The sequence below is a fragment of the Poecile atricapillus genome, chromosome 6 (genome assembly GCF_030490865.1).
Source record: "Poecile atricapillus isolate bPoeAtr1 chromosome 6, bPoeAtr1.hap1, whole genome shotgun sequence".
Classification (NCBI taxonomy): domain Eukaryota; kingdom Metazoa; phylum Chordata; class Aves; order Passeriformes; family Paridae; genus Poecile; species Poecile atricapillus.
In genome coordinates, this window is record NC_081254.1 from 34,121,210 (window position 1) to 34,192,315 (window position 71,106).

The window sequence follows — 71,106 nt, forward strand, 5'->3', positions numbered from 1 at the left end:
TGTTTTTGTAAATCCTTCTGAGTTTACACACTACTCTCTGCCCTCTCTGACCCTCCAGGCTATGTTCCTTTGTCCTACCCCACCTCTGCACTTCAAATTTCAGTGCACGGCTCCTGGCAGCCTCTGGACCCTGCAGGTCTGACTTCCTCTGCAGCCACCCCTGCAACCCCAGAGGGGACAAAGCACAGCCTGATTCAAAGCAAGGGATCTTGTTTAATGCCATCAAATCCACAATTTGGGTATAAACAGCCCTTTCCAGGATGACTCTATTTCAACATTTTGGTGTTTTATGAAATATTGTGCAACAAGGTGATACACAGAGAGGCAGGCTCAGGCCAGAACTAATGCAGCAGTGCCGTCCTGTACTTGGGTTATAATTAATTCTGCCTTTCATCACATCAGACATTGGCTATCAATCTCCTTCCCCTCTTCTTCTACTTTAATAGCAGCTGAGACACTACCTCAGATATATTATGGTGCCATAAAGGACACTGATTATTTATTTAGAAGAAATGAAATGTGGTTTAATGGAGCGTGCATTGGGCTCCAGGCCAGTGAATGGGTTCTGGTCTTCTGGGCTTCAGTGCAGATGCTCAGGGTTTTCAAAGGCAAATCAGAGTCAACTCATGAGCCCTTTAAAAGCTCATCTTGGCTCTTCCCCAGCTCCTCTGCTGGCTGAATTGCAGCCCTTTGCCTGACTCTCCCACCACTTGAGATGGGAGAAAAATGGGCTCCAGCTCTTGAAGAGCTCCTTAGTCCTGCTGTGGACTCTAAACACAAAGCTCTCAAAACCTCACTCGCAGCCAGGAGAAGCCTTGCCCATGGGAGCCAGAGCTGCCGTCCAAGAAAGCGTTTCCCACACACTTGTGAGCACCCCAGGGGCACTGATGGACACGTCACAGCAATGTTTGACCTTGCCCAAAATCTGGGCAGCGCAGCACCACCCCCACACTGCCCACGGCGCACGGTCCCGGCACAGGGCATCGCTCCCACTAATACGGATTGGGATGTCTCAAGGGAATTAAGTCTCAAACTCCAGTTTCTCATGTCCCTCCAAGTTCTCACTGCTCTCTCCAGCAGTCCCTCCACCACGGGGATGGTGCCCTGGTTGGAGATGAAAAGGAGCATGTATCAAAATGAAACCACGCCGCTGGGGAATAAAGTCACGTAGCTATGGGAAAAACATGTGTCTCTGAAGAATTCCCTTGACTTTAGCACACACATTCTGCTCGTTATAAACTGTCTTTTTATATAACTTGACCCAACAACATCTGCAAAGTTCTTGCCTTTTTGAAAGAGCTATGAATAGGTCACTGTTTGTTTCTGATTAAGCCTGATTCATTTATCATTCTGGTCAGCCTTTCATTCCTGTAAATGCATTTACTCTCTAGTTTCTCAGTATTTAAAATACATGTTTCATAGTAATTCTGAGGTCAGGAGCCAGTTTGTCAAAGACCATTTGCACATTTCTACAGCATAAAGTTTAATTTTTTGCTTGCTAAAAGAAATGGCAGTATGTTTGCACTAAATCACAATTTTGAAAGGAAATTTATGGTAAGCATTTCTGTAAAAGCTTTAGGTAATGGTTGGTTGAGTTTTTAAGTGTAAACTGTTCCTAGGGATAGTTCAGTGAAAGCCCTGTTCAATTAGCTGCACAATTATAACACTGATATACTGCAGGAAGTGTAAAACATTTAGGGATAGCCATTAGTAGATAAACTGCACAGGTAGTAAGCTCCCAAGTTCACACACACTGATTTTCACATCTCCTTCACAGAAGACAATTTTAAAGCAGAGTTAAGGCTAAAGTACATTTTGTCATAATTCAGAGCCTGCTGGCTAACTAAAAGAAGAAAGAGCCTAAGGAACCCAAGGACATGCCTGCCTGTGTGATAAAATCAGCGGGGGCAGGGAAGCAGAGACGTGTGTTGGGACACTGCTGGAGAGGACACGTGGTCCTTGGCTGCCGTCCTGCCCACTGGGCAGCTGACCCCCAGCCCTGGCTCGCCCCAGGGGATGGCCAGGAGAATGTGGGAAGGAGCTGGGAGCCCCACAGGGGGTGGGAATATGGGCCAGACACAGCTCTGGAAGCCTGATTACTTGGCTGTGCAGAGAACAGCTTGGCTTTTCACACAATTTCCACTTGAGGCATTGACTTTGTGGTTTCTGTGTATTTCCCAAACTAATTTGGTCTCCTCCACCAGGTAACCCTAAGGGACATCCCAGGAAGTGAGATGCAGGTTGCCCTGCTGTGTGATGCACACGGGGATGAGACAGGAGCTGCTCCAAGGGCTCAGGGGACTCGTTAATCCCCAGCTCCAGGACCAGCTTGTGCCCATTTCACAGCTCACAGTAAGACCAAGCTACCACATCACTTCTCCAACCAGTGTTGGACTAATTTGGGCTTGACAATGGAAGTGAAAAATGAGTTACCTCTTCTCTGCACAGCTGTGCTCTGATCTCGGTATGATTTCATCTGTATTTCTAGAAATCTAGACATTTCCAGAAATATCTGAGTGAGTAATCTCTTCATGGCTCTTCAGCAACCCCAGTGGCTCCTACCACTCAGCCTGTTTGTTAAAATTAGCAAAACATTACATAAAGGCTAAGACAGTCCTCAGTGTGGTGTTGTGTTAAGTGAGTTCAGCTAAAGGATGTTTTAACCAACACAAACTAAACTAACCTTCCAAGAACAGGCCGTGGGCAAGGCTGGGAAGTTGCAAGAAACATGAGGTAGCTGCTGGGAGAATGCTGCAGACAGATGTCGGAAACATTTCTCCATCTGTAAACAAACAAACAGCCTGGCACCCAAATCGAGCCAGTCTGGTGGAAAATATCAAAGTCATGACCTTCATCAAATGAAAGAAAACAGATTACGCAGAGCAACACTCACCGTTTTCCGTATCTCTGGGTACGCCGTGCTGGCTTTACAGGCTTCTCCAGGGGAGATGAACTCAAGTGACTGCTTTAGGTTCCAGTGAAGCTTTTTCATTTCACAATCACCATCTGAAAGCCCAGTCTTTGTTTTTGTTTTCTTCCTGGTGATCTGTTTTTATGTCTACTCCATAATTTCCATTTTTGGGTTTTTTTTTTGTTTTGTTTTTCCTTTTCCTTTCTCCTCCTTTCCTCTCCGATTTTACCATTTTAATTTAGTTTTCCTCTGTTCAGTTCTTTAACTTCCTTAGAGCTCTACATTTGTACTCCTTAAAACTAAGTCCTTAATCCACCACTGTTATTTACACGTGCATTTGTTGAAGCAGCTGAGCTCAATATGCCACTTCTCATTCACTCTATCGTATTCCCCAGCTACAAACAGGCCCATAGCCTACTGCAAACATAAAATAATCCCCTCACATGTATTTTAAGTCTTTCATCCTTTCACATGGCTGAATTAACATATTAGACATGATAACTCAACCAGATGCAACTGCCCAGTCTTTCCTTTAGTTCTGCTGAGGAACAGCCCCACCAGGATAAAACCCCTTTTATTTCAGCCAGGCGTAGACTGTGTCTTATTGTTTTGGCCAGAGTTTGAATAAATAATGGTCTAGGATAGCATAATTGCAATTTAGATGTCAGATGCCTCACTCCCAAGTGATGGTGTACAGAGTTGAGCTGCAGGAGAGGGAGGTTTTCAAATTTAGCAAAGAGGAATCCTTTTGGCACATCTGACCTTTGGTGTGCCTGGATGAGTCTTGGTGTTTTCACAAAGCTGCTGTGAAAGCAGCACCTCTGTTTGCCTACTTTACATACCCCAGATCATATTGTAGTTCTTGGAATCATATCACAGCTCCTTCAGAGACTCTCACTATGGCTCCAGACCCTCCTGCTGCTCAGAGAGTGGGGGAGATGCTCCAGTGGCAAAGTCTCAGTGTCAGCAACCAGGGATTTCAATCCCCTTTCTCCAGATGCCCCCTGGGATAACACCACCTCAGAGCTTTCCCTGCAGGGAATTCATCCCCTACCATCCTGTGCTGTCCACAGGATGAAAAAAACCCCTGAATCCCAACCTCAGCAATTTCTGCTGGCTCTGTTTACCTCCAGCAACACAACCACGGAGCAAAGCGGAGGTGGAAAGCCGAGCTTTGCGTTAGGCAAGAGCACTGTGGGACCCTGCAAAAGAAGATTTGTTTGCGTGCTGCTCGCCCTGGCGTGCCTGTGCTTGCTTGTGCTGCATTCCCCAGGGAAGCTGGGTTCCAGCTTCATGTGGGAAGCTGGCTGCTCCATTCCTTTCTTTGATAAAGTCCACCTAGGAGAGCGCTGCTTTTGCGGTCTTTGTTTTGTCAAGGCAGCTCCGCAAAAGTAAATTGAGTTCCCTGCTCTGTAAGCTGGGGTTTAAAATCATCTTTGCAGATGTTGTTGGGTCAAGCTATAGAAGATGATTTTAAAATCATCTTCTGCTTTTTGAAGTTAGTTGGAACAATTAAAGCTGCAGAGAGGTGATAAGTAGCAAAAGGCAAATCTTGGGCTGCAGGCAGTCTGCCTGGGATCTGCCTGGTGGATAAAGTGAAGCGAAAAGCTGCTGGGGTTATAACAGCTAAGGAGAGGCAAACACAGATTATTCCTTCGTAAGGAAAATAAAGAGGTGCAATTCTGCCTCCTCAGACTTGAACTCCTGTGGCTAAGGTGGAGCAGGGACACAGAAACCCTGACATTATAGGGGTGGTGTAGGAGCTTCGTGCACAGAATGTTCACCACCCCAAGCCAAGGCCAGCCTGGCCAGGGACACCCCGATAGAGACACCCCAGCTCATCCAGAGAGCACCTCCAGGGCAGAGGGAGCTCAGCTGAGGATGCAGCTGCACTTACCCTCAAGTTCAAACCTTGCTACAGAGACAAAAGCCTTGGGGGAATTTAGAGGATTTTTTTCTGTTTGCTTAGCTTCTGGGAGTTTAATGTTTAATCATTGCAGAGGGGTGAGTGGGTTACTCATAGAATTGTTAGCCATGATTTCTGCCTTTATTCCTTTTTGTCCTTTGTTCTTCCTTATCAAATTTTGTGGACTGAATTGGCTCCCTATCACGGCCCACTGGTCCCTGATTTCTCCAGCTGCAGTTTTATAGCATTCACAGGAGTCTCTTCATTTAAAGAACTCAAATTAACATATGACACAGGAGTCAGGAGCTGCTTGCATGGCTCCATAACCCCACAGGAGGACAGGCACCGGTCCAGGGGGGTTCCTCACTGTGGGTACCACCACTCCTGCAGATCAAGGAGCCACCTCCACAACCTACCCCCAGCCTTCACCCAGGACAAGCAATGCTGAAATTCCAGAAAATATGGTTCCTGATTTCTCAAAGGAAAAAGGTGCAAAAAGAAATAAACTATAGTTTTAACTCCAAACTCCAAACAAGGGAACCGTTTGCTGTTAAGATTTTGGGAATTTTTTAATCCAAAAAGCTGTATCCTAAAAAGAAGAAAAAAACATTTGCATCCTAAAAGCTGTAAAATAATATATGGACCCTGAGAAAAACTTGCAACTACACGAGGGAGCCCTGCAGGATTCTTCCCTAAAGGGCAGGTTTGTGCCCAGTGTAGCTTGGGGCTCTCCCCAACAAAGCTTCTCCTCTGCTCTCTCCCAGCCACAAAAAAACAGCTGCTCTATTTTGTCCTTGTTTTGGCCACTCTTTTTTCCCTTAGAAATGTCAGATCTGGCTGTGGTTTGCCACTGCAAGCCATCCTGATATGCTTTTAATGGATAGAGACAAATTTATTTGATGATTTTGATTACTCTTGCTGTTTAATAATTAATTCAAAACAGGACCATGAGATATTTCTATTGAGTTCATATTGCTTTTAACAAAACTGAAGGATGCTTTTAACAAAACTGTAACTCAATTAACCCCTGTAAAAGGAAGCTATGCCTCTTAATTGCCATCAAATATTTATTTCATTTTTTAAACACTGAATCAGCTCTATGTCTATCCTTTCTAAACTTAATTAATCCTTGTGTTAGTGGATCATAAGACATTATTTAACATCTGCAGTGGTATTTTTCCTAGAAGTGAAGTCATTCCCAGTCAGACACGTGCCTCATGCCACTATAGGCACTTGTAAAGGTTTCTAAGGTGTGATTAAGTGACCAAATGATCTAAAAAATAAATCAGTTCTGTGGGATTTCTTCCCAGACAAAGCAGGATTGACAGAAGCTGTCATCTTTTCATCATTAAACCAGAATTGCACCCAAAAAAAAAAAAAAAGCATTTTATAGCTTAGCTATCTACAGAATAATAATAAAAAACCCTAAAATACCACAGAACAGCCCAATGCACCTTCCAGAAATGTTCATTCCAGGTATGAGGAGAAACAAAAATCCAACCCCCTTACCATGGAAAACAGATCTCTACCTTTGAAATATAAAGCCACCAGGCTGAGATAAATTTTATGGCTGGATGAGCACAGTAGCTGGATGGCAAAGGTAGCATTTGGCACGAGAACAGCTGTCAACATCTGTCCCCCTTGGGGTGCCAGATGGTGAGGAGCAGACTCCAGCGCTGTCACCGGCTGACCTGGCACTGCTGCTGTTTACACAACCCCTCGCAGCTACTGCCACAACCTGTGGAGCTGGTTCTAGCAGGAGTGGAAAATCTGTGGAGAGCAAGGAAATGCTGAAAAGCCAGACAAGCTGGAGCAATATCACTGTCAGTGAAATCATTTGCAGCAGCTCAGTTTCATCCATGCTCAGTCCTGAGTGTATGATGGAGACAGGGCTTGGAAAAAGGGGTCCAGAGGAAACTTCTTGTCTTCTAAAGCATCCTTAGGGACCAAAAGGAGAGGCCAGGATTGCCTTCATGTCCCATGGCAAGCCCAGGCACAGGGGCTGCTGTCCCCATGTAAAATCCTGTTCCCCACCTCAGCAGGGCTGTTCTGGCTCCAGGTTTGCCCCCATCAGTGATAAATCCAGGCTGGATTCTAGATAGGAACTGTTGGCAGGAGGGGATTTTATAGATCATGTCATAACTGCATCCATTACCATAAGAACATATTAAGAGAGCCTCATTCTTACACTGACTTTCAAAAATATAAATACAAGACAGAATGTAATACAAAAGTTTTTAAATTGGTAAGACCCAATTTGGGTAGCTTTTGATGACAAAATATTCACAATTGGTTTACAAGCAATGACCCATTGGGTAATCTGCACCATGTGCAAAGGCTGTGGCTTCCCACACTAAAAATCAGAGTAGTTGGAAGTTACAAACACTGAAATTTGATCGAGTGTGGGATCAAATTTTGTTTTAATTCCAATGGTCAATTTTAATCTTTCCTCCAATGTAAATAAAAAGGAACTTTGCAGAGGGCAGCAGAGTTTTTGGGATGGCACAAAGGGAGGTATAAAAAGAAAATCATGCTGGGAATTCCTGGGAGCTCTTCAGAAATCATGAGGTAGGAAAAATGGGGATTTCACCCAAGAAACAGGAATTATTAGGGCTGAAGGGAACTCAGTTTTTCTGCTCAGAAACCAACCTAAGAGATACAAAATAATTTCTGTGAAGGAGATGTAGGACAGCACTCAAGGAACAACCTGGGGACACGAACAAGCTAAAAAGTCATTTGGGAGTGTCTCCAGAGCCTCATATTTTCACATATTTCCTAAATCTAAACATTCAAAAATTTTTGCATTCCTTCTAGATACTCTGAAATATTTATGTAACAAATATTATGCATTATATTATATTTTGTTATTATATTATTATATAACAAATATAATATATAACAAATATTTATGTTTTCATTTTTAAATGTAGGCACAGAGTTGGGTTTTGTGGTTGTTTTTTTTTATTTTTTGGCTATCTGCTTCAAGTTGTGTAATGTAATATGGTGGATTTTTACAGAGATATCCTTATCTTTTAAATAAATCTTTATTAATAGCTTACTTTATTTTATAAGATTAAAAGTTATAATGCTAGCTGCTAGCCAGAGCCTCCATACACTCCAGCTCTTGAACATTTTTTTTATGGCTGTGTGGGTGACACAATCACATGCCAGTGGATGAGCCAAGGTGTTTTCTCTGGAGCTCGTGCCAGTTTTGGGTTTGAATGCCACCTCTGTGCCAGCTCAGAGCTCCAGGTGACACCTGAACTGGCACAGCCGGGGCAAGAGTGGGCTGGGAAAATGTTAACCCCAAGTGAAATTATCAGCTGAGCTTGTGCTGGTGCTGTCCTTTGTGTCACGGGCCTGTGGCAGTTTTTACCTTGCACTGAGAGTCCCTGTAATTCCTCCTCTGACGTAAAGCACCACATTTTAGACACTGCTGCTTGGATCCCCACCTGCAGAGCTGTTCTACCTGTGAAAAACCCTGGTCCAGGACACCTGTGTGGGCATCCCCTTGGAGCACATCCACAGCTGGGAACCAGAGAGGGGTTGAGGGCTGGTGGCACCTGCAGTGGGACTGTCACCACCTGGGACACTGCTTTGAGCAGGTGGAGAAACCCAGAGTGCCATCACCAAGGGATTCCCCAGCCTGGGAAATATCAGCCACAGCTAAATCAGAAGGGTGTGCCAAGAGCAGGGCATTGCCACATCCTTTGGGATCTTGCTATAACTGAATAAAACTTATTTTGCTTTCACTCTGCTGTGGTTTAACCCCAGCCACCAACCCCACTCAGCTCACTCCCCACCAGAGGGACAGGGGAGAGAATCCAAAGGGTGAAAGCATCTCTGTTGAATTATTTAGTGCAGGACTTTGGGCTCCATCTGCTCTGCTGGCTGCTCAGGACAGGAGAGGCTGGAGGGAGCTCCTGTGCCCCAAAGCCAGCTCAGGTCAGGTCACTGCTGCCCTGCAACTGCTTCTTGTGAGGCTCCTCTTCCCCTGCTTCAGGTTGTTCCTGCTGTAGTAGTTCCCGTGAAATACAACTCAAATCATGGTTTATAACAATTTAAAAGGCACAGAATCTCCAGTCCTTTGAGGACTGGGACTTGCAGCAAAGTCTAACGTTATAGCTCCCGGTAAAAGCGCAAATGAGAGCAGCTTCAACCCCCAGCTTTACTCTGCACTGTACTGGCTAATATAAATGTAAATTACCTCTGTAACAGAGTGCAGAGTGAAATATTAAACAAATAAAACACACAAAACAGTGAGCCTCTGCCTCCCATCCTGCCCAATGATAGCAGCAAGGCACTGTCCTGACCTGACTGCAGCAGCCTTGTGAGCTGAAAGCCCCCCAGGCGCTTTGCATATATTTCAGTGCAGAATACGCCCTTTTCTGAAGAAGATTAAGCCCTCATCTTTTAAGCTTTGAAATGAAATGAAAGCATTTCAATCCTTTTATTGCAGGGACACTGTATTTTAAAGACAATTCACTTTTTTTTTTTAATGTCAAATGGTTTTAGGATAAAATAGACAAAAGGGGAAAAAAGGGCTTTTTTGGTTTTTTGCTAATAAACTTCATATCTAGAAAGATGGAAGCAAGATAAAAATTCACTATTTGGTGGAAAATGAGGAATCACCATATGTATTTTAGTATAATGCTATGCACATAGGAATGAGAAAAACAACTGCAACATAAGAATATTAAACTCCTAACGAACTCCAAGTGTTTAAAATATGTCTTTCAGCAAAACAGAGTATTTAAAAGGCTGGGAAATTACTTCATCACTGTGTATCAGTGCTTATCCACACCAGGGTGCTTTTCTACTTCAATATCTAATTAATAGCAAGATCCAGTGACTGGCAGCTGAAGCTGAACGAATTCAACCTCCACGTGAGATTAAATTTCCAAGCTCTGTCAACATCATTTCATCAGAAGAGATGAAGTTTTAGCTTTAAAATGCATATTGCAAATATGCTTTAAAGCAGCTTTGGAATTAAACTATCTGCTCCTACGTGCAGGGATTTTAATGCTCCTGCTCCTTTCCTGGCCGTGGGAGGCACGGAGGGGTTTTGTCTGCGTTGCCCTCGAGGTGCCCATCACATGCAGAGTTCTGCTGTAAGGTTGGTTTTGTATGGTTCTGTATGGTTTTGACTGGAGGGAAACCTTCTGCACTGCTTTAGCTGCTTACCTGCAGGGATGGAGAGGGTGTTTTTTCCCTTCATTGCTCATTAGGCTGGCTCAGGAATCAGTGTCACCTTCCCAAGATTCAGGAACCTCCTGAGGTGGGCAGGACAACCTCATTTCTCAGAGTCTGTCTTGCTCACGTGTTTCAGCCACAGAACTGGCTGCCCTGACATAGCAAGGGTTCTTCTTCCTCAGGTCACACTGGCTGGAGCCTTGGAGAGTTTTTGGTCTCTCTCTCACTCCGTTCTGGCAAATAATTTAATTAGGTAATAAATACTACCTAATTAGCCCCATGCCACTGCAGTAAACTCAGACATTTATCCTCTGGGATGGAGTTTAATGACTGAAAAGCTTTCCTTGGTTGCTAACACTGAAGGTGTCAGCAGAGTAATGACCTTGCCTGGTCACAGGCTCTATGAAAAGTAGTCCCATTGAGGTCAGCAACACCCCTCTTAAAATAGTGCACAGGAGGCATACTGCATGTGGATGGAATTTGCAATATTGAACCCATAAAAACAGAATATAGTGACAGCATTTTGCTCTGCACTCAGTAATTCACTGGCCAGGCTTTTTTCCTGTTTTCCACGGCAACACAACTGTTAGTTTTAACAAAACCGTTTTGTCCCAGGCCGAATTAATTTATTTAGAGCAATGAAGTGAGGTTTTGTTCATAGCTCTTTATTTCTGCATATCTATAAAGTTGCTGAACTTCCTCTGCTGGGTAAAATCATCCATCATGAAAATACAATTTTCTAATTGTATTTTGGAATTTTTGGATATTTCTGCTTCTTTGCCAAGACATGCAAGCTGTGTATTTATATTTACAAGGTATGTATGTGATTTGCATATTTCTATTTGTATGTTTGCATTTATACAAATAGATACACACCATTCCTCTGGTGCTACTGTTCCACTGGGAGCTTCTTGTGAAATAAACACTTGTTCTTAAGGGTGTGTATTGCTGCAGGTCACTCACCAAATGCTATTTATTATAGGCTGTATTCTCAGTAACTGAAACCCCAGAAGGAACTGATGTCCAAACCCTCCGACCTGTTTCAGTGATGAGAATCACAAGCAGGTTCTGAGTGAAGGACTGGCACAGCAGGAGCCTGCCAGCATTTTTTGCCAGACATGAAGAGTGTTGTGGGGATACCTGCCAGCGTTTGAAAACTGTGAATGGAGACAACTGGAGAGGAAATAAGTGTCTGTCTCATAACTCTGCTGGAATATGCTGGGCTCTGAACCAATTTCTACACTGAAGTCAGTGGCATTTCATGGAGAATAGGCCAGTGCAGATTTTGTGCTTGAATATTTTTAGAAACGGCAGGATAGGTAAAATATAGATTCTATCCTTTGTAATCTTCAATTAATTGCAATTAATCAATTAACAATCAATTGTAATTGAAGTACTACTTTGTACTGCAGAATAGGAAAGTCTCTGGGTCACCCAGCCACGTCACACCCAAAGTTTACCTGTTCGTCATCACAATCACTTTCAACTGCTGCATTTGCACATTCCACAGAGAGGAATACTGAAAATACTAAGTTGTTTTGGAGTCAGGGAGCTCAGCTGAGCTTTAAGTCTCTCTACCACTACAATTCATAGAACTAGAACTATGAGAAGCTTCCTACTGAAATCAAGTTTTGCTTTAAGTTGGGGCATTAGAGATAACTGTAGTTATGTCTTGGACATCAAGGATTCACAACTCTTCCTCATTTGGTTCTCCACATGCGAATTGCATGAAAATACTTTTGTGAACAGTACAAATGACAGAATAAGTATATATGAAAGTGTTTGTGTCTCAGTTTAAGTAAAGATAGTTCCTTATATACCTGATTATCTCCTCATTAAATTGTGAGAATCAGGCCATCCTAAAAGCAAAGTGGCAGTAGTGTTCCATGATAGAAACTACAGAAAAGTACAATATGAGGTTTGCTACCAAATTCCAATAAAATACACTCCTTCTTTTAAATGTAATCATCTTTTCAGCCTTTCCTGAGTCTTACTGTCAGAATATATGGTTATTCAAACCTTGTGTGGGAGGCTGGAGAAAATATTTGCAAGTTAAGGCATATCAGACTGTAGGCTGCTGTAGTTTTCACGTGTTGTGGAATGGCTTTTGGTTGCATGGCTTTTGGAGTGCAAAAAGGGAATATAATTTTGTAAAAGGCTCTTCCATGTGCAGTGGGATGGCAGGACATCCCTGCAGTCATTTAATAGCTGCCCCAATCCCGAAAGTTCTGTCAGGATGAGAAATGTCAGCTCGGAGCTTTAGTGGGGGAGAGACGTGGTGCCGCCCTCTGTTAATTGTCTTGCATTAAGTGAAAAATTACCAAAAAAATTGTATGAATAATTGTGAATGAAGGCCAAACTGAAAAGCTTCTGGCTCATGCAGCTGCAGAGTGTGTGACCTCTCCGGGGTTTGATAGGGAAAAAGTTGCCATGGGAATGGTGAGGCATTGTTTGCGGCTGACTTCAGCTTTTATTGTTGTGCTCTGATTACAGCTTTTGTTTCACTGTGAAGTATGGTTGTTACATGCCAGCTTGAAACAAAGATGCATTTACAGCGGCGGAGTTCAAATGATTTCCATAATTAGAGATATCACTGCTTTAAGCAAGGAAAAAAAAATTCTGTGTTGCTATTTCAGAAAACACAAAGTTTTTCAGTATAAATTTAATATCTGCTTAGAAAAAAAAGAACTTCCTGGTAAAGCTGGTTAAACGTCATGACGGGAAATTGCCATTTGCTACTAGGAGCGATGGCAAAAGGCACCTGAGCCTCCAGGTGAGGGTAGTTCATCTGTGGGATACACAGACCTCGAGTTTTTTGCCACGTTAGCAAAGTATACACAGACATATATCAACATCTTGATTTACTACATCCTTACAGCTTGTTAGCTCCAGGATGTCCTTGAGTAAGGGAAGCCAAGTGTGCTGTGTGTTCTAAGGGCACTGCTGACTCATATTCAATTTGCCATCAGCCAGGACCCCCGGCCCTTCCCAGGGCATTGCTCATTCCAGAATCTGTCCATCCATCCACGGGCTGATCTACCCCAGGCGCAGGATCTGTTAAACATCGTGTGGCTGGTGAATGCCAGTTCACAGAATCAGAGATCACAAAACCGTCCGGGTTGGAAGGGATTCAAAGCTCATCCTGTGCCACCCCCAGCCATGGCAGGGACACCCTCCACTGTCCCAGCTTCCTCCAAGCCCCGTCCAGCCTGGCCTTGGGCACTTCCAGGGATCCAGGGGCAGCCACAGCTTCTCTGGGCCAGGGCCTCCCCACCCTCACAGGGAGAAATGTCTTCATGATATGTAACAATTCATTCCCTGCCGCGGCCTCCGCATTAAATACGAGATTAAAATCCCAGTAATTGGACTACAATTCCCACCATGCCCCGCGCCCCGCCCCGTCCCTGCGCTGTACTACATGTCCCAGCAGGGCGCGGGGCGGCGCGGGCGGTGGCGCGGCGGCGCATGCGCGGTGCGGGTGCCAGCGGTGCGGACGGAGGCGGCGGGAGCAGCCCGTTCCCGGTGCGGGCGCGGGGCCGGGAGCGGGCCCGGGGAGCGCCCGGCTCTCCTCACGGGGCTCCCGCACTGCCACCACTCCAGTAAGTGCCTCGGCCCGGGGCGGGGCTCGGCCCGCCTTGGCTGATGCCCTTCCTTCCGCGCCTGCCCGGTGTGTGACCGCGCAGGGCACCGTCCTGCTCCGTCTCCCTCCTTTTTTCCTTTCCGTATTCCCTGGAAGGCGCTCGGCGGCGCGGGGGGCTGTGCCCGCGGGGCCGGCGCGGTGTGGGGTGCCCCGGTGGCGCAGGCAGGGCGCTGTCACAGCCCCAGAGGTAAGAGAAGAGGTGATCTCATTGCTCGTCACGCTCCGCTCTCCCGGTGTGGGAGCACGCCGGGAAGGAGCGCTGCTGCCTGGGCACAGCCCGCGGGGACGGTGCCCGCCCGGCTCCGGGCTCCCCCTCAGCCTCCCTCGCCTCTGGGGTCCCGAGGAGAGCTCAGTGCGGCTGGGACAGCCAGAGTTGGTTTTTAGCTTTGGAAGGCGCAAGTTTTGGAGAGGGATGTGTGGGGAGGCTGTTGGCACGCTCCGAGCCGTGTTCTGGGTTAGCTGTAACCGGGGCTGGTTATTTACTGAACCAAAGGGTCTTTAAATGGATAACTTGACTATAAATGAATGTTAAACTGTAACCGCTTGTTATATGCGCAGTTTTTATCACCTGTAAAATTCCAGATGGGCGTCTGACATGCTGCTAAACTTAACACAGATTTAAATTCTGTATGTGTTGTGCAGATCCCTTGAGAGGAACTAATGCATGACCTTCATAAAAGGCATTATGTTGTTTCCTTAAATGTTTGCAAAGTAACATCAAGAGGACAGCAATTTTCTTTTTGGCAGGCTGCTGCTTTGAGGCCTTCTGTAAGAAAAATGTCTAACTTTCGCTAAGCAGTGTATCATGTTTATAATCAAACAGAATAAAGAGTCTTCAGGTGGGGAAATATTATTATTTTGTTACTCTGAGCACCTGAATTAGGCATCAACAGAGTGGTGTTCCCTGAGTGAAGCTGAGAGACAGAATATTTTTAAATTTTTTTTTAGATTCTTAAGAGCTACATCTCTCCATGCTTCACCTTCTCAAAGCAGAGTACTTTTAAAGAGACTGTTAGGCATAGAGCAAGCTGAACAGCATCAACTTCTTTGATGTCTTCTGACAATCTCCTTGCTTTCCTGACAGAGGCTGTAATGTCTCTAAATTTTCTCTTCTCCTTACCCAATCCCATACGTGACCCTGCAGGACAAAGCCATATTTGATTGTACAGTTTTGGGGCCTATGATGTGTGAGGAGCAGCTTCTCACTGTTGAATCAAATCAACAGGATTTGTTGGATTTTGTGTTTTGCTTTTGGGTTTTTGTTTTTTTTTTGTTTTTTTGGTTTTTTTTTTGGTTTTTTTTTTGTATTTGGACTGCCTTCATTTTGATGAAACAAGCACAATCTTAACGGAGCTGCAATTGTGTGTGGTAACTCTGGTTGCTCTCTCGTGAGTTACTCTGTCTTATGGAACAGTGAACTTGCATTTTAGGTCCATTCAGTTTTGTTTCCTCCTACTTGCTATTTTTAGTTGGGAGAGTCACACCAGTAACAATACATGAAACTGTCAGGTTTGTGAAGCACAGAAGTGTAGAAGTGCAGTTTTCCCGTTTGTCACGTGAGGAAGTGTTAAAAGTGGGCTGAAATCTCTTTGTTGTAGTGAGAGATGCTGGGCCTGGCTGATATTTGGAGGAGAGTCTTTTAATTCAGGGATAGATAAGCTCTGATACTGAAAGTGGTAATTCAAGAAATAATACATGGGGGTTTTATGTGTCCTGGATATTACTGAGTGCTACACTGCTGGAGTCAGCTTTGCATAAAATATAAACCTTTGTATCACTCGTTGAGTTCTATTTGCCGTTCTCAAATGTTGTGATTTGATTTTGCGAGTGTAGAAGATTTAATTCCAAGTTCATAAATCCTAAAGACATCTATTTTCTTTAGCTATTTCTCTGCATTTAAACTACATTTGGCCTCATGTTCGTTGCACAGCTCTGCATTTTAAGGGTGAAATTAAAGCAAAAGATGCACAGTGGGTCACTGGCAGGTGTAGGGCAGTGCTGAGATGTTTCAGAGGAGCAGATGCTTTCACACAATTTAGAGAGTAGGCAAAGAAGAATCATTGTATAAAGAAAATAGGCAGCCTCTTCATGCTTTCCCTCCTCCTCTCCTCCTGTATTTATTTTTCCTCAGGAGTAGTGGCTGAGTGACAGAAGGCAGACACACACATGGGGAATACAGAAGGCATGTGCATGAGGAAGAGACCTGAATGCAGGAAAAGGCCTTGCTTTTTCCAGGTAGCTGGGGGCTTGTTTCAGAAGGCAGCAGAGCTATCTCAGCTCAAATAAAGGCTGACTGCATGTCAGAGAGTTGGTGTAGAAGAGAGGAAGTGCAGAAGTCAGTTTTTATTGACTGTAACAGATTAGAAAGAACTTGAGGACATTACTGAAATGAGAACAGATCTCTGCTTGTAACACAGTCTCCAGTGCAGCGTTGGATGTAGCCCAAACTGCCAGGCCTGCAAAATTCTTAATCTATTTTAGTAGATTTAGAATTCCATCGATGTCTTCATTACTGACTGTTCCTGGTTATTTAAGCTGACAGTTATCATAGTAAATGCAGTTCCTACAAAGTGCAGCAAACCAGCAGTGTTGGGGAGGGAGTACATGTTCTAATATTTTCCTTGCATGTTCTGCTGTGCTTCTGGATGTATCCAGCTCTACATCAGTGTTTAGACAAACAATAGCTTGTGATATGAGAGCATGTGTCTGTCTTGCAAGATGGGTTTTGGCAGTTTGTTGTTTTTTCTTTTTCACCAATAATTATAAGCAATAGGAACAATCTTAGAAAATTATTACTGGGGTTTGGAGCCAAGTGAAGCTTTGTGCAGCTTTGTATAATTGCATGAAAATACAGGATAGTAAATTATTTCAGTGCCAAACTTAGGTAACCGGCTTTAGCATAACACATTTTTACAGTGTAGAACAAGTGCTTAAGAAGTCACCAGGAAATTATATAAAGAAACACAACAGTCAGTGCATGTATTCTTTTGGTTTTGAAACTAAATGCAATGAGATGTAGCTAGAAGCATTGCTGTCAATGATTTATAAAATTATATAAGAAACCTAAATATCATAATCCTAGTGAGCTTATTTGACATATGAAAATAATGTAGCTGCTTTTAAAAAGTTGCCTGCTGAAGAGGTCTGAGTGACAAGAATGGTTCAGGTTTTGAAGTTATACTTCAATGCAGAGACTCACTGAAATGAATTGGAATGGGGGATATGGCTGAGCTGCTTCAAATTCTTTTCTGTTCTTACACCGATCTTTCAAATTAGGACATTGAAAATATATAGGTCTAAGGTCATCTTGATACATGCTGTACCCTAACTGTGAGAAATATTTAGGTACGTGTTGGTATAGGGCTCAATTCTATAAATAACACTTTCCTCTCAGTGCTAGGTAAAGCAGCAGGGTTTTGTTGCTGTTGAGGAAGGAAGCTGGTTCATTGTCTCAGCACTAAGCAGCATTTTCTCCCTCCAGGGACTTGCAGAAGCATCTAGAATGTGTAGGTGTTTCTTTAATCTTGGAGAAGGAACTTATTAAGCTTTCTGGTGCAGAACTGTATGAGCCACTTACTCTTAACAGATGTTATCTGCACAAGTAGGGAGTTGCAGGTCTGGTAGACATTTGTGGCATTCAACAGTTTAAACAGTTTTCAGGTTTGAACATATGCCTTTGCCTTAAAATCTGAATAGTTTCAGGTATTTTACGTAGAAGAAAGGTGGTTCAATAGTGAGGTTGCTGCTCTAGGACTTGGGAAACAGGTTCAGCTCACTGTGTTGCCAAAAATCTTCCTGTGTGGCCTGGGACAAGCTGCATCTGTGTCCCTCCATTCTTGTACTGGGTGTGCTGAGCAGCAGCAGCTCTGCATCACAGGAGCGTTCAGGGTGGATGTCAGGTTGGATGTGGCCAGGGGAGGTGCTGATGTGGGGCACAGAGCTCCCTAGTGCTGGGAGGGAGAGGCTGAAGACACTGCCTAAGTTAAAAAACTAGGGGTAAGCTCCAGGCAGGAGGAGGAAAACCAGAAAAATACAGTGGAAAAAAAGGTTTTGGCTGGAAATCTCTAGTGTCAGAGAAAGCAAGCCCTTAAAACTTTAAGGAGCACTGCATGGCCTTGTTTAACAGAATTTTAAAACAATGCTTAAAATACCCACACAAACATGTAAATCTTTTATGTTATGGTTCTGCCACACTGGGGACAGTAGCAAAGCTCTCTCTGTTCCTTTGTTGCCTGTTCTCTTCTTTGGAAGATGCTTTTAATTCTAGCTAGCCATTGCATCCAGATGTTTTAGATATCAATTTAGCTCATTTGTTTTGCTGGCATGGTTAAGTAGAATCTCTTAAATTTGGCCTGATTTACTGACTTTTCATGTGAAAGAGGTTGAGCTTTTCTACTTCTCCACTCACCCAAAGGGAAAAAGAATTTGCAGCCACCTCTAATGAGCAGTGTCTTTGGTAATTTTATAGAGTTAAAAGTATTTTGGATTTAAAATCTTTCTGGTATAAATAGGGCACTGTCATTGCTATAAATTGAAAATGTAGACTAGACAGCAATTATCAAGCTTTGCAAACATGTTTTTGTTGTTGAGAGTCAGCACTCCCAGGAAGAGTCTCTGTATACTGACAGATAGGTGATAAATTAATTCATTTAATATGTAATTGTTTTGATGTGTATGTTCTCCCTGGGTGCTTTGGTACCCAGCACACTTACATCCCATGTCCAAGAAAATGTGTTGGAACTTGTTCAGACTAGTGACTTAATTAAGTGTTCTTCTGTTAAGCACTAAAACAGTTACATGCCAGGTTTGTTGTAAGAGTGAGCAGTCCTCTTAAAACTGCACTTCAAAAGATGTTGTTCAATATGTTGGTTAACTCTTTAGGGAGGCTGAGAATGACAAGTGGGAACTTAGGCTCGGCTAATAATTCAGCTGGCAAGTTATTCCTATATCTGGTAGACTATGCCTGTGTGTGCAGCAGTGCTGGAAGGTTGGGTAAATTAAAGGATGTTAAGTGTGTCTGCTGATTCAGGGCTTCAGGGTTTGGTTATCTTGAATTTTTTATCATTAACCTTTTTCTTTTGTTCCTCTCTTAAATCAGGTTCACTGTAGATGCTGTAATTTATCTATACTGTCTTCCTACTTTGTGCTGGTGCCCTGATTTTTGGGTGGAGGAACAGGATTCCTTCAGGAGGTGCTTTCTGTGGGAGGCAGCGGTACAGAGTATTGAAAACCATCCTCATGGTACATCCAGGATTTCCAGGCTTGCTGGATGTACACAGGACTTGAGACTTCTGCAGTGTTTCTGCCTCACTGTGTGTAGGTCAGACAGCAATCCCACGAAATGCCAAGAGCATGCCTGGTACTTTTGGGATTATTTTGTGGGTGGAGGGGCTTTATTCTCCCTCCACACCACAGCTGAGGTTTTGAGAAACACCTTTGCCAGGGCAGAGCAGCAGCTGGGCAGTAACTGCTATTTGTGTCATCCCACAAATGAGGAGGAAGGTGAGGCACAGCCAGGATGGGCTATACCTGCCATGAGGACAATTCCCTGTGCTCATGGCTTAATTCCAAGGAGGAAGGCTGCTGGAAATGGATTCTGTGAGAAGTTACAGTGAGTGAAGTGTTAGTGTGCTGGTGCTGTGCTACAAAACCTGGCACTGCCGATCAGCTTTCACTTTGTGGGGTTTATCTCTGTGTCGGGTGAGACTTCTATTAAATATGCCAGAGTGGGGTTTGATTTTCTGAATTTAAGGTGTATAAAAAAGAGAGGGGGAGGATAATGTCCCAGAAACGTTGCCATTTGATGGAAGCTTATTTTTTCCCTCCCACCTTAGTGAACAGGAGCCGGCGTGTTCTGTAAATGCGCATTGGTTCTCTTACATGAGACAGACAAAGCCCTGCTCTTCCTAAAGAGCTTTCACTACACTTGCACTTATTGAAGAGCTCTGAGATTAGTCCTAATCTCTGGCAATCCTTGTGTAGTGCTGATATAACTGATAAGTGAGCTGGATTCTGGAGGAAATACCAAATCTTTGCAGTAGAGGGAATTTTGGCCCACATAGTGGATTATACAATGTAATGAACACTGTCTGTACTGTAAATATTAAAATAAATGAGGTGAAAATTGAACAGCAATGATTTTTTTCCTTTACAAAGTTTTAATGTAGGTGCACCATTGCATTTTTCTTTATTCTGTATTGAATTTGCTAAATTAGATCTACAAAATCAAAATTGATAATCAGTTACTGGCTTTGTGTAGTTTGATTTCATTAAATCTTTTTATATCTGTAAAAGGGGTGAAATCAAATATTCATCTGACAATGTTATTTTCATTACTTGATATTGAAATGAACTGAAAAATCAGTTACTTACAGCCCTTTCTTTAACAACATAAGAGTATTCTGTGAAAACTGAAGATAATGCTAATTTCCTAAGCAGCTGGCCTTTCCATTTCTTACGTACTTCCCAGGAAGGTCTGTGTTTATTTGTACTGCTGAGTTTTTACCCAGGATTCAGAGTGAAAATCAGCAAGACTGGCTCAAAAATGGCAAACTTCATTATTCAACCAGCCTCACCTTCTCTTTGTATTTGGACTTCCTAAAGTCAAATAAGCTTCACCAGGATTTGCAGTTTGATTCAGATGGGGATTTGAAATAGCTGGGAGAGTATTGAATTCAAGTGCTTGGCTTGGATGAAACAGTTATTAGTTTATTGTTGAAATTAAACAGGGTTTTTTCCTAATGACTGACTGGTAATAATAAGTAATTCTAATAAGTAATGTGGTTATTTCCTGCTTAATTTTTAATTTGGTTTGGTTGTCATGAATGGACACTTTCTATAGACTAAGCATGTAAGCATCTTTAAGAACAATGACCTATTTGTCATATTTGGAGTTTTGTAGGTGGCACTTATTTAAAATTTTGAAAAGGCTGATTAAAAAAAACTAAATAATTGTAAATATTAATCAACTCTGAATTTGCATTTTTAAGGATTTTAACTAGTATGTAACTGAAATTAATAAGCATTTAAAAAAACTTGTTTTGAGGCTTGTGTGAGATATATGTCAAAGTAAATTAGAGTAACTGTATTTTGTTTTCTTTTATTGTATTTATCTCTGGTTATATCTCATTTTGAGTAACTACATTATCTAGAGGTTTAATATAAAGTGATGAAAATTGCATCTAACTGTTGTAAAGATTTGGTGTTATCGAACATATTCTATCACTGTCTCTTAGCTTTGTTATTTTACTTCATTGCCTTGTAAGCTGGTCATCACTCATAAGTTATTAATTTCAGGAGCGTTTTTTTATAATGGCCTCATTGCACAGGATGCTTCCTTTTATTTGTGTTAGTGCATTTAGAGGGACAATTAAAATAATTGTTTTAGCTGGGCAAAAGCCATTAATAGGTGAGGTTGTTGTTTTTTGGGTTTTTTTGTTCTGATTTAAAAGATCAGTGATAGAGAGGAGTTTTACATCCTGTGCAATGCATTTCCTCATTCCATCATATCCCAAAGCCTTTGGTTGCTATTGCAAGTATCTTAAAATGGAGGAAAACAGTTAAGAACAGGAAACATCACTTAGAGAAATTTCTGCAGTAGTTTTTGAGGAAGTGCCACTCTGTTCCATGGTGGGACTTGTAGATCAGTATTTGAAATAGGCTGGGGAATTATGGATTCAGGTAACTTCAGAACATTTTCTGTAGAACTCCAAATTTCACTTAGAGCTGACTGATTTTATTTTTTTTTTCTGAAGTGAAAGTAACATCACAGGATAGTATTGAATAAAATTACTCATTTGACTTTGCTGAGGTACACTGGAAAAGATGGGAGTGGTTGGCTTGCCCTGATTTAACAAGTGTTCCTGGAAAACAGCAGATCAGCATTTTGTACACAGAATCACGACTGGGTAAGACTTAAGTTCAGGATAGGGCTGCTGGTTTTGTTAGATGATTCATCAGTGCAACGATGATTTTTCTATATTGTGGTCTTCTTGGAAGCTGAATTAGGTACTGGGAGAGGGATGTATCTTCTGGCATTCCTCATGGTTATGTCAGGGATAGGAGAGGTCAGTGCCACTTGTACTAAAGGCTTTTAAATTTGGAAAATTGATTTCTGCTTAGGAATGTTTTTTTTGAGGTGAATACTGGCCTTTTGCAGCTGGTTTTCCTTCTTTTTGACTACTTTAGAAAGGGAGTCTGAATTTAGGGGGCAGTGTATCCTGGATACTTCCAGTTCTCATTTTTAGATGTAGTTAAAAAGTTGATCATAGTGTCATAGGCTGCTGGCAAATCAAAGTCATGTCTGTCCTATTAACAGAAGTATCCAATGTCTGCTGTGCCCTCCAGAACAAAAACGAGGCATTGCAGGGTCTTTGGGAAATTAAAAAACTGGGCTTGTAATTTTAAATCTATCAGTTCTGAATTATTATCTTTTGTTGTCAAACGTCTTGCAGCTGAGTCACCTCTCCAGCTCCTGGATTAGTTGTTTGTGGGGGGGTTTTGTTATGTTTTTGCTGCTTTGGAAGTTGGATGAAAGGTGAGCAGGAATTTACAGTATTGTCTCATAGCAGAAGTTATCTCTCTGGTGGACTGCCTGTGCTGGGAGGTTTTCAAGGAAATAAAAAGAGGTTTGAACTGCTGTCTTTAGAAGATTTATGTGACTTGTTTTCAGAGGCTGCTCTGAGCTTGTCTTAGGGTTGGAATTTCCCCCTCCCTGCTCCCTTTCCTTGTTGTGGATGTACAGAAGAAGGAAAGCTTTCATTGCCGTGCTCTTCAGGGGATAAGCAGGGACCGTCTGAACTCATCCCTTCCCCTCGGGAGGCAGTAAATGGTCACTAAAAGAGATGACCAGCTGGAGAGCAGCTGATTTACAGCAGGAAGCTGCGACTAATTGCCTAGGCAAAAGCCAGGAGCCCTCACTAATTAAGCTGTCCCTGGAACTGCAGGAAAGACTGGAGATCGCTGGGGATGCTGCTTTACCTTCCCTTTGTGGTGCTGGAGCTGCTGTAAACAGCAGAGCTTAAAAAGGGAGGTGGGGAGGAGGGATGGGCATGACTCATGGCATCATTTTATATTTATCAAGTGGAGGTGTATGAATGTTGTTCTTCATTTCATAGGGATGAGTAAGTAGGTAATGGATGTTTCTTAATCTTCTTAGCTGATAGAAAAAGAACCCCAAAGTCATCTCCTGGGGTAAGTTAAATCCAAAGTTCCAAATGTCCACATGTTAAAGAGCAGGAAGTAGAAGCGTTTCTCTAAATTAAAGAAATAAAAGTAATAAAATATACCCTAACCTTGGGGAAAAGACATGTAAAATAAAGAAGTATTTTAAGTGCTCTCCTTGTATTTCTTAATCAAGCTCTCCTGTGATAGTGCAAAGTGTATTGCATGGTCATTTTATAAAGACAAAATTCCACTTGCTTTAGTCAGCCAGTGGTGCGTGGTTTGTACCTACCCGTGGAAATGAAGTCAAAGGAGAGATTGGCCCATAGAAATGCTATCTGGCACCTCACTTCAGTCTTGTCTAGACTTTGTACTTGAAGATACAAAAGCTGCAGCCAATCTGTAATGGAGGTGAACTCAAGAACAGGTGCTGGTGGGAAACTAAAAATAGGAATTAATGTGGGGGAGTTTAAGCCGTATGTTATAAATGGTGAAAAGGAGACGCTCGTGTGCCTCTGCAGGTCCTGCTTGTGCAGTCATGCATTTACAGTGAGACTGGGGAAGGTGATCTGGGATTTTTATTTATAGTGGTGCCCAGGAGGCCAGACAGCTCTCAGTGTGGGATATAAATGTTGGGGAATGTCGGTGTGTGTTGTACCTCAGAGGAAAAGAGCGGGGAGAGGGGAAATCTGAGAGAAGCTGGGCTGATGAGCTATGGACCTCCTAAATTAGTACCCTGCTGCTGGAAAGAGGGATGTAAGGCTTCAAAAATAAGTGACACCTCCTGTTTAGATTATAACTCTGCCCTCCAGGAAAGAATTTTAAGGAGCTGGCAGTTCTTTCAGAGTGTTACTATACACCACAAAATGGGTTTTCAAGAACATCTTTGTTTCTGTAGGATTGTGGCAGGAACCAGGAGGAAATGGGCCACAGGGACATTTTTCTTGAAGTAGCACTATGTCAGTAACCCACATCTCCACTGCAGGGAGGGAAGGCAAAATAAAATGAAGCTGTATTTGATGCCTTCAGCCTTTCTAAGTGCTCATAATCTTTTTATAATGCTTGATTCTGGAAGAGTTAATGCACTGTTCCGTGCTGCAGAAAATAACTAAGGGTGCATGTAATAATGCTGTAAAATGTACAGACTTGGAGATTTTTGTTTCATAATTGCTTCAAATAATTTAATGAAAAATCTCATCCATGCAAGGCATGATCTGTATTCTGAAGACATTTTAAAGTTGAAGTTCTGATGAATTCTTAGGCTGCTGGTCTTCCAGCCAGATTTCCTGCTCTGAGGAATTGGAGTTCTGCAATTCTTTGTATGAATCATGGCAATTCCATCAGTGTTTTTTTGGTCTGTCTAGAGTTGTCAGGAGGGGGATCATGGTGGTGGCTTTGTCATGTGTTCAGTCCCTTCAGTAACTGGAAGAAAGGCACAAATAGATTTATTTTTTTTTATAATGCGCATTGTAAATTGTGGTACGTTAATGAAGATTGAACAGAATTGCTATTAATTTATAGGGGAATCTTGCCAAAGTGTAAAGTGTGGAAGCAGGCTTTTAAAAATGAAAAACAATTGCATGATATTGTGTTTGATTTAAATTTATTATAAAGTCAAAGGGGTTTTTTTTGTCTCTTATTCTTTAAGATCATCAGTCTGGTAGAGGTCTGTAATCCCGTGAGGAATTTTAAACTAATGTGAAGAAAACAGCAGTTATACAATTTACATTTTTACATTAGTGTTAGTTTATGCTGTATTTTCATTAGAGGACAGAATAGATGCAAATAGTATCATTTTGTAAGCTAGAAGTTAGCTGGTAGTACTTTGAAATAGAAAGTATTTATTAATTTAGGTTAGGGTTTTCTTCTTTAAGAATTGGTTTACTGACAAATAAGAAAAAGCTTCTGAGTTTTGTCTTTTGCCCTGGAAAAAAATTTCAAGTATTGGAGTAGTTCAGCTTTGGCTAATTGTGTGTTCATAATGGAGCATTATGAGCATCCTCCTTTCATTTTCCTTGAAAGGTTTTCTGAAACATAGATTCTCTTATAGGGGGAAAGTGCTTTGAAAATTCAGTTGGTTTTATTCAAGGATTGTTAATCAATCCGTATCTTGTTTCAAAAACAAGTTTTCCTTGTTTCATTTTCTTCACATCTGCAGAGAACACAGCTTTAAGTCTGCTCAGACAGGAAACCAGCCACCAATATTTGCTTTTTTTTTAGGCACAGGGCTTTTCTGGGCTTCATAAACTGTTGATAGGAAGCCTAAAAGGTGTCCTGGAAATGCTGGATGATTTTGTTGAGGGACCACCTGGCACAAATTAGGGCAATGCTGGTAAATACTGGCAATTTTTATTTCATTTAAATGCAAACAAGGTGTGATGTCAAGTTCTGCCAGATCAGAGGTGTAATTTAAAGAAGAGCTGCCCTTGAGCTTGCCCTCAGATGTGTTTATAGGGAGATGTTGCTTCAGTGTGAAGTGATCCCAGGAGCCTCAATTGAATTAGTGTTGAATGTTTGTTAAAATAATGATATTGCCCTGAGTGCTCAAGTGTTTATAACTATAACTTGGTTACAGAATTTGACTTAGATCTGTGATATTTAAATTGTGAGGAACACACCAAGAAAATTTAGATTACCTTAGTAAATTTTCTTACTTTATTGAAGAATAAACCTTTGCATATTTAAACCATTGTTGCTGGTGATAGACTTTTAAAAAACTTCTTCTCAAAGTGATTGAGTCAGAAATTTGCTTGTGTTCTAATTAGTCACATAAAATGACAGCTGTAAATACATTATATATTTATAAAGAAATGTATAATTTATATATAAATTATACATTTACATATTTGTATATTGATCCCCCCCAAAAATATAGGTATCTGAGTCCCTAAAATAAACAGATTCTGTCCCCAGAACAGCACTTGAAAAACTGTCTCATGTTTTGGTGTGGTATATCAGTAGGTAACTACAAATAATTATCAGGTGTCTGTCTCATTGTATGTGTATGTAAATGTATTTTAATAAAGTAACCTTGAAAAAGTATTAAAGGTAAAGGAGTTAAAGAAATACTAAAATGAAACTTGCATATTACACAGTTAAAGCTGGAAAAGTTGGAAAATTATGAAAAATGTGAAGTGCTTCAACCTTCTCTGTCTTACATTAGTATTTTTGGATCTGTACTATTTCTGAATTTTGTAGCAAAATGTGAAGACTGAATCATTTCTTTCCTGCCCTGGGAAAGATTGGCATCAACCTGATTTTTATCATTTTTAGATGAGTATGCAAATTTATCTTTGGTCTTACAAGGCTGGCTTTTAAAGTAAAATGACTGTCCTGTAAAATAAAAGGAAGCAAAACCCGTGATAGTCTGCAGTAAGGCAGAGCCATAAAAGGTGAATGGTAAAATGGTAATAGGTTAGCACAATGCAGCTTTTAATTTCATTTTTTAAAGGAAAACAAACTAAAAAAGCGAAAAAAAGAAACAGGCCCCGTACTCACCCCAGAACAAAAGCCAGAATAAAAGCCTGGTGCACTCAGACCTCAGTACCACGAGCAGAGGGTGCTCACATCTGTTGGTGCACATGCAGCTGCATTTTTCCTATTTAATGTACAAGAATGAAAAGATGTCTTCTTAGACACAGAGAAGAAGTGCTTTTTGTAGGAGAGAGGAAAAATGTGAACAATGTTTCTAAAAGCTTTTTTATTGCACTTTGCCTAAGGAAGATATAAAAAATTGTGTTGGGCAGTTGAGCTCCTGACAGAGATTCTTTCTTGGCCATGAGAGACAATGTCAAAGGAGGAAGTGTAACCCCACTGCCGTCTCAATTTTGGGCATGCTGTGAAGGAGAACCTTGATTTTTCGGTGATCTTGTAAAAGTCTTGATGCTCATCTGCTGCTTACCACTTGTAACTTTACTCTTAGGCTATTAGATCTGCTAAATACATGCTTCAGAAAGTCCTGTCTGAAAATCCAGTGGTGGTGCTGTGGGGAGCAGCTACGCTTCACTTACCCTTCCATAGAAACTTCTTTAAACTACTGATTGAAACAGCTCCAAATGTCATGGGTAGGCACAGAGCAGTCTTGAGATTAGCAACAAGGAACTTTGCTTACCTCCTGTGTGTTTTGTTATGCAGTGTGATGTCCAGGGTCAGAAATGCCTTATGTGGATCGCCAGAATCGCATCTGTGGTTTCCTAGACATTGAGGAAAATGAGAATAGTGGGAAATTCCTGCGGCGGTACTTCATCCTGGACACACGAGAGGACAGCCTGGTGTGGTACATGGATAACCCACAGGTGAGGTGTTCCTGGCAGGAGTTTCCTGGTTTATCTCAATTTTGGATCTTCTAACCAATTTGCAAAAGAAAAGTGGGGTTTAGTGTTATGGACCTGGAAACTGGGGGGAAAAAAAATAATTGACATAAGTGAAATAATTGTAAATCAGTTTAATGTAACCAGATGAGCCAAATCACACACCCCAGTGTTTAATTCACCTTTAACCTTATGTGGCAGTGTGTGGTTTTCTTTGCATTACATATTCCTTCCCCTCAACAGAATCAGTCATTGAAAAGCAATTTTTAATGAACCCTGCAGTTGCAGTCCAGCTTGGATGGTGTATGAGTGAGGACAGCTTGCATCCACTGTGATGGAGAGCAGCCTTCAGATAAAAGCTACTTTTACAATGTTCCTGCATCCCTGTGTTTTCTAGCAGAGGGAAGAACAGATAATTGCTCAAGGTTTGGGCACAGAGACAGTGAGAGCGTAGGATCCAGGTCAGCTGACAACTGCCTGCCAGAAGAATATCCATGTACCCTTCTGCCAGGAGCAGCAGAGTTAAAAAGCATGAGTCTGCTGTTCAAAGGAACCAGCAAAAACAAAATGTAAATGAAGTGCAGCTCGATGGATGTGACTTGTGACTGAAGCATTTAGCAGTTCTCACTGAGGAGAAAAATAATTTCTGCAAGTAAGACAGACTTCAAACATTTGATCTTGATGAGTGAAAAGAAGCAATTCAGGGCATGTGGACAAAATCTTATAGTGCTGTAGAAATTGCAGTTCCTCAGAAGTTTTAAGACTTAATGATATTTGCAGTGCACACCCTGGCCTAGGTTTGGCCTTTTATTTTACATGTGCAAATGAAAGGGTTTCTTGCAAGAGGCAAATTGAAACTTCTTTTCTACCACTGCTGTAATTTTGAAGAACTGCAGAGTTTTTATAACTATTTGAAGGCCTTTCTAAATCCCTGAAGTGATTGGAAAATATGTGAGATGGCCTTTGAAGTATCTGACATAATAGATGAATGTCACTTCTTGTCCCTTCCGCATGCCCTGGTCAAAGTACATGAGACTCCAACATCTGTTAAGGAAAAAGTATTCTTTCCGGATTTCCTGGATGCAGACCCACAAGAATCCTTTTTCCTCTAGTGAAATACATAAACCTCTGAAACAATTACTATTTATATTGTTTCTAGCAGTCTTTCTGTTTTTAGTTAACAGATGTGTGTATAATAAACAAGTAGTTTAGATCCTGTTTCAAGCATACATTGTGCATTGTCTATAAAAATATGTAGGATTTTCTTTTTGTTTGTGGATTTACTTGCTTTTTATGCATAAACACTGACTGTGGCATGAAAATAAACTAGTTTCACTTTGTAACATACCGTGATTTGTTTCAGAATCTTCCCTCTGGATCTCCACCTGTTGGGGTCATTAAACTTACCTATATTTCAAAGGTAAGATAATTAATATGTGAGACACTCATTAAGTTCTTGGTGGTAACTACCAAGGGCCTCAACTTCAGACAAATTTAAATGCTACTTACTCCTTTTGCTTCCATGATACTCCTGAATTAGAAAAGTGTTAAAACACTTCAGTAGATTGAGATTAAAATAAGAACAGATTAATTACTGTGTTGTCTCAGTTTGCTTTGTGATTTCAAACAGCAGCTCTTTGTGCTCATAAAACTGACATTTCAGTTCTCTGAGTATTTGAATTCCCATTAGTCTTGGAGAAAAGACAGGCCATTTATGAGGGGGAAGATGTCTTTGGGATGTGATACCTTGCAAGTAATAATGACTTTTAATAGACAGGACAGAAAAATTTCTGAAAAATACCTAGTTCCTTATGCTGTGTACACAGTTAGTTCTAAATATGCCTGAAGGGGAACTGTGAACTAAAAAAGTTTCTGTGGTTAAATTTGTAGCAGATACTGCATTAATAAATAAATGGAAAAAAATACTTGACCTTTTCTTGTCTTTCTGCTCATTTCTCATTCTTCCCTTGCATTTTTTGTTGTCAATACTGTATCTTCCCACCTTCCTTGTTTGTCTTTCATGTTTGTTTTTACTTCTCTTTCTCATTGTGCCTAACCACCTTGCTGTGCTGCTAATCTTTGGATTTGCCCAGTTGAAAGAGAATAAAATTTGTGATATCTGATGTGTATTTTTTGACATTTATAATCTTACTTTCCCTTCTAGGTTAGCGATGCAACTAAGCTGAGGCCAAAGGCAGAGTTCTGTTTTGGTAAGTTTGGCATCTGCTGTGTGCATCAAGTGCCTTCTTCAGAAATTTGGAACAAAGATATTGTTCTGCAGTTCTGGTACCAGCTACAGCTGGTAGTGTTTAAAAAGTAGCTTATATTCACTTTCTTCTTTAGTATGATGGAGATGTTGGCTTCCTCATAAGGTGTTCTTGTGTTTTTTCACATTACAGCTTAATGAGGAGTAGATGAGAGCTGTTTTTTCAGATGTCTGAAATTTTTGAGGCATTAATAAGTAATGGAAGTTGTTTTCAGAAAGATGGCCTGCCTGTCAGCTGGGAAGACAAGAGCTTAACTATTGAAATCTTTTACTGATAAAAGAGTTGATTTAATTGATCTAAAAATACTGTCAGTCAATGCTCTTAAGCCAAATTTCAGCTTCTGTTGCTGCACAAAAAAAACTTCTTCAGATGCCTTCTAGGTTTAAATTTGTTTAAAATTTACTGAAGTTTTAGGTAATCGTAAAGCTCCTCCTGGTTTTAGGCAAGTAACCAGTGTGTCAGTTCAGTGCCATCTACAGATTCCTCTGCACATTTGTAGAGGGCTTTGTCCTCAGCACTTGTAAAGTTTCTCCTGTCCATGGGCCAGCTCTAAACACCTTAATGATCCAAGGTGCTGGGTTCAATATCTCTAATTTATTAAAGTTTTTCATACTTTGTGTTTTTTATAAATTTCTTGTCTTTATATTCAGATGGCTTTAATCACTGTTCACCTTAAAATCTATTTCAAGAGTAAGCTGTGATTTTTTTTATATTTTTTTTGCTGTTACACTGAAATCAGTTTGTCCTTTTTGGATAAAGGATGCCAGATGTTGTGATGTGGATATATAACTCCTTAAAATATGTTTCTCTGCCAAGTCATTAAAGTAAAATACAATTTGTGTATTTTATATAATTTTATATAATTTTATATAATAGCTGTCTTAAAGTTGTTTAGTCCTGTGCATCGTACACTTAGTAATTAATTCGGGTTTTTCCAGCAATTAAAAAAATTTTAAAAAAAGTAAATCAGTGACCATAGTCATGTTCATAATGTCACAAAGGATTAGAGATTCTGGGCAGAGGATTAAAAGGAGAAATTTTAGAAGTCCCCAGGTATAAAACTTGTTGCTTCGGGAAATTGAGAAAGAGGAAATGGAAGTGCAGAATATTTTGATAAAATTCAAGACTTCATATTTTTTCAGAAAAGTAATTTTTCAAAGTTTGTATGATGTCATTTAAGTGGAGAGTTTAAATTACTATTATTTTAGAATAAAGGAATCAAGTGGATTTATGTGTCTTAAGATGACTTTCTAAAATGAAACACAGCAGAGCACTTAAATACCTCAAATGGAATTTTCTTCTGAAATCAAATCTTTTCATAATGATTTTAATTTTGCTTTTAAATGTCACTTGTTAACTTTTCATAATGGTTTTTAACAGTTATGAATGCAGGGATGAGAAAATATTTTCTACAAGCCAATGATCAGCAGGACCTAGTTGAATGGGTAAATGTTCTGAACAAAGCTACCAAAATCACAGTAAGTGGCTGAGTTGATATTTAGCAGTGCTTTCAAATGGTGACTGTCTCAAGGTGCTTAAATGTAACCTTTGCCTCCAGTTTCTATCACCACAAACAAGTCTTGGCTTGACTTTCCAGTACTTGGAGAAACTGTACAGAACCCCCCCTAAATCTGAGTGTAGCTTACTTTTTGAGAATGGGACAAAAGATAGTCTTTTTAATTACAGCATAGGATTTTTTTCTAATAATTTAAAATTAATTGTGCATACTTAATGTTATTGGAAATACCCAGACAACACTAGCACGTAATGAAAAGATACACATACTTCTACCTGCTGTCAAAAGTTGGTATTTCTTAAAGTACCACTAAAATACTGATCAAAGTATAAATAATAAAAGTATATATTATAAATATATAAAAGTATAAAATATAAATATATATATATAAAAGTATAAATTATATAAGTATATATTATAAACTCCAAAGGCTCTCTCCTGATTTTGAGTAACATTCATGCAAAGAAACACTGATGGTTCTTCTGGTAAATGTTAAATTACTTTTCTGGGTTGCACCAGGCCAAGTTATCTCATGATAGAAACCCCCATGTGTTATCTCAGTCTTTTCAGGAGGCAGAAGTTACAGTTTTGTTTTCTCCAGTTTTGGGGAAGTGATGGCAGCGAACACTTGTGAGAGCACACCCTGACAAAGAGGGGGTTCTGAGCATGGGTGCACACATTTGTGTTTGTTGTCAGTGACTTTCTCATTTTTGGGTTATCTAAGGATGTTTACATGAGTTCTTTGCATTGTTTTAATGTAACCCACTCTTTAGAGTTATAAAAACGTTACTGCTAATAATACATTTTAAAAAACCAGAAGTACAAAGCCTTCTCACTTGGGTTTTTCACAAGGAGGATTCATCACAACCAGGCCTTAGCTGTTTCCAGTTGAAGAAATTAAGTGAATAAATAATTAATTGCATCAATTTAGAGTGAATGCTGTTTATCATCTGTTTATCTTACATTTTAAATGGCTGGTGAAATCATTAGTATTTTGTCTTTGAAGGAACAAGCCTTTGAACCATTCATCTGTTCACAGCTCAAGTACAGTATTAAGTACGGCAAATTACTGAATCAAATAATTAAAATCACTCAATTATTAATTTTAATATGAGCATTACTTGCTGCAGCTTGTAATCCTCCAAGATTCATTGCATGTTTTAGTCCTCTTGAGTGCTGATAATGCCAGAATAACTGTGAACCTCTGCAGCCTAGCACACTGTGTACCCGTTTTTGAGTGCTGCTTGAAAATGCCTTCAGGTGAGGAGGTGGTTGTGGGCTTGCTCTGCAGCATTTTCAGCAGGAATTTGTGACAGCTGAAGCATTTGCCCACAGAGCTCCAGATTTGTAATGCTGAGGCTTATGAGTGTCTTATTCTTCAGTGCTGGACTTGGCTGGGGATGGAGTCACTGGCAAAGGGGTGGCCAGCAGGACTCTGTCCTAGGCTGACATCTGCTCTCAGCACTGTCTGTACCTCTCTGCAGGCAGCATTTCATAAAATAAGCACTCCTGGGTACAGGAACTTGAATCACAAATATAAAGTAGCTTTGGTTTCTTGTCTAGATCAGTTCAATTCCAAGTTTTGAATGTGTCACAGTCTTGGATGGACAATCTGTGTATCCTTCTTTCTGAAGGAGTTTGGATGTCTTTTGTAAATACCCAGTAGGTTGCTGGGTGGGGTATTTGGGTGTGAGACTTGATCTCTTCTTGTTGAAGTCATTTCAGATTTGCTATATTAATATTAGAGGTGAAGGGGATTAGAAATGGAAAAGGTCTTGTAGTCAGTGCATTTCTTAGATTAAAAAAGTTTACTCAGAAAACTGAGTAAACATTTTAGATCAAAACACTTACAGGGAAATCAAATTCCTGTGCAGTTTTGATGCTTTAGTTTCACATTTGAGAGAAATATCGAGTAGTTACTGATAGTTAGGTAGACAGGGTCATTTTGGACAGAATCTAGCAATATGTGTATCATTAATGGGGTCAGTAACACAGTCTTCATGCCAAGTACATCTGGGGACAAGTGTCACACTGGTCAGACACCTGCTGTGACCAAAGTCCCAGTGTTTATGGCCTTGCTGTGCTGGCTCTGCAGGCACTGGGGCGTCTCCACTTTCTTATTAAAACTGAAAGCAGCTGAAAAATAAAGAACCAGTTCTATAAATTAGCAGTGCTTCTTGAAGATTAAGTGGAGAACTTCATGGCAATGCTTGCAACTGATTTCATCCACTGAAATGTCGTTATTGGCACCACTTTTCTCTTGAGCATTAAAGCATAGTCATTGCAACAAACTTTTCTGTAAGCCATTTTTAGCCTTTTACAATTAGTGACCATTTTTAAATCCTGCTGAAAATGCCTGAAAATTCTTGAGTAATGATTAGAGGTTTTTTTCATGAAACTGATGTCAGTTCTCACATCCCAACTGCAGGTACCAAAGCAGTCTGATCCTCTCTGCCAAATGGATAATGCAAATCGTCAAGCTGAAAGCCCAGGTGGAAAGAAGCAAGTCTCTTACAGGACAGAAATTGTTGGTGGTGTTCCCATCATTACACCCACCCAGGTAATAATAATGATAATAACAATAATAATAATAATAATAATAATAACAACAACAGCAACTTCAAACCAGTTATTTGACACACAAAGCTGTACTTTCATATGCACCTTTTATTCACACTAAGTGGGGGTTCTGAGGATTTTATTCCCTTCATACAAGATTTTAAAGAATTGCTTGAGTATCAGTTTTCTTTTGCTCACATGTACCTGTTAGTATAATAATAAGATTTTTGTGTGAAATTAATTGTTGGTGTTAACAGTGATGAAGTTCTGCCCCTTTTACAGAAAAAAGGGGAAAAAAGTGATAAGGAAAAGTGGAGAAAAAAAGTTTGTGAGTCTGGACAAGCTTATGGAAGTAGAATCTGTGCAGTGCTAAAGATAGAACTGAATCTGTTGCTGAAAGTTTCCTGAGCTGAAAATAGTTACAGATTATATGAATATCATGTAAATGACATGTATGCTCCCAAAATGCATTTAAAAAGTTGATGAATTCTGATGTCTTGTAGTCCTAGAAATAACTTTTTGTTTGCTGTAGCCACCTTTAGTGTTTTGCCCATGTTACAAGTTTGCACTAAATACATGTGTGTATTTAAATCTGTACCATTCTTTTACTGAGTGTTTGTCAATAGTATTTGAAAGTATTCAGCACTTTCTTAGTTTATTTTCTAAGAGCAGCTTACAGGGAATCTGCCCCTGGGGAGTCTTAGTTGTCTCTGGAAATCAGTTAAAATATTTTCTTCTTTCACATTGGAAATGGGATTTGTGAGCAGGGGACAATAAAGTAATTTCCTATTGTAACTACCATAGTTATTCCTTGACCTTTAGGGAAAAGCCCTGAGAGTATTCTGAACTTTCCTGCTTTTTTTTTTTTCTAGAAAGAAGAGGTCAGTGAGGGCAGTGAAGGGGCTGACAGGAATTATTTGAAGCGGTCACAAACTCACCTTCCTTATTTTGCTGCTAAGCATCCCCCAGATAATGCCATTATCAAAGCTGGTTACTGTGTCAAACAAGGAGCAGTGGTAAGTATTATCAAAAACAAAAGACAATTGACAGTGGTTTTATTACTACTGACAGTAATAAGGATTAACTAAAGGTAAAATTTCTCCTCCAGTAGCACTTAATTTTTATCTGTGTTACTTCTTTCCATGACTTTCTTTGGTGTTGTGTTATTGAAGATATTTTAAAAGTGTGTGCACAAACTTCCATGTGATGGTTAGTGCATGCAGCTGGGAATTCTGTTCCACATTCTGTAGAGATCCTTGTTTTGCTTGTTAAAAACATCTAAACTGGGACAGAAGTTCAGTGCCTGCTTTTTAAATCAATAAAATGTTTAGAAAAAGCTGATTTTTCAGTTCAGAGGAAGAATTTTACAGTTTATCAGACTGATTAACACAAGCAGAGCTATTCATGTGATGCCTTGCTAGAAGAAGGAACAGTTCAGATTAAGCAAGATGCACATCTTTGAGTTCTCAGACTCTTTTTATCTTGGATTATGAAGCTTCTTTTTGTGACATCCCTTTTTTAGTTAAAAATAAAGTAGAAACCTCTGATGTATTGTCTTGGAATTTTTCCTGCAGAATAGTTTGGCTGCTGAGTTTCTACAGTTTGAATAAATCTTAGAAAAGAGTAGCTTAATTAATTTTTAATTTTTTCAGTTTTCAAAAAAATGTATTAGTTGTGCACATTTATGCATATGCATAATTATCTTGGTGACACTAAAGATGCAAAATTTTAAATATAATAATTATAATAAACTTAATATTAATACTACTGATATAATATTAATATTATAATAAATTTAATTATAATAAACTGCAATGAAGAAAATTAAAATTAATAGTTATGAATAAATAGGAATTACACAATATCATATACTATAAATAAAAATTAGAATGGTAGATATAATTCAATATATTCATAATACATGACATGTAAGTATATTTTATATATAAAATATATAAATATTTATTTCTTTTCGTTAACAGATGAAGAACTGGAAGAGAAGATACTTTCAATTAGATGAAAACACAATAGGATATTTCAAGTCTGAACTGGTAAGCTTCCAATTCTGTGTTATTTTCCAGTGACAGTTGCAAGAAAATCTGAAGGAATACGCTTGTGTTTGAGAAATGTGCTCTGCTGCAACTCTTGAGTCTGTACTGTAATAATTTTTCATGATTGGGAGGAACAAAAAACTTAATGGGGCAACTGTTCAGCTGTTCAATGTGTTTGGGAAGCTGCCTGTAGGGCACTGAAGAACAGTTATAAAATCTACAGTCACCCTGATTTTTGTATTAGTACTTTGTCATTTTACACTCTCATATAATTAATTGTGTTGTTGAAATAGCTGACCACTGTGGAAAAGACAAAACTATAATCTTTCAATTCTTCATTTAAGGTTAGAATTATGTTTTATCATTCACCCTAGATGTGATGGGATCTTCTCCCACACATTTGTTTCACCAGGGCAGCCAAGATGGACAAAAAACTTGATTTCCAGTTCAACAGCAACATTTGCAGAGTTTCTTTTAGTTTCGTGACCTTTCTCTTTCCCTTGTCACTCTTAAGTCTTTGGCTGATTTTGGCCAGATGTTAAATGCCTTCAGGCTTCATTTAAAAATTAAATGGCTGATTCTGAAGACAGTTAAGTGTGGAATTAATTTTTTGGGAAAACAGACTAAATGTAAGAAAATCTGAACCTAAGGGATGAAACCTGAGTTGTAAAGTATTGTAAATCAAGGAGAATTGAGTTTACAGGCCAAACATAAGATGTAAAATGTCAAGAACCCAAATTTCAGGCTGTTTCTGAAGTTAACTTTGATTTAATTTCTAATGAGGGCGTCTGCAACAGTAGCAGGGGTTTGATCTTTCATCATTATCTTTGTTAAGCTGTCAGCAGAACAATTCTGACTCATTGCCTGTAAGAAATCCTTTATTTTTATTTAAAAAAAAAAATCTGAGCTCAGATTGCTCACAGACAAGTCTAACCCAGTGAAGAATTTTACTGTGGGAGAGTATAATAGAAGGATGGTAGAAATACTTGCACTTTTTGTGTTTCATCATGTTTCTTGAGGCTGTGTCAGTCCACAGGAGCATAGTGGAATACAGGCAATAGGAGACTCAGAAAATGATAATTTTTGAGCTGGGGTTTTCCCTTCAAGAGGTGTCTGTACTCCAGAGATGATCTTGCAGTTTGCACTTGATGTTTTACTTTGAAAATGCATTTTAATGCATTGATGATTCAATCTAGGAACAACAGAGAAGACCTAAGAGGAGCACAATAACTGAAATCATTGTGTTTTAAACCTTCTACATTTGATCTGCTGTTGAGCAAAATGATCTATGAAAACTTCTCCTGGAGGGTGGTTACATTTGGGTGACATTTGCTGCTTGCTCAGCATAAATCTCCTAAGTATCTGTTAGAGAAATGCTAGGGGAAGTCATTCCAGAGGTGAAAGCTTTTGTTTTATCTGGAAGTTGTAGCTGACTGTAGCAATCCATTATAACTTGGCTTAAAGAAAACACAGTAGGAGGTAAAATAAGTTGTTGTTTGTTTGTGGTTTTCTGCAACAGCCACTGGAAAATAAAAGTATGTGTGACATTATGTTGTCATGGGAAAAGTGAAAGTGTTTCTGTTTGAATGTTCTTGCTTTATTCCTGTGGTGTGAAACTTTAACACTTATTTTCATTATGGTAACAGAATTTCTGAATGCTTTGAGGGTACTTGCTCTTTTACAGGTGTTAAGGACTGGTTTCTTTGTAGTACTTTTAATTGTATTAAGTGTAGGATACAGTTAATCTTACTTAAAGCTATGTCATGCAGTCCAATTAACAAAGCATCTTCTATGGTAGCATTTCATAGCAAATTAATGTAATCAAAATTTTAATGAAATGAGCTTCTTGAGGCCAGGGTCAGTTGTGTGATCTGGTATGGGGAAGACGACAGGGTGGCTGTCTTCATTGTAGTATGGAATTAATGTTTTGGGAGGTTCTACTTGTTGGTTTGTCCTCCTCTTCATTGCAAGTGCCATGGTTGATTTAATACCAAAGCAAATGAAATTTTGGTTGATATCACTTTTTTTCATAAGTGATTGCCTTGAAAGTCTCATATTTGTAAGACTGTTGCTGTCCTGGCCTCTGGCTTTCTGTTCTAGTTGTTAGGTACACTGTACTAAAACATGTTTCTTTTTTCAGGAAAAGGAACCTCTCAGGGTTATACCACTTAAGGAGGTCCATAAAGTTCAGGAATGCAAACAGAGGTGAGGAGGGAAGCACTGATATCATTACATGGATGGAATTCCCTGCTTGGTCATGGCCAGGCTGCTTCTTGGAGAGTCATTCAATAACTTCACTTGATGTGTGCATGTGTGGGGTGTTCTTTCTATATGGGACAGCACATTGTTTTGTGCATTAAATGGGTTTTGAGGGGTCTGTATTATTATGTGCCACTGGTAAACTAAAGAGTCTTAGGGCTAAAATTAGTAAAAATCCGATAGTAGAGTGATAAAGGAATGCAAAAGTCAGACAGCAAATGCCCTGATTCTCTGCCAGTTCTACAGTCTTGATAAAATACAGTAGGAAGGTTGTACTTGCTTTTGAAGTATTTTTATATTTCATTTGCAGTGATATAATGATGAGAGACAATCTCTTTGAAATTGTAACAACTTCTCGAACCTTTTATGTGCAGGTAATTTCTTTTTTTAAACTTCGGGCAAACCCAAGAGACTGCCAGAGTTAAATACACTTTGGAAGTAAAATAGCAGCACTTTTTCACTTTGACCATAACATGATTTTTCAGGGGGGGATGTGATCCTCAGGATATTCTATTTACTTCTTTATATATTTTATAGTAAATTCAGAATAAGACCTTAAGAAATGTCTGGGTTAAGAAACAAAGTCCCTCTGGGTTTCAGGGGGACGCTGGCCAGCAGGGTTAGGTTGTGCTGCTGCAGGTGGTGGGACAGTGGGCAGCTGAGGGTTGTTGCTGACTGTGGTGTTGTTGTTGGCTGCAGGCAGACAGCCCCGAGGACATGCACAGCTGGATAAAGGCCATTTCTGGGGCCATCGTAGCGCAGCGGGGACCTGGCAGATCAGCAGCTTCCGTACGTCACCCCCAGGAGCTGCCATTAGCTCCTGTTCACTTGTGCCATTCAGTCCTGGTTTTTTCCTTTTGCCTTTCCTCTCTCCTGTCCTGTAGTAACGTGGCCTCTTTGCATGAACTTTCAATCAGACTGGTATCAAATACTCTGTGTTTTTAATGGAGTGCTTTTTTTTAGTCCTACCTGTGACTTTCTGTGCATTGTTTGCTTGAACACATAGATAATGCAGTGCTAACCTAGAGAAATTCAGTATGATCTGTCACTATGACTAGTTTGGGAGTTAAATTAAAACTTCTAATTCCTGTGAGGTGTTTCTGCTAATTTCTATGTTTTGCAATCAAATGACAATATCCTAATTTCTTTGTAACAGCTCTCACTGCTAAATTGTCATTCTCTGTTGCTGATAGCTTATTGTATATGCAGATACAGATAAAAATTTAAACTAAGAGATCTGTGCTCACATGAATTAGTTCTTGCTGTTGGAAGTGCAGTGAGAACAGCATCTTACAGTCCTGCACTGGGGCACTGTGACAAGTGTTAATATTTCTGAAGCCACGTGGATGCCAGCATTTCATACCTACTAGCATTTAAACTGTATTAGTTATTTAGCACAGAGGTCATTAAGTTGTGCAAAGTAGTGGGAGTTACTCTGGTGTCACAGTGTCTCCAAGTATGTCCAGATGTAGCACCAGGAATACTTCACAGTTCAGGTACTGCATGCTGTGTTTTTCATTTTCTGTCTCTGGGATGCTTTGTAATAAACTGAATGTATCATTACCCCCATAATCTGAAATCTAATCATTCAAACTTGGCTTTTGACTACAAATTTGCATTGATACCATGTTCCTGGTAACTCTGCTTAAGCTATCAACCAATTTTTGGTAGCTGCTTCATGCTTTTATTTAAGACTTGCTGTTATAAATTTTCTCTTTGTGGGGGCAATGAAAACACGCAGGTAACTTTTCTTTCTGTACGCTTTTTTTCCTTTTTTTTTTTTTGTGTGTGGGGCTAACTGAGCAATGTAGCTATGACTGTCTGCATCACTTCTTGTTCCCTCTGTTGTCCTCTCTCCCAAGTCCAGGTGACTCTAATCTTAGCTTTGCACTGTGTTCCAGATGCGGCAGGCCAGAAGGCTGTCGAATCCTTGTATACAGAGGTATACATCAAGAACTGGTGAATGCAGCACGTATGTGGGCTCTCATGGAAACTCGCCTTCTTAACAAGAGGGCTAGGACTAGACACTAATTTGCACTACAAAACAAACTAAAAAATAATGCTACCTGTTGTCATTACCATTACTGAAAACTAACTCATCAATAATACCATTCACTCACAGGTTTGCACTGTTTTTTCTTGCTTTTAAAATGATTGGAAATGAAAAACGCCAAAACCACTGCTTATACGTCAAAGCACAGTAAATATTTAAACATAAGTGATGTGATATCACTTTAGTAGGAAAGTGCTACAGCTAATTTGCATGAGAGTTCATATTTCCATTTTACTTTACATTTCTTTTGAAACTGCGCAAAAGCAAGATTAAATTGAAGCTGCCCACAAACTAATACAGATGAGTGCACACAGAACATGCACGGTTTTAACTCTAGGATTTGGAATCAGGCTATATAGTAGCCTGATTTGCATGGCTTATGAGGTCTCTGCATGAAATGATTAGTTCAAACATAGAAGCACTATAAAATAATGTATAATCAATATACTATTCAAAGCAGGGCACCTTAGGAGTAGTGCAGCAGCACAGTCTCTTAACTAAAATTACAAACAGTGTGGGTAATAAAATCTGAATAACCTTCAGGGCAGCTTAGCAAAAATTCAGAGATCTTGTCCTAATATCCCTTTTGTCCTATTTGGTGAAGTAAAGTTATTAATAATAAAAAGAACGGTAGGTAAATCAGTGAATCGTAAGTTCAAAGCAAACTTTTTTCTTTAAGTGGAGTATCAAATCAGGTATAAAATAAGGCAATGTAAATGATGTGAAATACTTCAGTGAAATTGAGCACTAAACTCAAGTCCAAAAAAAATGTTGCACAGGTTCATCCAATAACATTAAACTCATTTATAAAAAGAAATCTGGTAGTACTTGACAAAATCTATTTGGATTAAATTTATTAATTCATATGTCGTAAGAATGTCATGACTAAAAGAAACTTGAAAAACTACTGTGGAAAAAAATAAGAATTGAGGATGTATATTTGCATCTTGGACACACATCTGTGATGGGTTTGGGGGTTTTTTTGGCTAACAAAAGTGCTTGAGAGATGCCTTGATTTGTGTGTGCACATGGGTTGGCAGATTCCTTTAGTTCCTGGACTAACACTGGTGATGGCAGAACTGGCAGCAGCTGCAGCTCCTGATGCACACACAGTTCACTGCAACATCACACAGCATTTGGATCAGAGCATTTCAAACCCAGCACTGCTCAGGGATTTCAGACAGCCTGACAGAACTGATGGATGCAGTGCAGAACCCAAGGAACTTCTTGTTCCTGTTCAGGAGGTCAGGCTATTCCAGGACATCCAAATGGCATTCCATGGCTGTGCTTCAGACAGCTAAATCATTCCTGGGTAGTCTGGGGATTTGTTTCTCTCAGTAAGTAAATGTAAAGGTCAGCAGAATAATGAGAATAAACACAAAATAATAACTTGAATGGAAGGAGTAGCTTCAGTATCAGTTTCTTTTCTAGGTCATGAACTTTGGAAACTTTTATATACCCTTGATAGCTTAAAATTTTTGTTTGGTCCTTGGGAGAAACTGGGAAGATTTGGTATCCCAAGAAGAGAGAACAGTAAAATGTGCATTACTTCAGGATTCAGGATACGAGTGCTTGATTTATATTAATAGATCTGAATACATTTTCCTTTTGGAAAGATGTGATTTTCAATGGCCTTTCCAATGTGCATCTTCAAGAGGTTATTAAATATCTTAATAAAATGAAGAGCCTCAATTTGCTGGACTATATTATAAAGTCTGCAGAGCTGCTGTGCCTGGTTTAAGAATTCAGTTTCATTCAGTGTAGCAGCTGATGTTGCTGTCACATCCTGCTGTGAGCTCACACTCAGTAAAGCAGTGCCTCGACAAAGCACCTGCCTCCTGCTGCCGTGGCTGATGCTTCGCTTTGTGTATTTTCTGTCTCGATTTTTTTAATTTATTTTTTTGTGAGTGTGACATCTGAAACTGCATCTTTCCAACGTGACATCAGCACCTGGATCTGACACATTCCTTTCTTTTTCCAGGAGCATCCCGAGTCTTGTTCCGAACCCGGCCATGCTGTCCGTGCTGCCGGCGCAGCCGCAGGCAGCTCACATTCCACAGCCCCTCACGGCAGCCCTCTGGTCCCAGCCCCTCACCCCAAACCCCCTGCTCTGGAGAAGCGAGGATTTCACGAGTCTTTTACCAAGGCCAGGTCAAGGAGCTACAAGATCCAGGCTGTCACTCCAAGAGAATCAACTTCCAAAGTGACTGAACGGGGCCCCTGGGAACCCCGGAGCAAAAATGGCACTCAGGAACAGGATCCTGGCCTTGTGGATCTGGATGATGCAAGCCTTCCAGTTAGTGACGTGTAGGGATGGAAGAGTTTGGAGAATGATCCATTTGTTCGGTCCTTTAATTTCCTTGCTTGGACTTTGAACCAAAGAAAATTCCAGGAAATGAGAACAAAAAAACGAAAAACGAAACCGGAGCACTGCTGTTATATATATGTGTGTGTGTGTTCCTGTGCACACATGGGTATATATAATGTGTTTGCGTGTTGCCTTTCAGCTGAGGGTCAGAGATGGACCTGAGGCGTTTTCTCAAAGCCTGATAGTAAATCACTTACTAGGGAGGGGCCAAACTGCACAGTTTAGGAAAGAAAAAACAACCCAAAATGCATTATATATATATATATATAAAAAAAAAAGTACTTCTGCAAGTAAGCAAGGTACCAGCAACTTCTAATTCCTAATCTGGCAGATCTACTAAATTTGCAACTAATGCTCTATTTTGGAGAACTTGTTGCCAACAAATGTGACTATTTAATTTCATCTTAAACTACAGTAAGATTTTAAGCATATATGAGAATTTTTTCTCTCCATGACTTTCAGATACCAGGAAATGCACAAAATGTTTCTTCTGTTCTTTAGGATCAACAGTGTCAACTGATTTGTTACTAGAACAAGAATTCTGAACTCCCTTGGAATTCTAGTTATGGTGCTGTAAAATTTCCACTAAAATAATATTTTGAATAGTCAGCCTATTTTTGATGCACTCCTTAAGGTGGGTTATAACTTTTTGCACATTTGGATTTCCACGGACTGCATGTAGTGGTGTTTTGGAGGGGGGAGAAGAGAATTTGGACTTTGGAATTTGGACACTTTAGATCTTTTTAACTAAGTAGGGTTTGTGTTGTGTTACATTAGGCTTTGCAGCAATTATGTTTTCTTAAATGTTTAAATGTATTGTTTGGTTACTGTTTTGAGAATGATTTCCTTCCCAGTGCTTTGTGAACAGTTCTTGTTTCTGTATTGATCAGTGGAAGAGCTCCTTTAGTTGTGTTGTTATTGGTACTGAACTGTTCCTAGTCCTGCAATCGTGGCCTATAACTTTTGGTGCACTAAGAATCTGAAGTGCCTGTGTTTTCTCTCACATTGTTGAAACACTTTTGGGTTAGTGATGTACACAAACCATTCTTCCTGGGTTTGAGTGTTGGCTTGGAGTTGCTCTGGATAGCACAGTTTGAAACAGCTCTTTAAAACAAGGTTTATGCCAGGGGTACCAGTGTTCTGGTGTTGCACCCACTGCTGTGCAATATGTGTTCTTAAAAAGTGACTATTTGTTGTTTGTGTACATGGTGTTATGGGGCATCAGTGATGCCAGCGAGGAGAACCTTTACATTTCAAGTATTGGATTAGATAATGTGTACTTTTCATCATTTTTGGAAAAAAAAAATGTTTGCTTTAATCCCAACCCCACAAATATCTCATGCTGCTGCTTACTGTGATCCCGATTGTCCAGCTTTGTGAGATTTCCTCTGTCTACTGGAACCTAAGATACATATCAGGCAAGTCCATCTTCTCTCCATCTTCCAGTCTGACTTCCTGCTCGAGAGATACAGATGGCTTTACCACAGCAATTTGTTGATCCCAGGACAGAATAATTGGTGTCCAATATAAGAATGGAATTTAATTAATTTCAAAACCTTAAATTATATCAGCACCTTCTTTTGGTTTTGGTTTATTTTTTTCTTTTATCCATAAGCTAACTAACCACTGTCTTAAGGCAGTGGTGTCTGTAAATTACTGGTTTTGTTTGACTTTAGATATATGTGAAAACTAGCACAGAATTGGAAATTACTGTAAATGTCTGTACTAGTATTGTAGGTTTTCATTTCTATTAAAATAAACCATTAGCTCTTTAAAAGCTTATTTTTTCACAAGTACAGTCTGTGTGGAAGACACTTTGCATTGTTATATTTTTACTGTAGTCTAACATCTGAAATCACTTGCTCTGGTACAGCTTTCACACTGCATGGTCATTTTATTATATTTTGGTATTGGCAACTTTACACATTGGGTGGAGGTAAAGCAGCTCCATTATGGGACTTACAAAAAGAGGGAAAAAGAGAAAAATGAAAAATGAAATGAACTACTGTTGTAGTTCAGTAGCATAGGGAAATATTTGTGGTTGGTCACTGTCAGGGTCTCCTATTTATCAGTACTTTTATAAATCTATGAAAATTGTTAAATTATTTTAGAAACAGTGCTGTAAATATGTCACATTTAAATTGTCAATAAATCAGTTTGGGTAACTTAAAATGACGTCTGCTTGAGTTTCTTTGCACCATGACAAGTATGTGATCAGAGCAATATCTTCTTTTTCAGCACGGGAGAGATCAGATTCTCCTTTATCCAGCCATAACATCTCTAATTCTTCAAATCCAATCAGGTTGTGTAGCCTAAGAATGAAATTGAACAGACTGAGCTGATTTTCTTGTGCTGTTCTCAGTTTCTTCTGTGGAAGTTTTACGTGTTATGCAAGGGATAGTGATTAAAAAAATATCCCAGGGGAAGAAAATCTAACAGAAAATGATTTTTCTGTCTTCATGCTGGTGGATCAGAAGGGTTCTCTCTCAGAGATGCTTTCCTGAAATACAGACTGGGCACAGTTACCCAGATTCCACTGCCACCACCTGGCTGTGCACTCTGCCCCTTCACTGAAGAGGAAATCGAATTATTCTGTATGGCTACAGATTTAAACCCACCGTGTTAAAATAAAATATTTACAGAAAATGGAGCTGCTGACTGCAGTGCACATTCCTGGAGGCGTTTTTGAGGGGTGATGCTCCAGGATACAGATTAATAAAGTGGAATATTCCTTAACCTCGTGGAATATCAGGATGTCAGCACCACCTAGGGGTCACACTCCAGCTTTAAAAATCGGTCAAGTCTAATACTAATGTGCTTTTAAAGTGTATTTCACACTTAAAAACTGATCTGGAGACTCCAGTTTTTGAGTCACTGGATTGTTCCAGATTGGTTGGTGTTTTTTTGTTGGCTTTTTTGTTTGTTTTGTTTTAATTTTTGCTCTATTTTTAGGCTGATTTTTTTCAGGTTTTATAGTAAGTATTAAAATGGATGGAGAAATTAGAGTGCATCTAACATATACACCCTGAAGATGTGGAACAGTAATATTACTGTCGTTTTAACAATTCCATTTTGAATAGAGGTGAGAGAGAGGGAAGAAATGAAAGAAGGGGAAATAATGGATAGGGAATTTTGATCTAAAAGTTGAAATTAAAGCAGTGAAGCCCCCTGTGCTCTGTGTAGTTTTACCTTTCAACAGTTTCATTTATGTCTTAATAGTCATTTGAGCTTTGGAGAACAGCCTACAAATTATTTGATGCTCCAAGCAGTGAGCTGCTAAAGCCCTTCTGAAATAAAATAGTGAAATAGTGAAATACTGAAGGCAGCTCTCTGGAAGAACTGGAACCTGAGGAAGATAAACTGGTACTCATTTGTGAAGGCACCACTAAAGGTGTAGTAGCTGTTGAGCGCTGCCCTTCCAAGTGTCCTTTTGGACTCTGTAATTAGGAATTTGCATTTCAAACCAGAGCGTTTTTTCTATCGGAGCGCATCTTGCGAGAATTGAAAATTTCTGTCGCCTTCTCCATCGGGCCACCCGAGTCACCTCTGCTCTCAGAGGGCTTCCAGCTGCCAGATCTCCGAGCAGTTTGCTGTAAATGACAAAATTTCAGCTTGTTTTACAGTCTGCTGTGTCCTTCGTGCGCTCCTGCTGGTGGCTTTGCCCTCCGACAGGAAGGAAATGCCACCTGACCACAAAGACACACTCGGTGCGCATTAGCGATTGTTTTTGGGGCAGGTCGCTTGGCTTCGTGTCAGCCTTTACAAAAGACACCCCGATGGCTCATTTAGTTTGTAAATTATGCCAGCAGTTAATGCTTGTCGAGCACCAGGGTTAGATTATATCAGGAAAAGAACGTGGAGTTTTAAATTCCCTGGTTTGAAGCCATTCTCTTTCAAAGCAGTGGCATTTTTTTGTTTGTTTTTTCTGTAGGTAGCAATGAATCTAGTTTTTAAAAAGGTTTGTTTTTTTCCTTAAGTCTTTGTAAGATTTCTCTTGTTATGTTAAAGTGGAGAAGCCCTGGGTTTGGGGGAGGTGGGAGTAGGGATGTTACGCTTTTCCCCCAGAAAATCTCACAGGAAACCATTAAGGCATGAAGCAAAATTATGATAATAATGATGAACAGACAGAATAAAGCCAGAACAGCTTTCTGCGAGCTCCAAGATGTTGGAGTTTGCTCAGACTATCAGCATTCCAGTCTTCCCATCCTCTTTTCTGGCCAGGACCAATCTAGACTCAGACTTTACCCTATTTTCTCTTGCTAAGTGTGTCCTTTTTTCATCTTTTTCATCCTTTCCATGTCCCCTTTCCGTGTGTGCCCAGGTGCTCCGAGGGTGGCAGGGCAGGGCTGGCATCCCCGGGTCCCTTCCATTCCTCTGGGGGAATTTCTAGCGAGTGATCTCTAGGTGGAGCCTCCCATCACCCGCTTCCGTTGGAAAAGCAGGATTTGAGATATTTTACCGCTGACACGCTGGAGTGTGTTTTGCATCCCACGTTTTTGGCCTTTCTGGTGGTTAATGTCTGCTGGCTCGGGGAACTGCTCTGTGGCAGGTGGAGGAGAAGCAATAAATGCTGGGTGTGCGGTGCCTCTCCGGTCTAAGGCACTTCTACACAGATCAGACAGACAATTAACTAATCAGACAATTAACTAACCTATTTCTCAGTGAGCTAGTTTATTAACCTCCCCAAAGACTTAGTTATTCTGGAAAGCAAGACGTTTATATTCAGATTTCGTATCCCTACATGATAACTATAAAATTAATATCATAAAATATTATATTTTTAATACTCAATGGAAGATTAACATTCCTACCAAAAAGAGTGTGAAGCTGATAGTGCTGGCTGACTCGTTAATAAAACAATTGTACACCTTTGCTCTCTAGACACAGCCATCCATGGCGAGAGGATGACAGAACCTGGAGCTTTCCCACTGCCTGGAATTTTTTCCTGCCTGAGGAGATGAGGCTCCTGACTCTCCTGAGCACAGCAATGTGAGAGAGGAGAGCAGAGAGCCTTTCTGGGCTGGGGAGGATGAAACTCTACAATAATTCATTTATCTTTGAATTTTTTTTTTTTTTTTTTTTTTGTGCTTCCAAATAGGAGCTTGAAATCTTTCCTGAATCTGTTTTTTTTTGGGTTTTTTTTGTTTTTTTTTTTTGTTTTTTTTTTTTTGTTTTTGTTTTTTGTGTTTTGTTAGTTTGTGGGGTTTTTTTTTTCCTTTTGGGGTATTTTTAATGGGTTTGGGTTTTTTTGTCTGCGGGGGGGTTGTTGTTTGTTTGTTTGTTTCTTGCTAAAAGCTCATCACCTTTCCTTAAAGACGTGTCTTTATTTAAAAAGGGGAAAAACCCAAACCAAACAAAAAAAAAATAAATCCCAGGCTCATAAAACCCCAAAGCCTATTAAAAGCAGTTGATAAGCAATGGATAATTAATTACCTGGAAACATTTTGCCGTGATATCTACCTATATACATATATAGGGGGTATGAGTATATATATACATTTAAAAGATTTTTAACTTCAAATATTTTCAAGCTTTTTCTTAGGCTTATTAACACAAATTATTTTCATCTTAAGACAATTTTCTGTGAACTGTTCAGTTTTACTGCTTAGGTCACTTCTGAAATCAGGTGATTCTCCTGAAATCTCTTTTCTTGCAGAGCATAGAAGTTACTGGAAAACTGCAGCTGTAAAGAGTTCACACTGGAACTTTAACTGGGAATATTGAAATATACGTGGTTTCCAAGCAACAGATAGTAACCAACAGTTTAGTAAGTTTTGAACACAGTTTGATAAGTTTTTACAGTGTTCCCTGGAACAATTTGAATTCTGGTGCTTGGAAGCTGCTTCTACCTGCTCAAGTGGCTCGTTGTTAAACTTTACCTAGGAGAAAATATTTTGAATTATTTTGTATTAATGTAGTTGCTGACAAGTTCAACTCCTTGGTCGCAGCTCATCTAACAGTTAACAGCATTTCCTCTTGCCTAATGGCTTGTAAAGTTCATTAGCTGCTTGGTTATCGGTGCCTGATAAAGGTACACTTAAATAATTATAGATTGGGAGTCAGTTCAAAAGTTTAATCGGCTTGTAATTAAAAAAAAATAAAAATAAAATTGGCTTTGCTTGGTTTCCAGCTCTGTTAAACCGTTCCCTCAGCTCTGGCAGGGATGCCCTGTCCCTCGGAGGGCGCCCTTGGTTATAATTAAAACTCCTTTCCGAGTATGTGCCCGAAGAGCAGATGGCAGAGGGGCCGCTGTCCATGGGTTCTGGCCGGTGCCCAGCTGCCGGATAAATGGGATCAGCCTGCCTGTGCGATGGTGGAAATTGACCTTTTTTTTCAATTTTTTTTTTTCCTATTATTATTTCGGTTGATTAACCTTTTGCTAATTGCTGGTATCCACCTCGCCCTGCGGCTCTGAGCATCTCTGGGCCGGGCAGATGGCTCGGGAGCATCCTTCGTTCCTTCCTTCCACCCCTCGGGTACCGGCCAGCTCCTGCTGAGCCGGGAATGTCACAGGAATACCGGGCATTCCTGCTGGGGATATTTACATACATTTACATTAAATGGATGTATCGCTTCACACCTTCCAGCACGGGACCGGCGCCGCGCTCCCCCCATCCCCTTATCACAGCTGGAAACCTTATCGGCGCTTCCTTTGGGCTGCTTTCCCGTAATTCCCGAGGTGGGGAAGCGTTGGCACCCCCCTTCCCTTGCTGGCAGGAGCGCCTTATCAGCCTTTCCCCGACCCTTATCGCCTGTCGCGATTATTGTGCTTTCACCGCCAGGTTTCCCCGCAGAGCCGGAGTCGCTGTCCCGGGGTTGGGATGTCGCTGTCCCGGGGTTGGGATGTCGCTGTCCCGGGGGAATGTCGCTGTCCCAGTGGGATGTCGCTGTCCTTATGGGATGTCACTGTCCCAGTGGGATGTCGCTGTCCTTATGGGATGTCACTGTCCCAGTGGGATGTCGCTGTCCCGGGGGAATGTCGCTGTCCCGGGGGAATGTCGCGGTCCCGGGGGAATGTCGCTGTCCCGGGGGGATGTCGCTGTCCCAGGGAGATGTCGCTGTCCCGCGGGGATATCGCGGTCCCCGGGGGAACGTCGCTGTCCCGGTGGGATGTCGCTGTCCCGGGGTTGGGATGTCGCTGTCCCGGGGGGGGAATGTCGCTGTCCCGGGGGAATGTCGCGGTCCCAGTGAGATGTCGCTGTCCCGGTGGGATGTCGCTGTCCCGGTGGGATGTCGCTGTCCCGGGGGAATGTCGCTGTCCCGGTGGGATGCCGCTGTCCCGGGGTTGGGATGTCGCTGTCCCGGTGGGATGTCGCTGTCCCGGTGGGATGTCGCTGTCCTTATGGGACGTCGCTGTCCCGGGGGGATGTCGCGGTCCCAGGGAGATGTCGCTGTCCCGGTGGGATGTCGCTGTCCCGGGGGAATGTCGCTGTCCTTATGGGATGTCGCTGTCCCGGGGGGATGTCGCTGTCCCGGGGGAATGTCGCTGTCCCGGTGGGATGTCGCTGTCCCGGGGGAATGTCGCTGTCCCGGGGGAATGTCGCGGTCCCAGGGAGATATCGCTGTCCCGGGGGAATGTCCCTGTCCCGGGGGAATGTCGCGGTCCCGGGGGGGCAGTGTGGGGGTGTCCCAGCCCGGGGGGGCCGTGCCCGCTCTCCCGCCCCGCCCCGCCGCGTCTCTCCTTAAAGCGGCCGCCCGGCCCCCGGCGCTCTCACCGCTCTCCCCGCTCTCGCCGCCCCGGAGCCGCCGCCGCGATGCCGCTGCGGGGCTGGACGCTGCTGCTGGCGGCCCTGCTGCCCTCCGTGCTGCCGGCACTGCTGGCCGCTCCTCCGCCCGCCTGCCCCGAGCGCTGCGATCGCTCCCGCTGCCCGGCGCTGCCCGCAGCCTGTCCGGGCGGGCCGGTGCCCGACGCCTGCGGCTGCTGCCGCGTGTGCGGAGCGGAGGAGGGCGAGGCGTGCGGGGGAGCCGGGCCGCCCTGCGGAGAGGGGCTGCAGTGCGTGCTGCCCCCCGGAGCCGTGCCCGCCTCGGCCACGGTGCGCAAGCGGGCGGCCGCGGGGCGCTGCCAGTGCACCAGCAGCGAACCCGTGTGCGGCAGCGATGCGGTCACCTACAGCAGCCACTGCCAGCTGCGGGCCGCCAGCCGCCGTGCCGAGCGCCTCCGACAGCCTCCCATCATCGCCATCCAGCGCGGAGCCTGCGGGCAGGGTGAGGATGCGCGGGGGGATGTCCCGGGGAGCCGGGGGGATGTCCCGGGGAGCCGGGGGATGCCCCGGGGCTCGGGGGGATCTCCCGGGGAGCCGGGGGGATGTCCCGGGGAGCGGGGGGGATGTCCCGGGGAGCGGGGGGATGTCCCGGGGAGCCGGGGGGATGTCCCGGGGAGCGGGGGGATGTCCCGGGGAGAGAGTGGGATGTCCCGGGGCTCAGGAGGATGAAGGCTCGGAGGTTCGGCCCCATCATCCCCGCAGCCGATTGATTCCCCGGCCGGAGCCCCGCGGAGAGGAGCCGCAGCCGAGGCTTGGCCTCTGCTCAAGCCGGGCGCTCCAGCTCAGCCAGAAAGCGGAGCAGGAATGCGGTTCGACAGCGGCTGCCAAGTGCAGGGGGGGAAAAAACCTCTGTACCCGACTTAACTCATCTCCCACCCCCCGAGGGGTGATGCTGGGCTCGAAACTGGGGGAAATTGGTGCAAACGCTCAGAAGCTGCTGAGGAGCCGGGGCCGGCTATGCGGCTCCAGCGAAGTTTGGAGAAATAAACTCGAGTGCGCTCCCGTCCCGGCGCTCTGTGACAGGGAAATGCCCCGGGGAATAAAGGCAGGAATGCAGGAGCCGTTCAGAAGCGATGGAGCAAAGGGGTGGGCAGAGCAGGCTGCTGCCTGCCTTGGCCCGGCTTAGCAGATGCGCTCTGATTAATGAAAGGCTTGCTGGAAAGGGAGAAGCCTGTTAACAGCGTGTTAAGCTCAGTCTGGAGTTCAGTGTTTGCTTTTGTCGGGGTTTTTGGAGGATGGAGATGGCCGCCCATAAGTAACAATGCGTGGCGTTTCTCCCTCGGCATTCTTTAGTTGTCAGCTGTCACTACCGAATGTAGTGTGAGCACTCGGAGCTGCGGGATGGATGCAGATCATTTGTAAAGGGTGTAAAAGGGCATTGCCGGGTCAATGTGAGCACTCGGAGCTGTGGGATGGATGCAGATCATTTGTAAAGGGTGTAAAAGGGCATTGCCGGGTCAATGTGAGCACTCGGAGCTGCGGGATGGATGCAGATCATTTGTAAAGGGTGTAAAAGGGCATTGCCGGGTCAATGTGAGCACTCGGAGCTGTGGGATGGATGCAGATCATTTGTAAAGGGTGTAAAAAGGCATTGCCTGGTTACGAAGCGTCTGGAGTGGCCGGAGAAGTGTTTGGTGTGGTTTGGGGAGTGCAGGATGTGACACAAGCGGGGCAAAGCCGTGCTGGGATAAGCAAGGGATGATCGTCACAAGATGCAGCCCCTAATACAGGCAGGATTAAACCTCGTAAGCCGAGGCTGTGTATCCCTTCCAAGCCATTCAGCACCAACAGGGGGTAATGTGTAAAAATTAACATGAATTAAGCCTTTATTTCTGTAGTGGTAGACACTTTTTAGTACATCAGCGCTGTTTTAGCGAGGATTAATTCTTTTTGGTATAAGTTCAGTCATTTCTGGACTTCCTTTCTTTTAAAACCCATCTTTTTCTATACTTAGCCATCATCTCTCCAACAGGAAAACATTCTGATGTGTAGTGGCTGTGTGTTCAGCCTACAGATCAAACTCACAGCTTTGCTGCCAACACAATCCATTTTTTGTGCCCCTGGTTGTGCCCTCAGTGTCAAAGCTGTGTTGTGCTCCATGGCACAACACGGAGCTGGCATTTGCTGACACTGGAGACAATCAAACCTTTCACGCCACAGTTTCCTGATGCCCGGTGTAAGACAATGCCCTGCGGTTTTTATTCTCGATTTGTGAAACCAATATTGTTTTCTCAGCCTTTTCTGCTGAAGGTTTGCAGAATTGGGGCTGTGTTTGAGCTGGGAGCAATACGTGCCTCTGCTGGGGGGTAGAGAAAATGCACGGGCTGCACAGAGTCCCTGTCTGGGAAAGCTCTGCTGTTGTAGATCCATCAGGAGCAATTCCAGATAATAATTTTGCCCTGTTGCACCTCTAGAACAAAAAGAAAGTGCTGGAGAAGCCAATCAGTAGCACATGTTTATTCCTGAATAAGAGCAAACATTGCTACCAGCAAAGCTTTTTTTTTTTCATATGTAAAAAACCTGAAATAAAAGGGATGGAGGGAGAGCAGGCTGTAAAGTGCTTGAATCAATGTTTTGAAAAAGCATTGCCTAATATTTGGCTCCTTAAAGTAGTTAATTTTTAATTTTATTTTGAGTTTGTCATCAGGAGTGCTCTTTCTACCTAAAGGTTGCATTACCTCTAGCCATTTTTTCATAGCAGCATACCCACATAAATAATTTGGTCAATACAATGCAACAGCCTAGGGAAATAAAAGGATGGGAACATAAAGAAAGTGTTTGGAAAGCACTTTTTGCTATTGTTTTTTAACTTCACACTATCTCAGTAGCTGGTCAAGTACAATGATGTGAATATTGCTTAAAATAAAGCAAAACTTTCTGTCATTTTCATCTACTGCAGTCTGCTCCTGCTGCTGTTTTTTTGTCTGTCAGGGATTCCCAGGGAACCTCTTCAAACACCAGCTGTGTTTGGGAGGATGCAGCAGAGGCAGGAGCAGGTTGCTCTGGCTCTGTGTGCATAAGGGGGATGATTCTCTTTGCAAAATGAGCCTTACAAAACACAAGCCCTTCCCAGCAGTGTCCAGCTGAGCCACGGGCAGTGCTGCCCATCCTGGTGTGTCCTTGCTTGTCCTGAAGCTGTCACCAAAGAAATCTTCCCTTCCCATCAGAGCATGAGAGACCTTGCCAGAGGATGTTCAGAGCCCGTGCTGCTGCAGCTCTGTGTGTGCTGATACCACTGAAAATACAAAAGAGAAGGTGAATGTCCTCTGGGCAGAAACTGTGGATGTGTAAGAGCATCCCACACCCAGGAGCGAGGTCAGTCCCACCCGACCTCAATATTCAGTGGTGAGGTTCAGCGTGCTGGGAGGATGTTTTCTTTTTCTTCTGCAAATATGTTTTTGGTGGCTTTAAATCCCTCCTGCTGACCAAGAGAGGAAGGCTCAGCACACAACTTAAACCAGGCTTTATTCCCTTCCTCATTTTTCCCACAAGTGTTGGCAGGTGTTTTGGGACAGCGTGCCCCTCTCTCCACCTAGTGCTTTTCGCACTGTAAAATATAAACTAACCTGGATTTGTCCTTTCCTCATTAACCTGAGGAAGAAGAACATTCCTTGCTCTCCATTTCTAACTGTTTTCTGCCTGGTTTTGAGCTGGTTTTATATGTTTTCATATTTTTATTAGGTTTACTGTGTCTAGTGTGGTGTCCCAGTGAGCTCAGCAGTCCTTAGCTTGCTGGCATCTGCCACAGGTGGCTCACACTTCTGTCCCAGGCTTGCTCACACATCTGGGGTTTGAAGGGAGCTCTTAGGGTTTAGATTAAACAGGTCATTACAGCTTGATTGCCTGAGGAGAACGCAGAGGTGAGGGCTAGCTCCCAGTCTAGAAAGCTGTGTATCACTGAGATCCAGGCTTGGCTACTTCATCACCTGATTTCACAGCTCTAGAGACAGGGAGGAGGAAGCAAAAAACAAAAAAACAAACAAACAAAAAAGCCACTCAGTTTCTTGCAAAGTGGCTTTGTGTTCCGAAATGCACCAGGCAAAACTGCATCCAATGTCTCTGTGTAATTATCTGGCAGGAGAAAAGGAGCTCTGCGGTCAATAACTCGTTTGTCATTCACTGAGTCCTTCTAAAGCAGCGAAAGAGTGAGCTCAGTGCGGCAGAGATGCAGGAGATGGAGCTGCCTGCGTTCCTGTGCTGGTAGCACTGCTGGGCTGGCACTGCTGAGCTGCCAGCCTGGGCTTTGGGCTGGGAGAGAAACAGCCGGGAAATCTGTGAGGCTCGGGAAGCCAGCCAGGTATTTATCAAGAGGGAAGTTGATACTGTTGTTATGAACAAGGCTTTCAGCTGTTTCCCCGAAGATAATAACAGGCACATGGTGCTGGTTTTATTATTATGAGGTGTGTGCTGAAGAAGTGTTGGGAGACTTTGGCAGGTTACTTGGCACGTGCCAAGTCTATTAAAAATGACCCAGCAGGACCAGGTTTTTGGGTCTGAGTGCACAAATGAGCATTGCAGTGCTGCTAAATTTCATCTCCTCCCTCAGTTGCTGTTTGGGTGGTCTGAACATCATTCTTTTCCAAATTTTCCTCAGTCTATTTTGCAGCAGCAGCAGCAGAAGGGAGGGAGGGAGGGAGGGAGGGAGGGAGAGAAGAGGCACCGAAGGCAATGGAAATAAATAGCAACATCTTTCCAGAAGAGAACCAATTCCCAAGTGTGAGATTAAAAAGCTTTTCCAAAGCCAAGTAGCCAGCTCAGAGAGGAGGCAACTATAAGGTAAGAAGTGGTTTGTCAGAAGAAGGTCACCTTTTCCCCTTTCCACATCTAGATTTCCTTCCCAGGGAGCAGGCAGTAATTTCGTAGTCTCCAGACTTCAAACAGTCAAGTCAGTAAATACAGATTTAGGACAAGGAAAGGTTCAATCCTTTCATCTTCTGGGCTTTGAAATTTAAAAGTACCTGTGGACTGGGCAGGAATACTTGAGGCCATGAGTAAGCAGCAGGAGTGTTGTTAAGAGTCTGGATGAGGGAGGCAGCATATCCCGAGCAGCTCCCAGGCTCTGCCGCCCAAGAAATAGGAGAAGCTGGAAAATATTTTTCAAATGTGAATGTACGTGTGCTTGGAGTGAAAGAAAGCAACGTCAGAAATAGAAACTGGGGTACTGTGGAACTTAACTTGTGTTGTAAATACAGCCATTCCTCACTCCCAGAAGCTGCTGGGGCCTCTGGGATCTCTGGCTGGACTTGGCAGTGAGTGCCACTGCCTCTGTAACTGGGCCCAAGTGAATACCTGACATTATTTTGGAGGCTGTGTTCAGGATGTAGAATAAAAGACTTTGTTTTGCCTTCTGGATGCAGGTCACTGCGATTCCCAAATTGGTTGTCCTGCTTCAAAGAGAAGAATATAACTAAAAACTAAGCCTCCACTCCCTTGTATCAAAGGGCTATAGAATAATTGTTCTTATACTATGGACACTGACCTTATATCTGTAGGTAACAGGAGAGTTAAAATATCTTAAAATTGTGAGACAAGACACAGGTGACAAGTTATTTTAAAGTTCAGTGAACTGAGAAGGTCTTTGCTACCACATTTTAGCAGCTGGAGGTGAATTACGCAGGCAGGCAGAGCAGCTCTTGGATTTCTGGGTTAATACCAGGTACCCTGGAGCACTGATAAGGTGAAGCACAAGGCTGCAGGTCAGCTGGGCTGTACAATTTCTTACAAATGCTCTGCCAGGAGTTTGATTCTGGAGTTAAAAAAAATGGAAAAACAAAACAAATATGTGTTTCATGTGTGAGCAGATGCATTTTCCTCTGCCTTTCCTGCAGGCTGGAACCAGGCTGGTGTCACTGTCACTGCCAGCAGTGGGGTGGCAGTGCCATTAAAACTCTGTGGTACTGGTTATCCAAACCTCATTCTTGTCAATGCCATTTTTCCCCATCAAGGTTTCTCAGTCTTTCCATCTCCTCACTCTTGTAAAGCCTTTTTTTTGGTGAGACATGGGAGAGGGATGTGCAGAGAACAGTTCCTACATCCCCTTTTGCAGAACTGCTGCTAGAAATCCCAGTGAGACACTGGATGTGACCTATGGTGCTTAAAATGTTTCTGGTAGCACTTGGATTTGCACATATTTTTGTTGCCAGACAACTGATGGATAAAATAACTCCTATTCAATCTGGTAGTCATGCAGAGAAGTTCCCCAGTGGTCTAAAATTTGAAATATTTTCTGTAGCAGGGGGGAACATTAGGAGGAGCTCTCAATATTTTTCCAGAGACCGCTGTCATTGCCCCATTTCACAGATAGTGAATCTAGGGCAGGGAAAGATAAAGAGCTTTGCTCAAGGTCAGCCAGCAGCAGAGCTGAGAGCAAACTGAGCTTTCATGAGTCCCTGCTCAGTTTTCTGCCCCTTGCCAGCGTTGCTGCTCCATTTTCCATTACTTTTCTTTTCCATTACTCTATTTCTCAAACTTTCAGGCTGCAGTTTTGGCTTTGCCCTGCTAAGAGCATCGATGATCTGTCGATCTGCATCCACAGAAAATCTTCTTGGAGGAGGGAAGGAGTGGGTGGACCAAGCACTAGGAAGAAAAAGAAACCCAAACAAGTCTCTCCCCTCCTACCATCCCACCCCCAAAATAAACACAGCCCCCCAGGAATCTCATGCTTCAGTATTTGTGGTGGCAAAGGGATGATTCACTCCTTTTTCCAGGACAGCACAGGCCCTGTTTGGAATGTCTGCCCTTTCTCTATCTCTGTGTAGACCTCAATCTATGAAGGTAAAGCTTGGCTAACCCTGGTTTGCTTTTGTATTCAGACACTAAAAGTGGGCAAGCAGAAGCCTCTTATTAATATAAAAAATACTCAGATGGTCCATAAAATAAAGCAGGATAGGTGTGTAGATAAGAATACCAATATTTCAATAGCTACTGTTGATAGGGGAGCAGTGAATTTAATAATTAGAACTCTAAATGTCTTTGAAAAGCGCATATTTGAGAGAGTGGAATTGAAACCTGCTGTCCTTTAAACCTTCCATGAGGAACTACAGGAGCAGCAGGGCTCTGTGTGACAGTGCCTCACCAGGGGCAGAGCCACCCCCTGATTGCAGCTCTCCAGGTAGGGTGGCAGAAGATCCACATCACTCCAGGTTCATTTCCCAGCCGTGCACTGATTTCTGATGTCTGCATTAAACCAAATCTGGGTGGTCTCGGAGTGATTCTTGAGACAGATGTAGAAAATGCTGCCAAAGTATTTGTACTGACAGATTTTTCAGGCTATTGAGGCTTTTGAAATGTAGTTATGCTGGGTTCATGCACTGTACAATTACAACACGTCAGAGTAGGAGTGATACTTACTGTTTTATTACTGTTCTGAGGATTTTCTGTCTATTTTTTCCTATAGATTTGATCCTTATTTGTATCAGCTTCATGGCACTCCTAAGTCCTGCCACAGCAGTGGTGAAATCAATGCCTTCTCCAGCTGCAGAAAAGCAGCATCTTAGGAAGCTTTTTATAGGCTTTCCCCTTAAGAGTTTTTGGTTTGTTTTTTTTAGGCTAGAGAGAAGTTTAAGAAGCATGAAAACAAGAACTTGTTTTTATTCCCTGGTGTCTTCATACCAGGGTTCCTGGAAGTTGAAGCTAAGTCTCCCTTAAGCAGGGATTTCTTCTGAAGATGCAGTGCTAAAGTTTCTCACATACTTAAAGTGAGATCTTAATGGGTTTATAATTTTAAGAGGAATTCTCAAGATCAGACAGCTGCTGGTTACATGTGGGATACAGGAATTACCACGTCGTTGGTACTTAATGGGCATTTGGAGGTTATTTTGCTGGTTCTCTGCCTGCTGTGAGTTGGAGCTGGGAGGTAAAGCAGGGTGATGACCCGAAGTGGAAGCGACACAAACTGAGCAGGGCTGGAAAAAAAGGAGAAGAGAAATTATTCCTGACTCATCTGTTGTATTTTCAGCCTTCTGCAGAGAAGAGAATTGTCCGCTTTAAACCTGTTGGCTGAAAAATTCTGTTCCTCTGTCTGCAGGAAATGGGGCAGACTCTTTTCCATAATTACCTGCCTTACATTTCTTGGTGTTTCCAGCTCAGACAGGGCTGCTGTTAATGTCACTTTGGAGCTCAGCACTCTTTGCCCTCGTCCTGAATTGCTCTTCACCTTTATTCCGTGTGTCCCAGCATCTCCCTGCACGCTGCCTCCCCTGCTCATGCCATCCTGTGCAGGGCACTGCCAGAGCTCTGTGCCTTTGTCAGAGGGCTTCTGGCTCCCAACTAATTAATTAATTAGTCATCTGGGCTGAGCCCCCCTCAGCACTGTATTAATATGGCAATGGTGCTGCAGGAACGGCGTGTTCCTGCTCCCAGGGCTGCGTTCCTGCATCCCTGGGCTGCAGCCCTGCCTGTTTATGCACAAGCTGGGTTTCCTCCCACCTCACCGCTGCTGTTTACAGAAGGAATTGCAGTTTCCTGTTGTTTTAGGTGGAGCTGTCGCTCCTCTCTGGATTCCTGCCCTCCCTGCTGACACCCAGTTGCTTTTGAGCCTCATCACCTCAAAAGGTTTTTGCTCCTTGCTGCTGTAACTGGGTGTTTTGCAGGGGCAGGCAGCGCACTTGGTTTATAAAGGAATTTCTGGCATTCCTGAGAGTTTTTATATACATATTTTCTCCCTGTGAGGTTCTGCAAGGGTTGCTAAAGCCCAAGATTGTTCCAATCAGATAAAACAGGGGTTATGCCCATTTTAGAGCTAAATCTAGGACGCTAAAGCACAAATTCCTTTTCACAAGTTGCATGGAGACTGAGTAACACGGCTTGGACCAAGATGCACCCATCCAGGGCATTCCTTCTTTGCAGAACCTTCCAATCCTGTGATCTATAACAATTCAGCAGCTGAGTTGTAACAAAAATATTCTGTATCTGATTAACTTCCCACTTATTCTGCCTGGTAGATAAGTGGTAGGAAAAGCTCCCGTTTAGCTAAAAATGAAAGTGTAAACCTGAAATTATATAGGAACTTCCTAGAGGAAAACTTTGGGCATGCTGCATGAGGAATTTGCCCATTGACCATTTTCAGTGACAAGAACATCCTGAACATCCTGGATGCCAAAGAGATCTGATTCCCACTAAGAAAAAAGCCAGACTAAAGAGGCTGGACCAAAGTTCTCTGAGGGCTTTGCTTGGCAATTCCATTATCTTCAAATACTTTTTGTTGTTGTTTTATAAGTACACAAGAGCTCTTTATGTCATTCTCTCCATGTAACTCGGTAATTCTTACAATCACAGAGTGGTCTGGCTTGGAAGGGACTTAGAGCCCATCTCATTCCAGCCCCTGCCATGGCAGGGACACCTTCCACTACCCCAGGCTGCTCCAAGCTCCATCCAACCTGCCCTTGGGCACTGCCAGGGATGAGATGGGAGATATTGGTATCATTCTTGTGTTGCCAATATCTGCTTTTATTCATTCCCACAGTTGGATTCTCAATACCTTTCCCTTTCAAGCTCTTCTCAGGGCAAGCATTCATTTGTGGCCAGTAGTGAATGAGTAGAATATCAATTAAAACGTGAAATTTTTCACCTTTATTTTGTTCCTCAAGCGTGTTTTTGTTCTATGAGGGACCACACATTGGTCTGAAAACTGTCCTGTGTTACCATTAATTTGAGAGCTGTTCTGTTCTAGGAACTTTGTGTAGATTCCCTGTTTTGTTTAGCTTGGCAGCTCTTTTGGGTTTGTTTAAAATCTGTGATTAAAATGAATGAGTTTCTGCTCTTGGATTAGAAGGGAAAATACAAAGTCCTTGTTGAAGACTGCCAAGAAAGAATTGATCATCTAAATATTATGATGATGAAAATGGACTTTGCACGTGTGCATTTATGCCAAATAGCAATTTCACTTAAAATCCTCACTTTAATCTTGCAGTGGTTCTTGCTGCAGGAAATATTTTAAGTGAAGACCAGATTTGTGCAGTTTACTGTTTGGAGAGATTTCAAACATTTTATTCCACCATTATTTAGGGCTATGAAAATATTTTTGCTTTTAGGGATGTCACAGTAACACAGATTATCTTCCCAGAAATCTGTGAAGTGTCTTGAGTTTCTGCATGGATTATGCAGGGGGAAAAAAATAACTGATGCAATAGCATCTGTATTAACAAGGTGCTGTGGTTTAGACCTCTCAAAATTCCCTCCAATGACCTAAGAGTTGCTCTTGAGCAAATTGCCTGTGACACGTAGAATGTTGTTCCTTATTTTCTTAGTGTTTTCATTGCGTAACACCCTTTTTTTTGGTGAATTACACAATTTATCCTTGAATAGGAAGTGGAATATTTAGGCTTGCAGTTTTCTGTAATTTAAAAAAAGAAAGTGTGGCAGCAGATTCCCACACTTTTTCCTTGTCTATCTCCAGCAGGGCTTGCTGATCCCCCTGTTTTCAGTGAGCTGAGCACCTTTGCTGGAGTTTTTTTTTTGTTTCCATAGTCAGAGGTTCAAAGGTTTTCATATGGCATGAATGGAAGTTTGTACAAACACCAGCAGCTGGATTTTTATTTGGGAGGGTGGAAGTTCTCCAAGTAAAACTTGGTTTGTGGTTTGTGTCAGTAGTGACCGGTTCTGGCAGCCCAGAGGTTTCGTGAGTGCTGGAGCTCTTTTGGTTTCGTTCTGCAGAGAATTCCAAACCCAAGCCATGTTTTCAAACCCTGTGTGTCTAAAACAAGTGGTGAGTGCAGGAGGAAATTATCACCTATTTTCAGCAGCCTGGTAGTTTAATATCTTTAGTTATCCCCTAGACTGCAGCCCTTCAGTGAAGGTGGCACAGAGAGAGTTGCTGGGATGTGCCTTTTCCCCCCCTCTCATCATGCCTAAGACAAAAAATCCCATTAAATGGGATAATTACTTTGCTCCTTACCTCAGTGAGAAGGTCCTGGTGAAGGAAAGCAGAACCCTTTTTTGAAAAGGGTGAAAACTGGGTGGGGAAAAGCCCCATGTCTGACTGAGATGTGCCCAAAGCTTTGTTTGAAGACCTGCTCTCTTCCCTACGCCGAGAGAAGCCCTTCCAGAGCAGCAGACACAGCTCTGCCAGCAGAAGAGGAGAGGTTACTTTGGTGAGATTTCTATCTCCAAAGCATCTCTGCAGTTTAGCTCAAAATAACCACCAAAAGCAGCATGTATGAGCTGTGAGCATCAGTGCATCGATGCCACTTTGAGTAATGACCTAACCAGAACCCAGATCTTAATTTGCTTTTTGGCTCCTCTTTATGAAACCAAATTACTTCAGTTGTTTACAGCTGGGTGTGCTTTTTTTCATGGCTTGGTACTCTGTCTTGCCCTCCTAGCAGTCTGTTTACTGATTATTAGCCCTGTTAATGCCAGTTGGCAGAGATTTCCCTTCTCATTTCAGGGCAGGCAGCCAGCACACCTTTGAAGTCCTTGAAGAATTAGTTGCCTTGGGAATTCTTCATGCTATAACCTATTTATATTTTGGGTTTTTTTTTTGTCATTAACTGAATTCACAGCAATCATCTTTATAATGTCATTAATAAAGGTTTCTTAGCCGTGCTCGTGGGCATTTAGGGCATTGTGCAATAGTTCAATAAAAACGTTACAAAACACAACAATCACAGCATATAAATAGAGGAGCAGTCTGGGAAGATTTGAACGTCAGAGCCTGAAGGTATTTAGGAACTAGAGCTTTATTCAAGCCCAACTCTCAATGATTTGGAAGCAAACCGAAAAAACACTGCCCCCACAAAAAAAATAAATCCCCCCCAAATCAAAAATGAAAACATGTATCTGCTCCTAAGGCCCTGAGCTATTGGTACAGCTGGAAAATAGATGTGTAAGAGAGAAGAGGAAAGTATACTTGGTGAAGTTCTCAGTTTCACTGCTCTCTTCTGCAGTGGCTGGTGATGGCTGGAAACTGCCCCTATTAAATTTGGTTCCTGAGGAACGAGCATCTGCCCCTATTAAATTTGTAATGTTGGTGTTTTTATGGCCATTTGGGCTTCCACGTGGTAGTTTGTGTTCAAATCTGAGGTAAAACTTCACACAGAGGTGGTTTCTTGTAGGAAAGATCAGTGCAGCTCTCAGCTCCCCACGTGGAACTCAGTAATCCCAAAGAGCAATTAGCTTGTGGTATTTTTTTGCTCTCATTGTTCCTTATCTCCGTGATAAAAGAAATTTACAACGTATCAATACATCTACTGCAGCCTTCAGATTTTATGTTGATGATAAAGACAAGTTCACGGGAATATTTCATTAACATTCATCAGTGAATTCATTAGGATTAGCACTTTGACTGTTGTTTATTTGCTTTTAAAAGGTATGTTTTCCATTTAAATGGGCAGTGGTTCAAGAGCTGTTGCAAAACTGTGTTACACAATGCAGGAATTCCTAATACATAAGCAATAGGCAGGCGTGGCCAGCTGCTGGGAGTTTTTTGGGTCAGTATGCCATGAATTAGTATTTATTATCTAACTTTTTCAAAGTAGGAAATTATGAACTTTGGGTTTTTTTTTTCACTCTGCAGTGTAGTTTGGGACTGCATAAGGGGGTGGATTATGGACAAAATACTGTTGCCTCTGAAATCCTGGCTTTTGTAGGCTCCAGTTCCAAGGGAAGGCAGCTCTGAGGTGAAGTATTAGCAGTCTCACCATGTACAGCCTGGATATCCTTTTTCAATAGCTAAAAGCAAAAAAGGTTGAAGGCATGAAAAAAAGCTCTGCTTTTGCCTGTGTAGCTCCCTCATCCGTGGAGCTATTTTATTTTCTTTTCCCAAGGGCAGGATGTGACCTTTGGATGTCTACAGCATTGCAGCTGAGATGAAATCATTTTTTAAGCAGTGATCAAAAAGCAGATCGATGTCTGCAGCAGTGCCCTGTGGCGTTTTAGCCCAGCACCACGTTAATCCCATCTGATCATCTGTCCAAGCACCTATTTAATGCAAGTGCATTAAATGCATCATTCCAAACTGCATTTCTTATTGTAGCAGCTTCCCAAAGCTATCCCTGTTGGAATTTCCAGCTTTAGAGCAATGACACGACTTATCTGATACTGAATATTCCTAGTAGGGAATATAAATCGTTTGGTAAATTGATATTTCTCAATCAGCAAGCCTCTGTGGGGTGAAAGCCCAAGGGCAACAGCTCATGTGTAAATCAGAAGGCACTGAATACTCTTGAGGAAAACAGAGAGGTGAGGACAGAAGTTTCCTGATCAATGTTGCTGCTTCATAAAGCAGATAAACACTTCTGAAACAGCACAGTGGATTTTGTGGTTACTGCTGTGCCAGCTGCATTTAAACGCCCTTGGGATATTTCACAGGGCATAAATAAGGAAAAAACCCTGTTCTTGAGTGACAGATGGTGTTTGGGTGGAGCATGCACCCCTCTCTTGAGGGCAGTGTGTGCTGGCTGGCATTGGGAAGTCACCTGGAACATGCTGGCCCCGAAGCACACCAGTGTCTGGTTAGTGTTAAAAGTGTTGTTCCCAAATCATTATTGCCTCCAGTGTGTACTTAAAAATCTGCATGGTTTTCCTCTCTGGCTTTCCCAGTAGCAAAGGGCATTCAGGGTTTCGGCATTGGGATGGTTTTATGGGATAGGCCTTGGTCCCCTGTGATTCTGCAAATAAATCGTCCTCTTACACCGTCAAAGGCACTTAGAGCACCCACAAGCTGCTTATTGCTTTAATCCCTGCGTGGATTTAGGAGTCAAATGGCAAAGATGGATGGGAGCAGCACACCACATTAATACTCCTGAAAGTCTGTTCCAGGCTTGGCTTGTGCCTGATAACATGAGATGGATGCACTGGATAAAACTGAAATGAAAACAAAGGGTGTACCTTGCCTCTAAAGGAATGCAAAATAACTCTTAGGGGTGCTCACAGTTTGCATAGCTGCTCCCAATTTTAAAAAGGACATTTTAAAATTTATTTTTTTTCTTGCCCCTGAGCTGCTTGAGGAGGAGAAGCTGTGTCAGAATTGTGAGTTTTTCCCAGAGATTTTTAGACATCTCTTGGTGCAGACAGGTTCTGTGCTGGTCACAATGAGAGTTGGGGATCCAGTGGCTGTGAAAAATCCCACTGGCCCCTGTTGAATACCCAGTGACCAGGAGCTTTTGTTCCAGCAGTGCCCTGGAATGCAGAGCTTTGTGGTCCCATTGTGTTGTCATATCTGTTTTACAGCCCTGGGGGTGGCTCAGTGACTCCAGGCAGGGTGGGATCCACCCCTCCATGGAGCTGATGGAGCTCAGGGGGCATCACTGGGAATGATGCCCTGAGTGTGGTTGAGTGGAAGGCGCTTCCAGCTGCAGGTGCCAGGCTGGGTCAGGCTGTGTGGGGACACTGGTGGGAAAGGAAGCCCAACCTTGTACCCAAGTTAAACTTTCTCAGCAGCTGCTGAGGGCTTGCACTGGGGTCAGGACCTCGGTGTCCTCAGCATTTCACAAATGCAGCAGCCTGAGACTTCAAAAACCTCCAAGAAGGCGTATTTTGGCAGAGGAACAGAGCTCGTTTGTTTAATCTCAGAAGACCATACAGGCTAAGTAGACCATCCAGAAAAGGAGAGCAGCAATGGAGGCATCTGAGTACAAAATCCCTTTCACAAAGGGAGAGGGGGCGGTGCAGACAGGGAATAAACCCTGTGCTCCTCCAGTGCCTCATCCCTGGGCACCACAGAGGGGTGAAGCCACGCTGCCCCAGGGCCCAGTGGGGCACACTCCAGACCAGGAGCTTTCATGGATCATTTTTCCAGGGATAAAGCACTCCACCTCCGTGCAGAGAAGCAGGGAGGAAATCTAGGACCAAGGGTCATGCTGCAGATGACTTTTAAGGAAGGGAAAGATACCCACTCGGAGCTTTTTTTAATTCAGGTGTTTTGCAATGACCCTCCTGCAGTCACTTGAAGAACTCATGACATGTCCTCTGTTTCTATTTCAGGCCAAGAACATCCGAACAGCCTGAGGCACAAATACAACTTTATTGCAGATGTGGTGGAGAAGATCGCTCCTGCTGTGGTTCACATTGAATTATTTCGCAAGTAAACAAGATGCCCAGTCTTGATTTTTATTTTTTTTGTAATTCTTGAAAACAGCTGCCAGCATGACAGAAATGGTGATTGATGATATGAAATAGCAAAGAGGTTTTGAGATAATAAATATTTGTCATGCTTAAGAATTAAGGATAATTTAAGAGTCATGGGAAAAAAAAATCAGTTAAACTAATGGACGTGCTTTATCTTCTTAATGAGAGTAATATCACATATCTTAAAACATTAAGACTCACCAAGCTCCTTTTGGCTGTGTGTTATTTGGAATGATTTGTGACCTTTCAGCTTTTTTGCAGCAATAAACATTTTATTTCCATTGTCTTTCAGACTTCCTTTCTCCAAGAGGGAGGTTCCTGTTGCCAGTGGCTCGGGGTTCATTGTCTCTGAAGATGGGCTGATAGTGACCAACGCCCACGTGGTCACCAACAAGAACAGGGTGAAGGTGGAGCTGAAGAATGGGGAGACTTATGAAGCCAAAATTAAAGATGTTGATGAAAAATCAGACATTGCACTAATTAAAATAGATTCTCAGGTGAGTCGTTAAAGCAAGACACATATAATTCCTCTACTTCAACATCTTCCTTTCCAAAAGCTCTTGCTGATTTTCAGGTTTGAAGGAAAGGACAAGTTGTTTACTGGGCTGGGTTGTAGAGAATATATGAACTAGGTGGATACATGTTTTTAAAAGGCGAGTTTGTGGGTGGCAGTGGTTAATTTTGTCACCTCTCATGGCATTGCATGGCACTTTTTATGCATCCTTAAAAAACAGCAGCCCAGTTTGCTGGCTGGCTTGCACACACTTTATCTGATATAACTCTGTCTCAGAGAAGAAATGGGGGTGTTTTGCTTGTGCTACTCTGCCTTGAGCACCTGCACTGAAGTCACAAATGGCTTTTAGAGGATACATTTGTCTCTTGCTGATGTAGATACTAAAATAGAAAATATCTCGGGGAGCATCTTGAACATGGAAATTAAAGCCAGCTCGGAAAGATGCTCTTACACTGCAAGTGGTTTTCTGAGCAGCTTCCCATCTATGATCTTCCTCCGTATCAAATGTTCCTCTGTCAGCATTATTGTGCCTCCTGCCACAGCAGAAAAGCTGCCAGGAGGTTCTGCACACGTAGCAAGAGGAATATTGCGTGGAAACGCTGCGTGATGGAGAAGCAGGGAGCTGAACGTGGCTGTTTGGGGTGCTGCTCATGTTGGCTCCCCTCGTTTGGTCTGTCAGTTAATGACCTCCAAGTTTAACGGGCAAGAATGCTTCATTTGAAACACATGACTCAAAAATGTGTAGATCTTGCAGTGTTGTTTTAGTTCAGACCTATTCCCCAGTGAGGACTGAAGTGTTTGTGCCAGAGTTCATGACTAAGTTCGCCTAACGCAGAACTCTTGGATGACCCGAGGGATGAAGTGCTCCTGCTGCTCCCTTGCCACCTTTATCATTTAAAAACTTTTTCATTTTTAAAAGCTTCTGGAACAGCAACCAGGAAGAGAAAGCATAACAATATCAAGAATGTTTTTGCCATGTTGTTTTTTCTCTGTTTTCACGGCGTCACTGATTTTCTCATTTTTATCTTAAAATAAGCAAGAGCAGTAAGAAGCAAAGGGAAAGGTCCCCAGCATGAGCACTGGCAGCATTAGGATGGGGCAGGGAGCGAAGGGCAGCTGAAAAAGTGTTTTTTTGGAAGCCCAAGGTGGTGGGAGAGCAGATGTGGTGAGAAGGAGAGGACTGGCAGCAGCAGGAAGCTGAACTTGAGAGAAGAGAGGCACCAGTCAGAGAGGAGACACTGAGCTGATGTGGTGGATCATTTGAGGACTTGGGAAAAGAGCAGACATGGCCTCAAATGTTAATTTGATGGCCTGAGGAAATGGCTCCTGGTTGCCCTGGGAAGCTGCTTGTGGGAAGGGAGAACCTGGAAGCAGCTTGGAAAAAAGGAAATGCATCCAGGTGAGCTTGTGGTGGAAACCACTGCTCAGCAGGGCTGGAATTGGTCTGACCTGCCCTTGGAAGCCTCTTATCAGCTGTACAACCCAGTGCCTTGGGTGGTGTTCTCCTCCTGGCCTCTCCCATTGCAGCTCAGGATAATTTTGAGAAGACTGGGAGAAAATGGAATGGGAGACCCGGATTTCCAGCCAGCCCTGGTAGCATGGCACTGGGAAATCCCAGTCCCAGGTGAGGCCTGAGGCACCTCTGTTCACAGGACAGATGTTGCTTTGCATTTGAGAATTAAAACCAACAATTTATCTGTTCACAAAAAAAGTTAAAATGGAAATGTGGTCAGCTGAGAAATTGATTCTCAGACTGAACTTTTATGGGCCATTTTTATATACCCTTTCAAGTTCAGTGTTTGAGCTTTCCTTTTTGTACTGGAGTGTCTTTCAGTCATTCAGATGCATAAAAGACTTCTTAAAATCACAGGGATAATAATTTGTTGAATTTGAAATATACTTGCTGGCTAAAGAAGTCAACGGGATGGTACAAATGACCCCTTAAAAATCTGGATCTGGCATGAAAACCATCCTTAAGAATTTTTCTGAAGCAAGAGGCAAAGTTCTTAAATTGGAGTAAATTATTTGAAGGTGACATCAAAGATGCAGAAGGGTTTTTTCTTTTTTGTGTGGCATGTTAAGGCAGGATCTGAAGGGTGAAGAATGCTCTGTGGTTAGGAACAGAGCTGGGCTTGAAGTATGGGATCAGGCTGTCAGCGGGTATTCCTAAAGCTGCTCAGATTTTGCAGCAGCATGAATGCTGTTTTCCTCTTAAGGTGTGAACATCTGGTCAAAGACATTACTAGAACTAATTTGGCTTTGCTGAGTGCAATAGGAAATGAAAGAAGGTGGTAAAATCTGGGCACCAGTAAGGATGAACCGTTTCCCTGATTAAATTCTCCATGGAAAAACATCTTGCAGTCAATGAGGAACAGAAACCTTGGAGCAGTTGTTCCAGTCCTAAAATGTGCTTGTTTTTACAGTCTATAAAAGAGAGCAACAGCGTTTCTCATGTCTGTGGTGACACAGAGCAGTTTGCTGGAGTGTTGAAAGTAGGAAGTAAGATTGGAATCAATGTGGTAGCCATGAATCCAATCTAAATATCCTTCCAAATGCAAGGAGGAGACCACATCACTAGAAAGGAACAGTGCAGTTGCAGACAATTTGGATATGAACATGCAAAATTTATAAGACTTCCCTAGAAAAAATAGGATTTTGGCAGCATAGGCAGGGACTGGTGAAATAAATAATCTGTCCTGTGTGGCACGTGTGATACTGCAGCGAGTGTGAAACCCATCAAAACTATTGCACAACACTCCAAAGGGAGCAGATGCTTTTTTTGCTGCCAGAGCTGGATTGTGGAATTCATCTCAAGGCAAATAACTACCTTGTTAAATCAGAATGTGTGATACAGCTGCTGAAAAATAAACACCAGCAGGAGGGGAGGAAATTTCAGGGTGGTTTAATGGACAATGTCAGGGTTTATGGGGGACAGAACTATAAAAGAACCCAACCCAAATGGAAACTGGAAGCCCAAAGTAGTGGAAGGTGGAGGTGGCTCTTGCCTGGAGACCCTTTTGAGCCCTGGAAATCGACTCTGTCCACAAAAATGATGTCTGTGGTTTGGCACTGAAGGGAGGAGCTTGGTGAATGGCTTTATTTCGAGGTGTTTCTTCATTCTTCGTGCTTAAAAACCAGCCATGAGACACTGACTCTGAAATCACACGTGGAACACATGCCCAGCTCCTGAAGATTTTTGTTCCTCAGTGTGGCCAGTTCCTGGTTCTTTATCCCAGACAGGATTTGGCATCTGCCTGGTGCAGCAGCAGCGGGGTTGTGACCCATCTCTAATTTGTGGTGACATTTCAGCCCTTCAGCTGAAACCTTCAGCTTAAGGTTTCCCCTGCATCTTATTAATAAACACTTAGTTTGACACTTTTAAATCAACAAGACCTTCTGCCCTCGTTTCCCTGGTGGTTTCCTGAGGCAATGAGCGTCTGTATCTTTGTGGTCAGAAGGGATTTGCTTTTTCCCCCCGTGTGTACAAACTGGAGGAGGCAGGAAAGCAAACTTCCCTGCTTGTGCATCAATATTTTAATAGCCCACATTTTGAAAAAACAAACTACTTGGACACCAGATGTAAGTGGCTTTTCTAAAATGCTATTTCACTTTGAAATCTGTCTCTGGGTAACACGTTGCTTCCTCTCTAGAGCCTGAGGAAGCCTATACATTGTTTCCAGAATTCTTCAGGACCCATAGAAATGAAATAGCTTGCAAAAAGCTTGGACCTTAACTCCTGTTTATTCATCATTTTAGGCAGCAATGGTTTCCTGCTATCTTCAGCTTCTATTAGCCCTCACTGTGGGGACAATGTGCTGGTCCAGCTTCCCATGCAGCAAAATACTCACATCTCCAGAGTGGGTCTGCCAGCACCAGCATTTTTTTCAATCACTATTTTTATTTTATTTCATTGTAATTTCACTTGTATTTTATTTTTAAGGGAGAACAGCAATCTCTTGCCAGGCAATTGAAAATCTGGTGACATATCAAAACAACACTTCACCCTTTTCTTCTTTTTTTTCTGCAAGCTTCCCATGCTCCATATTTAGATAAGGAGACTCAGTTTTGCTTTTCTAACTATAGATGAAATACTTTTGGAGGCTTGTAATGCGTTCAGCCTGGGGTTTTTTGTTTTCTTTGGCTCTCTGTCAAGCAGTTTCTAGATTGTAGATGATATTCTATATTTTTATATGCTCATGACTGGTGTTTTTATTTTGCCATAACGTATTCTGAAAGCTGAATAGTTTCATTAGTCAGAACAGAAGTGCAATTCCCAAGACAGTTGCATGTTTTGCCAGAGTTACACTTAGAGCTGAATTAGTGCTCCATACCAGCATTCGTGCCTTTCCCACCTAAAAATAAAAAGCATGAAGGAGATCTGTCACTGGTTAACTCAAATTGAACTCAGAACTTTTGTCTCCTCTTCATCCGTTTATTGAACTGCAAAGTGCTTCCTGCAAATTCCTGACTTTCCATCCACAAATGAAGGGGATTACAGAACAGAGGAGGGATTTACTTGCTTTCTGTGCCAGCACAGAGACACATTCACTTATTTCGTGGATGAACAGGTTCAAACCAAAACACCTCCTGCTTATGGTCGTCTGTCTCTTGGTTTTCATTCCTCTGTGGCAGGGGCTGTACCTGGTGCTGGTTTTGTGCTTCCTCCTCTTTTACTTTTGGAGTTGTTTTGTCCAGATTTCACTTATTTTACCTGACTCAAGCTATGCTGTTAAAGGACCCCAGGTGAATATCTGTGCTGGGGCTGCACCTTGAATCCTGGGGTCTGTTCTGGGCCCTTCACTGCAGGAAGGACACGGAGGGGCTGGAGAGTGTCCAGGGCAGGGAACAGAGCTGGGAAGGGGCTGGAGAACTCCTGAGGGAGCTGGGAAGGGGCTGGAGAATTCCTGAGGGAGCTGGGAAGGGGCTGGAGAACTCCTGAGGAGCTGGGAAGGGGCTGGAGAATTCCTGAGGGAGCTGGGAAGGGGCTGGAGAATTCCTGAGGGAGCTGGGAAGGGGCTGGAGAATTCCTGAGGAGCTGGGAAGGGGCTGGAGAATTCCTGAGGAGCTGGGAAGGGGCTGGAGAATTCCTGAGGGAGCTGGGAAGGGGCTGGAGAATTCCTGAGGGAGCTGGGAAGGGGCTCAGGCTGGAGCAAAGGAGGCTCAGGGGGAATTTCTGGCTCTGCACAAGTCCCTGGCAGGAGGGGACAGCCGGGGGGATTTGGGATCTGCTCCCAGGGAACAGGGACAGGAGGAGAGGGAATGGCCTCAGGCTGGGCCAGGGGAGGCTCAGGGTGGATATTGGGATAAATTCCTTTGTAGAAGGGCAGTGTTGGAATCTCCATTCCTGGAGAGATTTAAAAGCCATGTGGATGCAGCACTTGGGGACATGGGTTTGTGGTGGCCTTGGCAGTGCTGGGTTAGTGGTTTGACTCAATAACTTCAGAGGTCTTTTCCAACCTAAATGATTCCATGTTTCTCTGAGTCCCTCTGGCTGATGATGCTGATCTCTACCTCTCCTCTCGTGCCACAAGAGCTGTGTCCTGTTGTTGGATGGAGCCATTTCTTGTG

General features: G+C 42.3%; 2 protein-coding genes across 6 annotated transcripts in view; both read left to right on the forward strand.

Moving 5' to 3' along the window:
- The first annotated feature begins 13,471 nt into the window (after positions 1 to 13,471).
- PLEKHA1 (pleckstrin homology domain containing A1) lies at positions 13,472 to 44,367 on the forward strand. 5 transcript variants are annotated; one of them, XM_058840907.1, is made up of 13 exons: positions 13,472 to 13,609; positions 26,947 to 27,107; positions 28,486 to 28,542; positions 29,287 to 29,332; positions 30,770 to 30,867; positions 33,334 to 33,465; positions 34,337 to 34,480; positions 35,447 to 35,515; positions 37,656 to 37,720; positions 38,085 to 38,148; positions 38,474 to 38,563; positions 39,676 to 39,746; positions 41,809 to 44,367. In XM_058840907.1, exons 2-13 carry the CDS (start codon positions 26,967 to 26,969, stop codon positions 42,032 to 42,034), a joined length of 1,203 nt encoding a protein of 400 aa, XP_058696890.1. In that variant the 5' UTR covers positions 13,472 to 13,609; positions 26,947 to 26,966; the 3' UTR covers positions 42,035 to 44,367. The 5 variants fall into 5 exon arrangements, with proteins under 5 accessions (XP_058696890.1, XP_058696891.1, XP_058696888.1 ...); XM_058840908.1 differs by having other exon boundaries at positions 39,676 to 39,716; XM_058840905.1 differs by lacking the exon at positions 39,676 to 39,746.
- A 5,524-nt stretch (positions 44,368 to 49,891) lies between these two features.
- Positions 49,892 to 71,106, forward strand: part of HTRA1 (HtrA serine peptidase 1) — a 32,166-nt gene continuing 10,951 nt past the window's right edge. The window contains exons 1-3 of the mRNA XM_058840904.1: positions 49,892 to 50,400; positions 64,881 to 64,980; positions 65,317 to 65,521. Coding sequence (XP_058696887.1) covers positions 49,950 to 50,400; positions 64,881 to 64,980; positions 65,317 to 65,521 — 756 coding nt within the window. The 5' untranslated portion in view covers positions 49,892 to 49,949. The remainder of the gene's footprint in view (positions 50,401 to 64,880; positions 64,981 to 65,316; positions 65,522 to 71,106) is intronic.

What these genes read in the sequence shown, in the direction of transcription:
- PLEKHA1 (XM_058840905.1), top strand. Translation starts at nt 26,967, where the DNA reads ATGCCTTATGTGGATCGCCAGAATCGCATCTGTGGTTTCCTAGACATT. An exon ending in GTTCAGGAATGCAAACAGAG is followed by an intron (nt 37,721 to 38,084) that starts GTGAGGAGGGAA and finishes TTTCATTTGCAG; the next exon opens with TGATATAATGATGAGAGACA. An exon ending in CTGGCAGATCAGCAGCTTCC is followed by an intron (nt 38,564 to 41,808) that starts GTACGTCACCCC and finishes TTCTTTTTCCAG; the next exon opens with GAGCATCCCGAGTCTTGTTC.